General features: G+C 37.2%; 1 protein-coding gene across 1 annotated transcript; it reads right to left on the reverse strand.

Moving 5' to 3' along the window:
* Window positions 1-36,239: 36,239 nt before the first annotated feature.
* On the reverse strand, window positions 36,240-45,314 carry LOC130027602 (hyaluronidase PH-20-like). The gene is made up of 3 exons (XM_056118446.1): window positions 44,361-45,314; window positions 43,834-43,923; window positions 36,240-36,641 (listed from the first exon to the last, which is right to left on the reverse strand). Exons 1-3 carry the CDS (start codon window positions 45,312-45,314, stop codon window positions 36,240-36,242), a joined length of 1,446 nt encoding a protein of 481 aa, XP_055974421.1.
* Window positions 45,315-72,089: the final 26,775 nt, after the last annotated feature.

A 72,089-nucleotide genomic window follows, 5' to 3' on the forward strand; every position in this document is an offset into this window, starting at 1 on the left:
CAAAAATAGATTTATTCTTAGTCAAAGATATGGATAATACTTGGAATCAGGATGGAGATGAGAAAACAGTCTAGTCTGAAAATGGAGGTGTGTGTTCAAGGTAGGAGAGCTTCAAGATTAGACTGGAAGAGGAATCAGATTGTTATGGCAAACTAAGCACCTTCCTTGTTTGATGGCTGCTGAATGCTCACTGAGCCTAGAGAGTAAACAATCTGTCAGCTGGTACAGATTTCAGGAAGATTAGTAATGAACACTAAATGGCAAAACCCAGAGGTGTCTCTATGGCAATTTAATAAGTGCAGACCCTCAGAAGCAATGTGGGGGCAGAGGATATAGAATCAAGTGATTTGGAACTTAGGTTATGGAAACTCGGTGGAAATGACAAATTTTGGAGAGCAGAGAATAGAATTCTAAAAGCATTATTAATCTTTTTCTCTTAGCACAGATGCCAAAATATTGGACCATTATGATCTCAGTTTATGTAAGATTTAAGATTTTAACTCAAGACCTGCACTGATATTTCTTAAACTGATGTAGAGAGGTAGATTAAGGAAGTCCCCCCCCCCACCCCATCCCCAACTCCCAGCCCCATCATGGCAATGAAATTTCTGGAAAGTGATAAAGCCACCAGTCCTAAGTCTGACCCACCTTGTGGATACAGAAAAAAATACCTGATAAGACCTACTCCAAGAGCAGTCCTTAGGAGATTGGACCCTCCCTAAAGAAAGGGCCTGAAGGAACTTACTGGTAAAACCCTCAATTCTTTCCTTTAATCCAATGAACCCACAGCAAGGCCAGACCAGAGAAGGCTGGACCCACCCAGGAACAAAGATCAAGAAAAGGAGCTTTAAAGAAGACCACTCCCAACTCTTCCCACTTAGAAACATCAATAGCAATGGACTTTTATCTAGTTAGAAAGTCCCATGGGGGTACATCTTGGAAAAACCCTATAAAGGTCACCTTGAACAAACTGAGGGCATGCATATGCTGCCCAAACCCATGTGCTGATTGTGCCCTCATGGTCAAGCACATGTGATGCCATTATCTCCCCTTTTGAGAGTGTATTTTCATGCTTTCATATCTAGTACTGGAATGTGAGTAGGGGTTCTCTCCACCCTTGGATAATTATGCCTCTGCTCTCTCTTGAGCATGTTACTCTCTCTTTCCCTCCCTCCTCACCTTCAAAACCCTCCAAATAAATCTGTTTCACTTCACTGATTGTTGACTCCTGAAATTCTTTTCTGTGAGGTGGGACAAGAACTCCAAAACCCTGGGTCCTGGGATGGCAGAGGTGGATGGGGAGAAAGTGACCGTATTTCTCCTCCACACCTCACAAAAGTCATCCGTGGGGTCCACCAACTTCAAAACCATTGCACCATCTTACCTTGCTTTTAACCTTGTTAGGTAAACATTTCAAACAACTGAACTATTTTCTGGCCTATAGTGTACTAAGTTTAAGTATGTGTATCATTCTCATGCCCTTCCTTCCTTCCTCCCTCCTCCCTCCTTCCCTCCCTCCTTCCCTCCCTCCCTTCCTTCCTTCCTTCCTTCCTTCCTTCCTTCCTTCCTTCCTTCCTTGCTCCCATTTTTTTTCTCAAAACACAGACTTGCCAAGACTGACAGAATAGTCATATATTCCAAACTTTTCATGACTAGTGTCTTCCATGCAAATTAGATATCTTGCATCTTCACTTATGCTTTGCCAGAACTGACTTGCCACATAGGGTGGTAGGCTCGAGCAGTAATTAGGGCCATTCCCAGTGTGCTTATTTTACTCTTGGCTATGCTTTCAGCAATACTCCTAGCAGAGCTCTGGGGACCATATGGGGTGTCAGAAGTCAAACCTGGGTCAAACAGTTAAGAGGCAAGCACCCTATAGGCTGTATCATCACTTTGACCCCCTTGGCATAGATTTTAAATATATTGTGTGGTATTAAAGATCAAAAGTTTCTAACAATGTTTTTAAGGAGTTGCTGACTCAAAGCAGCTTAGAAAAGATCCAAGTTGCCATTCAAGGTCATAAATCTGTTTTCTAAATGGGCATTATAAGTGTCCTAAGGTTTTTCTTGACTAACTCCCCCCAAAATGCAGCTGTTGAAAGATATTTTAATTAGCACACCAATCCTAATACCTTCACACCAATTAAAAAGCACAAAGCAACTCTGCATTTGAAATTGCAAAGTAAGTAATTTTCCAGTAATCCAAACACAACCCACAGGTCTGGGCAATGTTCTTTTGTCCCCCTAGAGAAAATAGGTTACAAGTTACTAGATCTAGAGTCTGAAAACAAGCACAAGAGAAATGCTTCTGAGCAAAGTCCAGTCTATTTGTTCTCTGTGTTGTTATCTTTTCTTGGACTGCTGTGGGCTGGGGATTAGAATTTTAAAAGCCAGTGTGAGACCTGGTGTTAATTGCAGTGCTCAGAGAAGCATTAATATCAGGGTTATGAACTGGAGTGATAACTCAGTATACTAAGCTCTTACTGTGCAGGTGGCCCAGGTTGATGGCCAGCACCATATGGCTCCCTGAGCACACAAGGAGTAACCCCCAGCCCCAACAGCAAGTTTCCTCTAAGCACAGCTGGGTGTGAGCCCAAACAAAACATAATCATGCAAGTAACTCTGCTCATATTTAAGCAAACTTTAAGGACCCCGACAATAAGTTTTTAGGGAAATAATAAAACCAAGATGTGATCTAGATAAGTTACTCTTTCATGTGTCCTAAAGTGACCCAATTTTTGATTTTCCTACAAAAATAGGTAAGATCCCTATTGTGGATGCAGAAAATGAGGCTTATAACCAACTCCAGAACAGGTCCAGAGAAGGCAGAACTTTGGGAGGAGGGGAGAAAATAAAAAGGGAAAAAAAAAGCATATAACAAGAACATGAGAACCCTTTGCATGAAAAATTAAAAACTCGTCCCCTATGACAACAGACCAACAACAAATTAATCTAAATAGAAAGCCCCAAACAGGGGAAGGTTTGGGGAAAAAATTCTAAAACGAATTTTGCAAAAACACTGAACATCCCCCTTCTTGGGTCACCCATGTCTCAGCTAACAGTATGTAATTTCTTGCTTTCACCGCCACCTTATGCTCTGTGCCCTCTACAGAAGCAATGTTCTGTCTTGAGGATGTTACGCTCTCCTTGTCCCTAAATCAAACTATTTTTTTCTCAATAAACACTGCCTTCTTTCCCGAGAGTGTAAACAATGAAGCTGGAAAACCCAAGTGGAGGTCTGAACTTTGTTTTTCCTGCAAAAAAAAAAGCAATCCTTTGCTCCGTCTAGCCTGATACCAGGACTGCCTGAGGACGTGGGTGGTGGGGATAGAGTTCTCTCATTGCAAATCAAGTGGGCCACAGTTGCAGTTTGAAGGCTACCCTGTGAAGCTTGTACCACTAGCATCCTTGCATCCTGGTGCTTGGACTTTGACAGGCCCAAATCCTTCTCCCCATTTCCCAAGGCACTTCCCTGGGGAGAGCAGCAGTAAGGGGTCCTGCAGTTCTCTTCATCAAGTCCATTTCATCCCTGCTCCCATTTCTCCCACAGACATAATTTCTCAAGACACCCAGGAAGCCTATATCAAAACAAAACACGTTTTTGTTTTGTTCTGGTGGCGTATCTGGCAGTGCTCAGGCTTACTCCAGACTTTGCACTCAAGGATTACTCCTGGTAGCTGACAATATAAGGTCCTAGGAATGGAACCCAAGCTAGATAGCTAGATGCATACAAAGTAAACATACTTCCCACTGTTCTATCTCTTCTGTCGCAAACAAAATACTATTTTTGGAGGGCACAGAAGTTCTGGGTGATATCCCAGGCAAGTAGCTGCAAATCCTTCAGTGGCTTCCTATTTTTCTACCCCACAGTACAGAAAATGATCTAACACTGATCCTGTTACAACTTAACTTAGGCATAATTTACCCATCTTCACAGACGTTCAAATAAGAGTAGTTCCTGGTTTTTAGACTAGTGTTCACACTGTCCCAACAAAAAGTGAAAAATCCTATTAGCTGCCATTCTAGAAGAGTAAATAAGTGGGATTTAGTAGTAGATCAATTGCAATAGAACTTACAAGCTATATTAATACATTTTATACTTGTCTTTCATATATGTAATTTACAAGTGATAGGAAAGTCATTTTAAAACAAGAACATTATCCTAGGTTAATAAAATTATCACTTGATCACTTGACTTCCCATTAATCATCTACTTACTCGGGCGGGCACCAGTAACGTCTCCAATCATCCCTGTCGCGTGCTAGTGTAGCCCAGTGGCGTCTGCTCATGCTAAGAAGAGCCTCAAACCGATCGTTCAGGGTCTTAACGAAGAAGTCTGATCATCTTGTAGGTGGGCGGCCATGTAGTCTTTTGACGTCTTGTGTAATCCAGTTGGTAACAGCTCTAGTCCAGCGGTCGTCTCCAAATCTCATTATGTGTCTAACCCATCTGATTTTCAATGCCTTTGCAAATGAGACAGCGTCCCTGATACAAGACCAAGATGACAGCCGTCTGGAGTCCTGATGGATCTCTCACATCTTCCAGAAGGGCAATCCATGACTTCTACTCAGATCTCTTCGATAGCCATGTCCAACTGCCCACATAGCAAAGTCCGCAGGATGAATATGTCGTTCCCAAAGTTCTCCCTTCCGAAATCCGACACGCCATTTCGTTGTTAAAGAAACAAACAGCACCTGGCTGGGACAAGGTCAGACCTGAACATCTGAAGAACCTGCCGTCAGTACTCATCAATACTCTGGCTCGGCTCTTCACACGGTACCTGTCTGAATGCAAGGTTCCGTCCCAATGGAAAACCAGCAGAACTGTACTACTATACAAGAAGGGAGATATCCATGACATTGGTAACTATTGCCTGATTTGCCTATTGTCTTTCATCTACAAGCTGTTCACTCGAGTCATCCTGAATCGAATTGGCAGAACACTAGATGAAGAACAACCATGCGAGCAAGCTGGGTTCCACAAAGGATTCAGTACGATTGACCATATCTACACAATAACCAAGCTCATTGAGCTTTCTCGGGAGTTCAAGATGCCGCTCTGTCTAATGTTCATTGATTTAAAGAAGGCCTTTGATTCTGTTGAGACGAAAGCAGTCATTGAAGCCCTAGCCAATCAGAGCATTCATACTCAATACATCAGGATCCTCCGTGAGCTGTATTACGGATTCACTACCAGGATCTCACCATTCTACAAAAAAGTGATCATCGATGTCAAGAGAGGGGTTCGGCCGGGTGATACCATTTCACCGAAACTCTTTAGTGCCACCATGGAGAATGTCATGTGACAACTGGAATGGGAAGGAATGGGAGTGAAGATAGACGATCAATAACTACACTACCTCTGCTTTGCTGATGATATCGTTCTAATAACACCAAGCATTAGTTACTGTCACTATCACTGTCCTCCCGTTGTTCATTGATTTGCTTGATCGGGTCCAGTAATGTCTCCATTGAGACACTTGTTACTGTGTTTGGCATATCGAATACATCACGGGTAGCTTGCCAGGCTTTGCCATGCAGGCAAGAGACTCTCAGTAGCTTGCCGTGCTCTCCGAGAGGGGCGGAGGAACTGAACTCGGGTCAGTCATGTTGGCTGCGTGCAAGGCAAATGCCCTACCCACTGTGCTATCACTCCAGTCCCAAACATTAGTCAAGCAGCACAAATGCTGGCCGACTTCAACCGTGAGTGTGAAAAGGTCGGACTACAGCTGAATCTCATGAAGACAATGTTTATGAGAAACAATCTCGTTCCTGACGTTCCATTCCCTTTCAATAGAACAACCATCTCTGAATGTAACAGTTATGTATACCTAGGTCAAGAAGTCAACATGACGAATGACCTGGCACCTGAGTTGTGCAGGAGGAAGAGAGCGGCTTGGAACGCCTTTAGAGTGTCGAATGAAATTATAATAAGTTAAAAAATAAAAACAAAATATGTAAGTGAATAAAAATTAATAAACTGTGTTAGTTCCTTTGATTACTTTGATGGCATTTTAAGTGGCTTATACAGCTGAACTATTTTACAATTTTTAACAGGCAAACATACATTAAAGTAATTATTTAAATTTTGCAAACAGAAATTTATAAATGACATGTTTAAATTGTCCTTGTTTTCCTCTGGAAAGTGTTCATTATTTGTCGATTCCTAATGTTAATATGTCATAGTGACACACTTTAAAAATATTACTTGCAGAAATTTTCATGTACATATACACTTTATCTCTAGACATATTAATTTGGAATAAAATTGATTTTTATAATTAAATTACTAACATGGTCTAAGAGCAAGAATCATAAACATTGTGCTTTAAGGTTCAAGTTAAGTCAGTTCATCTTTAAATAAATACAACTTATTTATTTATTTATTTAAATGATACAAATTTTAAGACTTCAAAACAGAATGAAAAGAAATTGCAAAAATATCACATTAAAATATGTTTCCATATTGAATATTTTATTAAAATATTAATTCAATATTTATAGGTAAGAATTTATGGTTAGAAATATAGAAATTGCTTATGCTTTAGCAAAACTAACTGAGACATCTCAAGGTTAGTTAATTTATAGGTAATAATCACTAGTTATTTTGATGGAGTTTTATGTTATTCATTTACCACCCCTGATGTGACAGATTCAATTATTGCTAACAAAAATCATCTCTCCAACACACACTCATCCCCTCCAACTAAGACACACATGGGTGAACTGAACTTTGTTACCCTTTGAATATGAGCTTGATCATCTGACTTGCTTTGATCTGTGGAGCATTGGGAGTTTGTGATGATCAAAGTCTGAAAATCATTTGCACAGTTGAAATTCTTTTTCTAAACTTTTGCTATTCCCATGAGAACATGCCTAGACTAGTATTTAATAGGCAAATGGAAGCCATTTGCCTTTGTTTGCTATAAAGAGATATTTAATCAAGCCCAGTCATGCCCAGATATGTGAAGAAATAATACATTATTACTCCTGGTGGCACTGAGTTTTTATTCATTTTTTAGTGACATATCATTGATTGGGACAAAATTTTAATTGTTCAAACATTTTATAGGTATAATATTACTGTACCATTCTTACCAACTAGCTGTTTTAGAGGTCATTGGATTCCCCTTTATCATTTCATCCTGTAGATCTCACCTCTTAGGAATCTCAGGTCTGTTATGAGACTCCAAGGATTTGTTTCCATTCATCATTTATCTCCTATGCCTTCCTCTTTTCCTGTGTGTGTGTGTGTGTGTGTGTGTGTGTGTGTGCGCGCGCGCGCGCGCGCAATTATTACAGGTTTACTGCTTCTTTATCCACTCCTTTCTTGGGACTGGAGTTGTTTCCAAGTCTTGATATTGTAAACAATGCTGCAATGAACATAGATGTGCATGTGGCTTTCTAAATTATTATTTTTGTGTTTAGGTAGATAACTAGGAGTAGATCACTGGTCATTTGGTAGTTCTACTTTAAATTCTTTATTAACATTCTTATTATTGCCCATCAGGGCTGAACCATATACTCACACCTCCAGTGAATGAGACTTCCTTTTTTTCCACATCCATACCAGCACTTACAGATTCTTGCTTTTTTGACAATTACCATCTTTACTGGTGTGAAGTGTTATCTCATTATCATTTTGTTTTGAATTTCCCTAATAATTAGCAATGAAGAACATCTCTTTTTCATGAACTTATTTGCCATCTATATGTCTTTTTGGTAAAGTGTCTGTTCAGTCCTTATCAACATTTTGTGAGGGTTTTCCTGCATTTGTTGAGCTTTGTGAGTGCTTTATACAGTTTGGATATTAGTTCTTTGTAAGATGTCTGGTTCATGACTACTTCTCCCATTCATTAGGATGTCCTTTTTGTTTTAATCATAGTTTTATTTCAGCACGAAAAGCTTTTTAGCTTGATGCAATCCTATTAATTTTTGTTCAGTTTTCCTTTCCAGTGGATTTAATCCACCAGTGACACTACTGAAATTCCTATAGTGGAGTGTGTCACCTATATATTTTTCAATATGCTTTTACCATCTTTGTTGTGGAACCATGGTTTAGAATACTGCTAACAATAGTCTTATCTTATGCATACATCATTCCAACTCCCCCTATCAGAATGCCCATTTTCTTCCACCAGTGTCCTCTTAAACTACAGTTCACTATCAGATATAGGCTCTTTGAAAAAATAATTTCAGGTCTTTAAAAAATATTTTTAAATGTTTAGAGTAAATTTATTTAAGAATTATTCATATAATAGGGGGTATTGTGCCGCCAGCAGGTCAATCTGTACCTGTGAGGTGAGTGCATCAGCCTGATGGCGCCTTCGGACTTTGAGAAACCCCAAAATTTCTTCTGTGCCTTTGGCCAGACCCCAAAAACTTGGGGCAAAGTTTACCAAGAAAGTAAATGGCCAAAAGTTAGGTTTGTGGGAGACACATCCAAAAACCACCTCCGACTCAGCTATATAATTGGAGGCAAGGCCTCTCAAATTCCTGATGGAACAGCTTAATGGCCATGATCCCAGAGACTCAGAGACAAATATCTCAGAACCTAGCAGCTTTTGAAAGAGATGCGTTCAGACCGGCACTGGACCACCCCGTGGGGGAAACAGTGTTATCCCTGCTCCCCCTTGGTGGCTTAGTGGCCACCACCTTCCAGAGGCTATTGGACAGTCAGATTTGGCCCAGGTGATGAGACACGTGAGGCCTCACAGGATGGGGGTGGAGCTGACCATTTGCATCCTGCCCCAATAAGACCCCGAGTCGCTGCCCATGAATGGCCTCTCTGGCTCCTGATCAAGCTGCTTAACGGCCATGAGCCAAAAGACTCAGGAACAAATCTCAGAACCCAGCAGATTTTGTGGCAGAAATTCCTCCAGATTTAATTGTTAAAATTTCGGATCCAAAATTGCATGGCCACTACTGTGGCTGCATGACATCATATGTTATTCATAACCAGCAATAAAAAACAAATGGTCTACGGTTGCCTTTTCAGCAGATCTGAATGTTGGGGTAAAATCCCAAATAATAATGGTGGGTCTGGTGTCGAAGTGTTGAATGTAATCAAAGTAGAGAGATGTAATGTGAAACGGGGAGGGTATGGTATGGGGGGTGTACTGGGGGTTTTGGTGGTGGAAAATGGGCACTGATAAAGAGACGGGTATTTCATTGTATAACCAAGACTTAAACCCAAAAGCTTTGTAACTGCTGTCACAGTGATTCAATAAATAAAATTATAAAAAAGGGGAAAAAAAGAGAAAGTACCTTTCATTGTACTTCTTTTTCATTTAATCTGTAGAGAATCTGAAACTGCAGATTATTCTCTGGAAAGACTGGCTTTTCTCAAGATATTTTCAACAGTCCAGTGTTTACAGTAATTTCTGCTTTCACTCTGGATGGGGGCAGTGGTTTCACTGGAAATTTAAAAATGAATTAAAGTATTATGCAATAGTAAAAAAAGAATTATTCATATAATAAACAAATAACATATTTATAATCATACATATAATTCAGTAAATGTTTTGTTTGCCTGTTTATATATGTATGTACCTAGGTTACTTAAAAACTTCTTGTAAGAGGAAAATGGAAGAGAAATGGGAAAATTATAAACTGAGTTTAAAAATTAGAGTGTTGTATCTAGAAGCCAAGGAATATCTGGAGCCATCAGAAGTGGTAGCAATCACAGATAGACTATTTCTATCTCTTGCAGAGAAAGACACCTTGGTATTAGATGTTCAGCCCCTAGAATTCTGAGATAGTCACATTTCTTCTGCTTTAAGTCACCAGTTGATGGTGATTTGTTAGAGTTGTCATAGGAAGCTAAATTAGTGTCAAATATTTCTACAACTCTTCTTCTCTTTCCCCCTGAAAACTTAGATGTAGCCTCTGGGGTTAGAACAAGCTAAAACATGCTAGCCTAGGCCTGTAGTTTGGAGGGTGTGATCACATATACCAGTTATTCCTGTGAATGTGTATGAGTTTACTAAAAAACTGCTAGCCGCCACACACAAGTTGGAGATTTCCTGCCTTCCAGTCTCACTCTCACTGCTAGTTCTCTCTTGAATTTACTCTAATTCAATTTTGTTTTCTATGCTCATGGTAGATACTGCTCTTGTTAAAATTCCCAATGATACCCAGTTTGTCAAATTACTTCAACAAGAATTAGAGACCAGTCTTGTTCTCTGTCACTTGCCCATAGAAAGGTCAGCAGTAACCATCGCCACATGATCCTGCTCTATGCATGTATGCAATAGCACTATACATGACTCCGTAAATGTCTTCCCTACCTCACTTATGGCCAAATATTCTCAAGTTCCAGGACATTATTATTTTTAAATAACTTGCATTACTTTTTTCACTTAAACATGTCCATTGGTGGGGTTGGAGTGAAAGTACAGTAGGTAGGGTGCTTGCCTTGCACATGAGTATCTCAGATTCAATTCCTGGCATACTGTATAGTCCCAGACTGCCACCAGGAGTAAGCCCTGAGCACTGCCTGTTGTAGAGAGGGGGCAAGTTCAGTGACTTTCCATTTATGTTGTTTCATATAAAATATTCCTTACCCTACCCTACTATGTGCTACGAAGACTGACCAGGTTTATCTTCCTCATGTGGCTTTTCTTTGAAGATTATCTTGCATTAAGTATCATCCGGTTTTCCCTGACCGACCACTCAGCACTCCTACCATATGGTGTTTCATATTGCTATTAAGAAACATACCACATTTTATTACAGTATATACATCTATAGAAAATGTAATAGTTTACTCATTGTTGTATATATACAACATGTGGCTATACATTGTATCTAAATATTTGAGAAGATTTTCAAAAATGCAATCTAAATGAGAACCCTCTCAAGTTTGTACCAGGATTTCTCAATTGCAAAACAAATTTTCATATAATATTAAAATAAAGACCACTAATAGTAGAAATTGAGGGGATTTTCCCTGGAAAAAGTTTCTGATTTAAAACCTCACTTTGGGGCTGGAGAGATAGCATAGCGGGTAGGGCGTTTGCCTTGCACGCGGCCGACCCGGGTTCGATCCCCAGCATCCCATATGGTTCCCTGAGCACTGCCAGGAGTAACTCCTGAGTGCAGAGCCAGGAGTAACCCCTGTGCATCGCTGGGTGTGACCCAAAATAAATAAATAAATAAATAAAACCTCACTTTGTCTCTGAAAAGTCACATTTCCCTTTAGGATTTTCTATTCACTGTTGCCATTTATGGATGAGCATTAGTCAGATCATACAGCTCTCTTTGGTGAAAACCAAACTATTGTCTTTCTACTTTGATATCTTTAGCACTAGGGAGATGTGCTTAAGATATTTAAATGATTATGGGTTAAATTATAAGAGAAAATAAATCTATAAAATATAAAACTCAAGATATCCAATTTCTGTATTAAGCCCTTGTATCTACTTGCAGAAGCTCACAGCTTAAATCTAAGAACAAATGTCGGAATCTCAGGCTTCTTATGACTCTAGACTGAAGAGAAAAGAATAGGGATAGGAATTCCTCTCCTTCAGTCAGCTCAAACCCAGACTTAGTTCTACCTTCCTGCCATTTTTTTCAAGGATTAGCACTAAAAATATTAAGCCTTTGAAGGACAATCCTGCCCCCTAATCACTGTAGAGTAGCTCCTACTCTACCTTCATTATGGCATCCTAGATCAAGCTGGTGATTAAAACACAGGCTCTGGAATCAAAACCTAAACTCAAATCCCTTCTGTGCCAAGGGTCAGATATGTGATTTGGAGAAGTTTATTAAATCTTTCTGTTCCTCTGGATCCTCCTTTATAAAACACGGATAACAATAGTTTTAGTTGCTTCTTGGGGGTCGATGTAAGGGTAAAATGAGATAATAGATGTCAACTGCTTAAAACAAAGCAAAACATCATAAACTGAATTGAGGAATGATGTACCCACTAGCCATTCAGACAGGGGTAATTAGGAAGAATGTTCTTTTGCAAAAATACTATTGTATGGAGGAAAATAATGCCATGACAGGCTGCAGAAATCAGCAACATCAGCTAGGCCTCAGGTTCCCTTACAGAACTAAAACAATTTCAATTTCCCAGCGATGAAACAATGTGTAGCTAGCCAACCTGAACCCACATGAAAAGTTCCTGGGCCCAAACTACTTATATCCAAACTACTTACAATGAGCCCAACGAACAAGTGGGCTCAATCAATCATTATGCCCCAGTCAAAATGCCCCAGATTCTGTCTTTTGTTAACCCTAAAAGAATGAGTAGCATATGTAACCATAAATTGCTAGTGGAAACTACTGTTTAATTATTGCCTGACTACTGCTATCCTAGACACTTGCAAAAAACCTTTGTTTGGTAACTAAGTAAGATTCTTTTTGAAAAAATAAAGCATGTACTGCTTGTATAATCAAACCCTATATAAAATGCTTGCTGCCTGAACTCAGGGTCACTATCAAGAGACTACTCTGTAGGTGAGATAGGTGACCCCAGTATACTGGAATAAAACTCCTTCTGCTTTTGCGTTATCGAGTTCGTATTTCTGCCCGTCTCGCCACTTGGGAACCCAGAATCCTGGGCTTAACAATGATGACAAAAAAATCTTGACAAAGTTTTTTTTAAGTTTATAAGCAAAATAAAAACAGAATGTGACAGAACTTTCATCAGCAGATGAAGCCATTTCTATACTTAGTAAATGTTCATTAGGGAATGATGGCCCCCTGTTCTTTAAAGTCCCCTGGCCTCAACTGCACTTAGAATTCAAAGCTACTGACCTGACTTCCTAGACCTGGATTCTCTGAAGTGAGAGTTTCATTCTAATCTTTAGTGAAGTCTCAGCAACTCAATAATTCATCTACTCCTTTTATTGTACTATAGTGTGTTTCTCATCAAACAGAAGTAAAGGAAGAAAAAGACTCCATCCTGTCAAACAGTAAACAAAGAACCTCTCATAACGGCCTAGTGTTCTCACATGGCCTTGGGACTTAGATGTCCCAGAACGCTCCTGAACTGCCACTGAGCTGTCTGCAATGTAGAAAAGGGATCAAAGTCAAAGTGTGACTCTTAAATGTGCTTGTCCCTTAAAAAAAAAAATCATGATTAAACCCACAGATCCAGTGTTTTCTTTTTGTTTTTTATCTATTTGTTTTAGCACACTAATAGCATTGATAATGCGGCTTGATAGAGCATCATCAATTTTTTTTTCTGTTAAAGGCTAGATGCTAAATATTTTATGCTTTTAGCACCAGGTGGTATCAGTCTCAACTAGTCAGCTCTGCCACAGTAGTAGAAAGCAGCTGTAGGCAATAATAAATAAATGAGTGTGACTAACTCCTAATATGTTATTTCCCAAAACAGGTGGTGAACTGGATTTGACCTCAGGGGTCAGAGTCTGCAAAGTACTAGTCTTGAGTAGTATTTCTCAAATCAGAATCAGTTCAACTCACACACGAGAGATGACCAATATTCTAAGACCATTGGAAAGAAGAATTAGTTAGAATATGGGGGAAAAAAAAACTTGGTACAGGTACACTGTTGATACAAATGTAAACTGATGCAACCAATAGAAAAATGCTATGGAGAGGACTTAAATAATAAAAATGGAAATTTCATGAATCTAGCAAAATCACTTTGTCATTTTATTTAAAATGAAAAACATTAAAATGCTAGCCTATTAGAAAATATATTAATGACTTATCAGATGGATTTACAGATTGAATGAATCTAAAGGTCCATCAACCTATGACTGGACAAGGAAAATGATACAGAACTTTAATAAAATTTTCTCTGGAGCTTTCCTCTTCTATTAAAAAAATAAATTCATGCCTTTTGGGATAAAAAGTCACGAAAATTAAGGAAATTATGCTGAGTGGAATCATTAAGAAATAATAGAAAATTACCAGGTGGTTTTAGCAATATACATAATATATATGTATATTATGAGTGACTAAAGCAAACAAACTGACAAAAAAAGCAAACTCTTAGACTCTGAAAACTATGGTGGCCACCAGAGAACAGGGGGATAGTGGATAAGATGATGAATGAACATAAGATACTTAGGTATGAGATGACACTGGAAATTTTTAGTGGAATGGTGATAATTCCACATATTTACGTGTATAAAGTCAACTACTAAAATTTCACAATAGTGTAAAGCAATGAAAAGCCAATGAGAAATTTAAATATGAATAAAAACAAAGTAAAATAAGAAATGAACTACAGTTGATTTCTTATTGTGTGTTCAGCTACCATTAGAATAACCCTTCAGTGTCTGAGCAATAGTATAGCCCAACACACTGCCAGGAGTGCAAAGCAAAAGTGCAAAGCCAGGAATAACCCCTCAGCATTTCAGGTTCTGGCTCCAAAGCAAAACAAAACAAACAAAGAAATAATAACCCCTCAGGGCCACAGAAGGAAGGTTTAGGTACTTGATTTACAAGTGGCTGATGGTGGTTTCATTTCTGGGACTGCATATGGATGGTTCTTCAAGCACAACCAGGAATGACCTTCAAGTACAGAACCAGGAATAAGTCCTGGGTATTACCAAATATGGTCCAGCTCTCCAGCAAAAATTTAAATAGTAATAATAATCCTTCAAAGGACAAATCAACATCTCATTCCAGTTACAATCATAGTTTGCAAGAATATTGCAAGATAGTTTCCGAATTAAAAGTTCACTGATTGCCAGAATCTGGAAAAAAGCTGAATGCCCGAGAACAGATGACTGGTTAAAGAAACTGTGGTACATTTACACAATGGAGTACTATGTAGCTGTTAGAAAAGACAAAGTCACAAAATTTACATACAAGTGGTACTACATGGAAAGTATTATGTTAAGTGAAATGACTCAGAAAGAAAGGGATAGACATAGAAAGATTGCATTCATCTGGGGAACATAAAGTAACAAAATAGGAGCCTAACACCCAAGAATGGCTGAGATTAGTACCAGGAATCTTACTCCATGGCTTGGAGGCCACCCACACATACTAGGGGGAAAGGGGGCTCAGATAAAGAAGGGAACACCAAATAAAGGTGTTGGGAGGATCCTCCCAGGATGGGAGAAGCATGCGGAAAGTAAACTATAGACTAAACATGATTGTCACCCATTGCCTCTTTTGCAAACCAAAACACCCAATAAGAGAGAGAGAGAAGAAAATGGAATGCCCTGCCACAGAGGCAGGGTGGGATGGGGGGGATGGGGGCTGGGAGGGATACTGGGATCTATGGTGGTGGGAAATGGGCACCGGTGGAGGGATGGGTATTTGATCATTGTATAATTGAAACCCAAGCACAAAAATGTGTAAGTCTGCAACTGTACCTCATGATGTCTCACTATTAAAAATTTTTTTAATAAAAAAAATTCACTGATGCTTGGGTCTGGATAGTTAGAGTGCAGTATATAAGGTATTTTCCTTGCTTACAGCTAACCTGGTTTTGATCCTCTGTGCCTCATTTGTCACCCTGTTCCCGACCCCTGTGTACCAGAAGTGATCCCTAAGCATAGAACAAAGAGTAAGCCCTGAGCACCACCATCGGGTATCACCCGTTAAGAAATGATAACTTAGAAATCAATATATTGTCTTTTTGGAGCATATTTTCATATATAAGCTTAAATATAATTTTATTTCTAAAGAGGGAACATTACTCAGAGTTTTCTACTAATTTAATTAAACTGGAAATCTTAAAATTTAATAATAACTTTATGTGCTTTCCAGATATGTCTAAAAATTAGAAAACATTCACATATAACCTCTTTTTCTGTAAGCATGTGTATCTGTTTTTAAAATTCACATATTCTCTTCTATTTGTGTATACTTAATTTGTTTTAAAAATTTGATGAAACCAATTACCATTGTTTTAGGACATGTATTGTTCTATCGGGGCATGTTTGATTTAATTTATAGAAATTTTTATTATTAAAAATTCACGATCATGATCATGATCATCCTGTTGTTCATCGATTGCTTCGAGCAGGCACCAGTAACGTCTCCTTCGTCCTAGCCCTGAGATTTTTAAAAGTGCCATATTCAAGGCTCTTTCAGGGTTAGGAGAATGAAACCCACCATTGTTACTGGTATTTGGCATATTGAGTTTAATAATTTTAAATTTAGCAATTTTAATAATAAATCATTATTTAGAGAATACTGGAGTGAAAAATAACTTCAACACTCATTAATTTCCAATCTACTGGGGATATAATATACAAAATTTGTTGTAGTTACCTCTTCTTAAAACATTAGGAAAATTATTTCATGATAGAACTTAAGCAAACGAAAGAAACAAACAGCTCAAGTCATCAGTGTGGACGAAAAATGACAAATGCCCTTACTCAGTGATAACTTTCACTTTGTGATTCATATGCTTTCCCATTCTCTATGTATAAAATAAACGTGCATTTTCACCTTTATCCTATGAGTTTTATAATAAATAACTCAAATTAATGCCTCTTCACTCATTCAAAAAAGCAGCCCATCTTTCTTATGCCAACTTCCATATTCTTAGCCAACTTCTTAAGTGGGATCAGTTTCTAGGGTCTGGAAACTGGCATTCTGGGACTTTCCATTGTCAATAAAAATTGTGAGAAAGCTAGTAATTCTAGAGGAACTATAAGATTGTCTAGCATTTTTAAATACATTTTTTGGAGAATTATATTTAAACAATTATATGCATGTGTATAGGACAAAAAAAGTTCAATAAACTCTTGCTTAATAAATGTAGTGAATTTCTACATTCCTCGGATTCATAAATTTCCCAATTATGATTATTATTACCACTTTTGAAATAATATTAACATACTATGTTTAATTTGATGGTCATAGATTTCTCTAATGATTTTTAATATAAAAGAAACTGAGTTGAAATATTAGAAAAACAAACAAAACTCTCCCAGAATTCTCTGTCTAGTGAAACCACGCATTTGATATATGAATTTGAATAGATAATATACCCTTTTTGGAAGTCAGTTTGTGTCTAAAAACAAAGGAGGGAATCATACTTAATTTTGTTTTAGGGAATTAACTATATAAATCTTCCAAATATATGTTATTTAAAACCATTTAAAATTATTGGAATTTTTTTTAAAAAATTACATAGGTTATAGACAACAATTTTCAAAATATTTAACTGATTTTTTGATATGTAGGCTTAATATGATGTTTCAGTTTTCCAAATAGCAGTTTGCAGAAGGAGGAATAATTAGACTGTAGGTATGGTCAGCCATGAGCAAAATTCCTAGACTCTTTCTCCACAATTTTATTTAAGCAGATTTATAATCTACATAGAATGGTTGCAAATTTAAATCAGCAATACATGTTATCATCAATTTTTGTGTACATAATAATCATGAAATGTTCTACATGGAACTCTACTCTTGATAAGAAAAATCACAAGAAGAAAAACTGGATTTTAGTGAAAGTAGATTCATCAGTTTTGCAATTGCACCCTCTGGTGTGAGAAACTGATAATACAAGGGGCTATGCATGAGTAAATGTGGGAGTCACGGAAAATCTTTATCTTCTCTTCAACTTTCTTCTTCTTTTTTGGGGGGGGAGGTCACACCCGGCAATGCTCAGGAGTTACTCCTGGCTCTGCACTCAGGAATTACTTCTGGCAGTGCTAGGGGGACCATATGGTATGCTGGGAGTTGCAGCCGGGTCCACTGCGTGCAAGGCAAACCCCCTGTAATATTGCTCCGCCCCTAGTCTTCAATTTTGATGTGAATATAAAATTGTTTGAAAAATAGAATTTTAGAATTTTATTTTTTAAATTTAATTATGAATTATTGTGTATGATTCTATTTATGTGTAAACTATGCAAAATTGCTTTTATATGCTTAAAAAGAGCTCAGAATTTATTCAGATCTTCATTGCTTACACTTTTTTCGTTTACTATGCTTATACTGAAACATTTGTCTCAGTGCTAAACTAAATTTAATTCAATATAATCTGACAGCATCATTATAATTTTTTAAGCACATATTTATTTATTTTAATGTGTGTTCTGGATTTCTACTAAATTGAGTTTTAAACCGCAAAGAAAGCCATCAACCCAAGTATTTTCTGTATCTGTATTTAATGGACTTTTTCTAATCTTTAAGGGATGTCATAACCACTAAAATTGTTAAGATCAGAATCACAGAATATTAGTGTTTAGAAGGAACTGAAAATATCAAATTATTATTAAATATTAGTATCTGATATCCATAATTTGGAGTTTTTATTATAACTCATTTTATCCTCCTAAAAATTTGTTGTCACCTATTATACAGCTTAAAAAAAAAGATCTGAATAACATGCCCTGGTCACAGTTTATAAATGGTGGTCTGGGAGTTGAACCAAGTAATTCAGATATAGACCTCATGCTATTAGACACCCATTTACACAATTTGCCTAATGGGGAATTCTTTAGATAGCTTAAATACACATCATAAGGAGATCTTCTTTTACAGGATCAGTTCTAATAATTTGAGAGCTTATGTTTTTAGCCATAGTGAGCCAAATTCTGCTTCACTTATCTTGCATCCAATAGTATATTTTCATCTAGATCGACATAGAACAAATGAGGAACCAAATCTTTGAGCAAAATAGAACAAATTTAAACTGTTTGGACTATTGAAGCATTCTCTAAATTCTTTCATCTGATCTTTTTTCAAGCACGGCAATTTCACAAAATAATTTTGAGTTTGGTATGCAGAATTAAATTTGACATATAAGATTTGGCATACTTCAAATTTTGATGCAGGTGATAGTGTGGTTTCATGGAAAACACATGCTTGTACTGTTTATATGTTATCTTATACTAAAGTTAGAAAATTGTACTGTGCACAACTGTCCTACTTAGGCCAAAGTGTTTTCAAATCTTTTGTGAGTAGAAATCATGGTCTTACTATAATGAAATGGTTATTCCTTATGCCAGTTATTCATGGAAAAGATAGATTCTGGTAATAGGTTTTAACTTGAAAAGAAGTCCAAAAAAGAGAAAGAAATGGACTATCTTTTCCCCCATCCCTGTACTTATTTAAAACTGTTGTAAACAGTTCTTGGCTAATGGGGAAAATTAGCACTGCCATGGAGGCTAACTGGGTGGGAGGCAAGGTAGTACACCCGAAAGGGGGTCAAAATCCACAGGGTCCCTAAGTACAGCGAAGGTTCTGTTCTCCATGATGAGGCAAGCCCAGAGGTCTGGTCGTCTTTGTGTGAAAAATCCCTCCACTTTTTAAGGAGCACTTAAATTATAGCTTGTGTCAAAGTAAGAACACATGTAATATAAATTATTGTACCAGAGGAATAAATTTCACTGATAGACTTTTGCTTTGCTTTATTGCTTTTGAAATTTGAATCACCATGACTTACCATGAAGGTCCTGATGAGTACAGCATAGCAGTATACACCCTCCTGCCTCAGCTTCCCTTCAAAACCCTGCTTCTCAGCCTTTAGTAAGCACAGCTCTAAATCAGCCTTCAGGTTCTGTTGTCTTTGACCTCACCTTAAATGCATTTAAGGGATTACTTGCTTCAAGCAAACAAAAGCACTAAATGGCCTCTGAAGTTAAAAGTGCCATTGTCCTTTAATCTGCTGTTTACTCAAAGTGCAGCACCTTGTCTGGTGGGCATGAGCGATTCTAAGACTGAGACCCTATTTGCACTTAGCTCTAACTCTGGTTTGCAGCTAGAGGTTTGAAAAAAATATACAGGTGCCCTAATAACAAAGCAATTCCAATTTGACTCTCTGGGCTGGATCGATAGCACAGCGGTAGGGCGTTTGCCTTGCACGCAGCCAACATGGCCGACCCGAGTTCGATTCCTCTGCCCCTCTTGGAGAGCCCGGCAAGCTTCCGAGAGTACTCGATATGCCAGACACAGTAACAACAAAGTCTCCAATGGAAACGTTACTGGGCCTGCTCGAGCTCGAGGGCTGGAGGAATATTTTGTCCCTTTTTTGGGAGGGTGGGGTACACCTCGCTGCGCTTAGGGTTTAATGCTGGCTCTGCCACTCTGCTAGGGTGACCACATACAGTCTCAGGGATCCATCCAGTGCTGGACAGCCATATTCAAGGCAAGCTCCTTAGCTGCTGTATTGTCTCTGGGGTTCTCGCATTAAGAGAAATTTTGAAGCCACATCCTCGGTCTTCCATTTGACTTGTGATTACATCATCATTCTAAATAAAAGCTTTCTTTTTGTTTTGTTTTGTTTTATGACAGCGTTTTATTTATTTATTTATTTATTTATTTATTTATTTTAATGAATCACCGTGAGATACAGTTAAAGAGTTACAAACTTTCATGATTTCGTTTCAGTCAAACAATGTTGGAAATCCCATCCCTCCACCAGTGTCCATTCTCCACCATCAATGTTCCTAGTATCCCTCTCCCCACCCCCATCCCTTCCCACCCGCTGCCTCCATGGCAGGCACATTCCCTCTAATTTTCTCTCTCCTTTTGAGTATTATGGTTTGCAATACAGGCACTAAGTGACCATCATGTTTGGTCTATAGTCTTATTTTCAGTGCTGGGAGAAAAGGCAGCTGGGATGGAGAAGGGACTACTAAGTAAATGACGGTTGAAGGGATGGCTTGGGATGGTAGATGTATGCTGAAATAAAAGCTATCTTAGAGGTCAAAAACACAAACAAAATTAGGAAAGAACTTTGAGGTCTAAAGACCGTTCCCAAATTGGAGACTCTCTGTCCACTGCAATGTCTGAAACACTAAAAAGATGTATTAAGGGAACTGATGAATGTCCTCATGGTATACTAATTCTTTTAGTTTTCCAACAATTACATTACACCTCATAATAACAATAAACTTTATATCAACTAAAATTCTCTGCTTTTTCAGATATCGTGACTCTATATGTACCATCCCTTTTTATGTATTTAGCTTAAATTAGAGACTCACGGTTTCTCAATGAATGTTTTCCTCTAATGTGCCAGTATTTAAATGTCATTTCACCACTCTTGCTTCAGTGATTATGGTGCCATTGAACTCTCAAATGTAGTCATGTTCAAATTGGACAAAGGTGCATAACTACATGTCTTTAAGCAAATCATTTGTAAAACACAGATAAAACACATGGCCAAGAAGAGAATCTCCCTTTATTTATTTAGCCATTCTTGAATTTACATATTATTCCTCATATATGCAGCACAATGTGGTATATTTCATCACCGAGTTCTCAAAGATAATGAGAAGCCTTAGAAGTGAATAACCCAGCAACTTACTTCAAAGATTAAAAATAAACCTGGGAAGAGAGTTAAACAGAGGAAAAGGTTAAATGACTTTTGCATGTAGATGTCCTAGATTCGATTCCTGGTACCACCATGGCTTCCTGAGCACCAGCAGTGACCAACCTTGTGCACCAAGCAGAAAGTAGCAGTTGCGAGGCCCCAAAATTCAAACTAAAACCAAACCATAGAAATAAAGAACACGGATGCATCAAAAGTCTTGCTAAAGACTGAAGATTGACCTGGCACTGCATGCTAACCCTTCCCATCACCACTATTTGTAGCTTTAGCGGACCCTGGCACTGTTAGCACTGCTCAACTCTGATGGTTTCTGAGCATTGCACATCATGTGGGCTAACTTCTTCCTAGTGATCCTTATATTAAAAAAAAATTAAGGAAAAACCTTAACTTACTTTGAGGGGATAGTTCAAAGTGCTGGTCCACATATTCTTGCATATACAACCTCCAGTTTCCATTCTAGGAGCAAATCTCTCGGTCCGTGCATAGTTCCCAGGTTCTTCAGTACTTTTAAAAAGTGGAAATACTGAGCCAAAAATGCGCATGCCCAGAGTTAGAAAATAGAAAAATTTATTGGAAAATAAATAGAAAAAAATTCCAAGCAAGGTAGGATTTTAATAGAGGACTAAGCTAAGTACAACTCATTTTTTGTAGGCTTTTATAGGAATAGTGGGTTTTTGTGTATGTATCAAAGTATGAAAGGATTCCCATTCATTTCCCAGAGATGTCTTGTTAATGTAGAGTCCATTTGTGTGATAAGAATAACACCCTGTATGTATTTAATTTTCCATTTAGAATATTGAAGTTGTCTCTTTAAGACTTTTTAGTTTATTTATTTGACCATGTTCCCAAGTATTGTGCATTATCTCTTGGTCTCCTGTAAACCAAAGAGCTGGAACAGAATTTATGGTCTTGGGAAAGTGTAAACTACCCAGTCTCAGAAAGTCCAATAATTTACAGGAGTCCCTAAATATAGGAATTAAATCAGCTAAAATGGAGCTGCAAGCAACAGTGTGCAAGGGGGAAACTGAGGCTTCCTCTTCCTCTGGCACCATCTGGCTCATGAGCACCACACAGGAAGTAGTCAAGAGTACTGCCAGATGTGACTCCAAAACCAAAACAGGTTAATTTAAATACTGAATCTATCTTATGGGTTCTATTATTGATTTACCCTTTTCTAAAATATAAAACTTCTTGCTTAATATTTGCAGTTATTTTGGCTAATCAATATTAGAATTCAGGCAGATATTTTACTATTTTTTTCTTTTTTTAAAATTTTATTTATTTATTTATTTATTTTTAAATTTTTATTAGTGACAAACCAAGAGGTACAGTTATAGACTTACAAATATTTCTGCTTGGGTTTCAATTATACAATGATTAAGTACCCATCCCTCCACCAGTGCCCATTTTCCACCACCACGGATCCTAGTATTCCTCCCACCCTCCATCCCCCCCATCCCACCCTGACTCTGTAGCAGGGCATTCCCTTTTGTTCTCTCTCTCCTTTTGGGTGCTGTGGTTTGCAAAAGAGGCATTGAGTGGCAATCATGTTCGGTCTATAGTCTACTTTCAGCATGCTTCTCCCATCCTGGGAGGATCCTCCCAATACACTTTATTTGGTCCTCCTCCTCTATCTGAGCTGCCTTTTCCCCTAGCATGCGTGACTGGCCTCCAAACCATGGATTAAACCTCCTATACTTATCTTGGCTATTCTTGGGTGTTAGTCTCCTATTTTGTAACTTTATGTTCCCCAGATGAATGCAATCTTTCTCTATCTATGCCTTTCTTTCTGACTCATTTCGCTTAGCATGATGCCTTTCATGTAGTACCACTTGTATGTAAATTTCAAGACTTCATCTTTTCTAACAGCTACATAGTACTCCATTGTGTAGATGTACCAACATTTCTTTAACCAGTCGTCTGCACTTGGGCACTCAGGTTTTTTCCAGATTCTGGCTTTTGTAAAGAGTGCAGGCAGATATTTTAAAAGTTTTTAATTTAATTGCTTTTTTTTGTTGTTGTCACACCTGACAGTGATCAGGGTGTTTCTTGGCTCTGTGCTCAGAAGTGACCCTTGTGCTGGAGATTTGAAGCAGGGTTGGCCACATGAAAGGCAAATGCCTTACCTGCTGTGTTCTCTCCAGCACTTTTTGAAATGTTAACAGCATTAATCCATAGACCCATTTTCTTCTGTAGAAGGTAAAGTTAGTTTGTTGGCTGAGAATTTCTGAGTTTTGTTAAATGCATTACACGATCAGGAATAGAGCAGTGTCCTCTTATCCTCATCAGTTCCCTCTCCCTTCCACCCAACCCTCCAGTACCTGAGCACACACTCATCTGATATTTTCTAGAGTTTTAAATAAGTTGAATCTCACCTTCTGAATTTTTTGTACCTGCCTTCCTTTGAAAGCCACTCTTGATATCATGTGACACCACATGAAAGAACAACACTTTCAATATTTTTTCAAATTATTACATATATAAGTAATTAATTCTTTATTATTGAGAACAAGTATTGTATTAACTAGATGGAACCACATCTTCTTTATTATTAATCAAATTAATCTTCTTTATCTTCTTTATCATTAATCAATAATATCATTAACCAATAATATACAATCAAATGTTAGTGTACATTTGGGCTGTTTCTAGTTTGGGGCTTTTTAAATGACTTCAAGTCCTTGCGGGGACACTTTTTCCTATAAATATATAGGAGTTGAATTGCTGAATTGCATGATATATATATGCATATATATGCATATATATATACATACATATATATATATGGGCTGGAGTGATAGCACAGCGGGTAAGGCAGTTGCCTTGCAAGCAACCAACATGGCCAACCCAAGTTCTATTTCTCTGCCCCTCTTTGAGAGACCGGCAAGCTATGGAGAGTATCTTGCCTGCATGGCAAAGCCTGGCAAGCTACCCGTGACATATTCGATATGCCAAACACAGTAACAATTGTCACAATGGAGATGTTACTGGGCCTGCTCAAAAAAATCGATGAACAATGGGAGGACATTGACAGTGATAGATATATTTTCAATTTCTTAAGATGATGTCAATTTTTCAAAGTGTAAAATTACCATTTCAAATTCCCACAAGCAAAGCATGAGGGCTCTAATTGCTCTATATCCTCACTAGGATTATCAATGTTAAGGTAAAGGTAAAGGCCCTCCCATTGTTCATGGATTTGCTCCAGCGGGCACCAGTAACATCTCACAACAAATTGTGAGACTTGTTGAAATTTATGAAATTATTTACTAAAGGCAGTTTGAAGGGAGGAAATGTTCAGCTTTATCCAAACCAGTCAGGACACACGAGAAATCTCGCCCATTTTCATGGGTCCCTATGTTCCTGCCTGTTGTGTGCTACAGTCTACATGGATTCATTCCAGCCCCAACACCAGCTGATGCTCAGAAAATCGTTTGTGGTGCCAGGATTGAACTGGGATCCACAGCATGCAAGGCAAGTACTTGCCCTCCTCCCCCCGTACTATCTTTCCAACTCCCTAATTCTTTCTTTTTTAGAGGGGCGCCTCCTAAGCAGTGTTCAGGAGACCCAGGACCCCCCCCCCACCCCTGAAATTCTTGGTCAAGCAGCTGACCACCAGGCAATTTCATTTCAGTCTTTACATCCCTCCAGGAAGTTGTTTCTAAAGACCAGAGCTGAGAGCTTGTTTACAATGAATATGCACAGCCATGGTATCAAGGTCTCCTGACAACTGCTCTTTCCCCTTACCTTGCACTTGACCTTTGATCCCTGCTTACTTCCTCTCCCCACACTGACCCTTTTTCCTCCCAACTCATTCTGATGCCTCCTCACTCTGAGAAAAGGCACATTTTGTGCTCCTGTCCCCTAGATTCTTTATTATCAACCCTGGCATATCCATCAATGCTTATTTCCTTAATTTCTTACTTAATCGGGTTGGTTTCTATCACATCAAGTTCCTCTTCTGCATCTGTCTGCTCTGGCTCTATGTCACTGTAAGCTTGAGCCAAGTCAAATAAATACTTCATCTGATTTCAAACAGGGGCATTTTAAAGACCCACTTCACAGGGGATTTGCAAAGATTTATTAAAAGTTACTGACGTATTTTTTGAGAAACTTCCTTGTCTTGGACACAGGAAGCAGGGGATCTTGACAGCATGGCTGTGCATATTCATTGTAAACAAGATCTCAGCTCTGGCCTTCAGAAACAGCTTCCTGGAGGTATGCAAAAACTGAAATGAAACTGCCTCGTGGTCAGCTGCTTGGCCAAGAATTTCAGGAGGGGGCAGTTCTGTGTCTCTTGAACACTGCTTGGGAGGTGCCTCTCTAGAAAAGAAAGACCTAGGGAGTTGGGAAGATGGTATAGGGAGGCCAAACACTTTCCTTGCATGTGGTAGATCTCAGTTCAATCCTGGCAAATACACACAATCTCCTGAGCATCAGCTGGAATAATTTCTGATTCAGCTGAGCACAAAACCAAGAGTAAATCCTGAGTACAGCCAGGTCTGGCCCTCCTCCCCACCCCCAGAAATAAAAGATCTTTTAAACCAAAATACAAGCTACCTTGATGCAGTAGTTTAGTCCTAAAATAGCAACAAAATAATTGGTGAAAGTTGTGTCCCTCCAAAAAGGTCAAGCCACTGTGGTTTGGAGTAGAGATAATGGCTAATTGAAGTGATCTATGCTTGACATTTTAAAAATATTTTGTGGCATATACTGGAGGAATTAAAAGCTTTAGGCTGCCAGCTGCCGCCTTCAAAAAACTTCATATTTTGCAAGTCTTTTTTTTAAATTTCATGTTTATTAACATCTTTGATATGCTAAAAAGTTTTCTCTGAAAATAAAAGTCAGAGGCATTTAGTGAATACAGCGCCCTAATACCTTTGCTGATTACTAACACAAAGTGACCAGACCAAGAATTCAACACTGTGGTCCACTGCTTTCTGTGTCTGCTTATCTACATCAAGGTGTCAACTTGATGAAATGCCAGAGCCTTTAATCATTGTCTTCTCAAAATGTTTTCTCATGAAAGGAAAGCAGAATATAAACTTCTCCTTTACAGAGCTGTGATTCAGAAAGAGGTAGACAACTCGAAACTTCACATAACTCTTTCTTAAGCACTTCTGCTCAGACACGCTGAAAATTGAAGCATGGGTTCTTAATTCTTCCTCTGCTGGCATCAACTCTATCCTCTTGCTGAAGATGGAAGTCACTGATGTGAAGCCAATGGAAACTGAAGTACATAAATCCAGTTTAGATAGTCTTGGTATACCTTGGTATTCATTCCCTCGTCGCAAGGCCATTGTGTTACTTTGAGCATGAACTGATTCTGAGTGCTTGAGATATGCTGTTGCAAGCCCAGTTTTTCTGTCTGTGTTACCATCAAAACAAAAAGTCCAACAAGAACAAAATAGTGGCTGGCAGAGGGAAATGTTATAAATTAGATGGAAGGGGATCAAATATAAGATGGCAGATGGCAACTTGACTTATGTACATAATGTTGTTATGTACATAATGTTGTTTATACAGATGTCGATCTACAAGTCTGTATACCTAAGGCCAATATAAGGCTAGAAACAAATATTACTTCAAAAACACAAGAAAAAAGTCCTTGCAAAAATACTTTGGTATAAAGACCACTTAATAATTTCAATTACTCTTTCTAGTCAGGAACGAGAGTCCTTTTCACTGAAATTTAATTTTTAGTAAAACTCAAATTTGTTTAAACATTTTATTTGCACATTGCAGACTTTTTTTAAAAAAGTTTCAGAATATTATCTACAATTAATTTTGTATTTATGCAAAAATGTAAAATGTATAAAATACTTTACAAAATATATTTTGATCCAATGCAATAAGACGTGGGTAATTTTACTTAAAATCTTACATAATTTTTTCTGGGTAGTGATACCTTCATATTTACCAGATCTGTAATGACTCCATGAGACAAAAATAGTAGTAGTAGCATGAATTTACTTCTTAAGGTCAAGGCCATCGGTGTAGCTTGCTTCCTCCCCATATACCTAGGATAGGCAGCATATTTAATAGCCAAGTCTGTTGGTCATGGGGGACTTAAATAATTTTCCCATTTCTTAAAGGATACTGATCACAGTGGATAGAGCTGGATAGATAAACAAATATATCTATAGATGTTACCTCGAAAAATGTATGCAAATTATTATTCTTTATTAAGGTAAGGAGGAAAGCTTTACTAGGATATTATGAATTGGAAAAGGAAGAGCTAACTTAATGGGATATTAAATGAAATTTTATTTCCTTTGGTTGATACCACAAGATAGTGGGTTACAAAATATTTCTCTTTTTGCCTTGCTTTTCTATACTGAATTCATCAAAACTTTTAACAAGCAAAGTAGACGTGATCCCGGTACTTAAATACTATGGGATAAATTATGTGTCTATACAGTTCATATACTGAATTCCCCCCAGCCCACCCCTCTGTCTTTCAAAATGCAACTGTATATGGAGACATAGCATTTACAAAGTTAAGTTACAGTGAGGTCATTTGGGTGGGCCCTAATTGAATATAAGCAAAATTATCTTTAAAGAAGAGAAAATTTGGTCATAGATGAAAGACACAGGGAGAAGAGATGATGACCATCTACCAGTACAGGAGTGAACTTTGGAATGAATTCTTTCCCTTATGGTCTCAGAAGGAACCAAGCTCGCAAACACCTTGACAGTGGATATGTAGACCCCCAGAATAGTAAGCAAATAGATTTCTACATTTGAAACTGATGTAGGCAGGCAGGCAAAAAGGAAAGGCCCCCTCCCAAGGCAATAACAAAAGATGACCTTGCAGAAAACAGGAAAAAATAGGAACTAAGACCTGAAAAGACCCTCACCACTCTATAGCAACAGATTCAGAGGAGCTCCTGCAGAAACAAAAGGCCAGGAAAGGAAATTCAAAGACCATCACCACTTCCAAGCTGCTTCCTTAGCAACTTCTACCTAGGTAGAAGCCCCACATGAGGGCAGTTTTGAGAAACCCTATAAAGGCCACCTTGAACAAAGGAAGGGCCTGTATATGCTGCCCAAGCCCATGAGCTGCTTGCGCCTACATGGCCAAGCACATGTTGCCCACATCTCCCTCTTGAGATCTGTGCTTTCATACTTTCATGTCTAATGCTGGAATGTGCGTAGGGGCTCTCTCTGCCCTTGGAGAAGCCCGGGTTCTCTCTTGGACACGTTATTCTCCACTCTCTCCCACTTTCTCTTCCTCTTCTCTTTCAGAACCTCCAAATAAGGGGGCTGGAGCAATAGCATAGCGGGTAGGGTGTTTGCCTTGCACGCAGCTGACCCAGGTTCGATTCCCAGCATGCCATATGGTCCCCTGAGCACCGCCAGGGTTAATTCCTGAGTGCAGAGCCAGGAGTAACCCCTGTGCATCACCAGGTGTGACCCAGAGCACACACACACAAAACAATTTAAAAAACCTCCAAATAAAATCTGTTTACTTCCCTGTTTGTCTAATCCTGAAATTCTTTTCTGCAAGATGAGACAAAAAGCTAGTAATCCTGAGTCCTGGGTGGCAGAGGTGGATGGGAGAAAGTGACCATCTTTCTTCTCCCCACTTCACATAGTTACCAGTGGGTTCCACCAACAACAAAACAACTCTGCATGTATTGCAACATCATTGAAGCCTTAGCAAACTGATCAGATACAAAAAGTATATCCCAGAGCTTCCCAGGAAAAGATAGTAAAAACAGGCAAGAGAACCCTGCACAAAAGCAGACACAATACGGGGAGTCCATGTGGTCATGTCCTGTGAAAGGAGAAAATTCTTTCAACCGGAGAACAATAGCTCTGAGATTCAAAGTTTTAGGTACATTCATCATACATTAAATCTACTAGATAGTGGGACAACTCTAGTGCAACAATCTAAACAGCCTTCAAGAATAGACTGAGGGGTCAGAGAGATAGTATAGAGGGCAGGGTGCATGCCTTACGCATGGTCTACCTGGATTTGATCTCCAGCATCCCATATGGCCCTCTGAACACTGCCAAGAGTGATTCCTCAGCGCAGAACCAGGAATAATCCCTGAGCATTGCTAGTGTGGCCCCCAAACCAAAATTAAAAAGAACAGACTGAAAGGAAATCCTTACCAGGTCACAACTGCAAATGTCAGATTGACCTGTTTCTCTACTTGCATCTTGCACTGTTTCAGTTACTCTTCTTCACCCTCACTCCCCATCCAGAGGTGTTGGTGTTCTCTGGCTCTGCTCCACTCCAATCTCATGGTATCAAATATCCTTTAATAGTTTTTGACTCCTATTATCCTTCAGATTTGAGTTCACACCCTTCACTGTCTTTCCTTACCCAGAGGGTTACCATGGAAAAATTGATCAGCTGCCCCAGTGTGTGATTTTCATCAGATGGTAACAGTGATCACTGTTCCAGGTTACCAAGAACAATTAGTGAAAAAAAATACCTTTCTGCTTTTAGCACAGGCTTGGTCTAGAGCAATTATCCAATAAACAAGTGCTAAAATACAAACTGAAACCATACAACAAAACCTATGATGCTTCCTATGGGCCAGGCACCAAACCAAAATCTGTAAATCCTTAGCAGAGAAAATAAAAGAAGGCTCAGATGTGATTGTTCCACTGGCTCATTTCTGAGGGTTTTTGAGTTCAATGTATAAAATTAATAACCTCCCCACTGTTTACGATATTAAAGTTTCTTTAGTGTGGTTTACATAGGTAGACAAGATCTCCCCTGAGATCAGGCCCTTCTCTCTTTGCTCCCCATGTAGGACAGAACTGAAATGTTGTGTCCAGTCCTTTGCTGTCCTTGTCTGAAATCTACTGTTCTGTTATCTCTGGACTCTCAAAGCCCATTGCCCTGGATAACCCCTTTGTTCTTTTGTCATCATTTGTTCTCAGACCCTCCTGGGAGTCTGAGATGCTTTTCCTACCATTTCCCCTGGGTACCAGAAAGGGTACCAGAAAGGTACCAGAAAGTTCCCTCTCTGAGTCCCCTTTTATGTTTGCGGTTTTTACCCCATAAGGTATTTCCATTCTCTCTCTGACTGGCTCTCCTTAATGTGGAAATTTGAGTAATCAATTAAATCTACAGGATTAGCTGGAGTTCTTTTTCTTTCCCTTACCCCTGCACTGAAACACAGAGAAGGTGTGCTATTTGCCTGAGCTCACACAGTAAGTGAGAGACCTGGAGCTCAAAACTTGGGTACACTGGCTCTAGAGGTCACCTTCTCAAATGCTACCTATGATATGTCTCACTATGGCTACTTATGTTAAGAATACTGCACCCTATTCGTCCCCTTCATCTTCTAAATCATATGACTTAAAAAACAACAACAAAGTCACCTCTTGTTTGCATACCCAACAGACACCTTAGGTACAACATGTTAAAACAAGTACCGAGTCCCATTCTCTGCCTGTTCTCCTTAATCAGGAATGCAGGTCAGTGCCCTGGGGAAAAACTGTGCCCACCTTAGTCAGCTTGCTTTCCTTTGGCGCTTCCACAGCTGAGTATTGATAGAAAATCTACTCCCTGCTTCTGCTGTAAAGAAAAATTTCACCCTTGTGTCTAGAGAATGAGAGCTAGGAAGTATTCCAGTGATGCAAACTTCTAGTAACTCATTTGCTTCTTCCCTTTGAGTTTCTCCATAGATAGATAGATAGATAGATATAGATAGAGATACACACACACACACATAAACATAATGGGAATGAATTTCTCTCTACTTACATATGTTACATATACATATATACTTTAAAATAAAATATATATATGCATATATGTGTGTGTATACATAAAGCTTTTTAAATATTAGGGCTGTGCATAATTGGATCACCTGGTGGTATTCAGGGGCTATTTCTGTCTCTGTGCTGAGGCAATATTTGGGTGGCTGTATGTGTTATCAAGGATTTAAACTGGGGCTGGTAGGATGCAAAGAAACCACCTTAACTCCTGTATTATCTTTCTGGCCTCTAAAGGCATTCCTTTTTCACACATAAAAGTTAGCTACTGAATGTACATATAGAATTATGTGCCCTTTGACTGCCTGAGCCCAAGAGATAAGCAGTTAGAAAAGTTCTCAGAAATTAGTTTAGTGTATTCATGATCAAATGCTGTTTTGATTATAAATAAGCAGTAATGAAGAAGTCGGAGTGGAAAGAAAAAAAATTTTAAAGGAAATTAAAACAACAAACACTTCTTTGAAATTTTAGGTGCCATGATGTTATCTTCTCTCATGACCAAAGGAGAGCAATATAGTGTAATGGTGGAATGTACAGGTTTGAAGCAGAAATATCCAGATTTTTGCACTCCCTCCCGATCCCGGCCAGTTTGACCTATGTAACTCCAGACAAGTTCCTTCATAAGGAGTAGTAAATAATGTTAGATCTCACTTAAGGATTAACGTTTTCAGAAGGGTATTATATGTAATTCTAAGACATAGTTGTATACTACATATGACAATCAATGTGTTGGTTCTCCTTTAAAAAAATGATTAGCCCTCAGATCTTCATTACTGCTCATTTATAATCAAAATCAACAGAAAAAAATGTATATTGACTTCCTTGTTCCATTAAAAATTACATAATTATAGATTAATCCATAATTATAGATCTTCCTTATCTTTATATCTTTTATTTAGGATTAACAAATTGGTGTGAGGGAAGTAATATATTTTAACTAAAAATATTTTCAGGGCCAGACACTTGCCTGGCACATAAATGATCTGAACCCTGTCACTACATTTAGTCCTCTAGACACTGCCAGATGTAATCACTGAGCACAAAGTCAGGAGTGGAGTGTTCAGCATAGCTACGTGGGTCAAATAACAAATAAAAAGCTGTAAGTGCTGTATACTGACTCTACTGAGGTTTATTGTTAAATATGAGACAGAGTGAAATGATTGAAAATCAAATAGGAAAATAGAATTGTATTTTCACAATATGTCAAAATGTCATGGCATAAATCAGAGACTCTAGATGTAGCATGACCTGGCATGACAGAAACTTGTGTAGATATTATTTTTTTTTTTTTTTGCTTTTCAGGTCACACCCTGCGGCGCACAGGGGTTACTCCTGGCTTTGCACTCAGGAATTATCCTGGCTGTGCTCAGGGAACCATATGGGGTGCTGGGAATCGAACCCAGGCCAGCAGTGTGTAAGGCAAACGCCCTACCCGCTGTTTAATATCACTCCAGCCCCGATTTTTTGATATTTGTGTATACATAAAAAAGTTCATTGTGACAGAATTAATACATTTTGTCTTTTTGAAAATTAGACATATTTTTTCTGTTAAACACAATTATACTTTATTCATCAAAATAAAAATTTTATAACTCATTTTTTAAATTTTAAAGGTAAAGTCTCAATCATCAAAGAGGGAAATTTTTGAAAAGCACATAAAGGTTTTAAATAAAGAATGATCGTAAGTAAATACCTAAAATTCTTATAAAAAGTCCTGGGCTCGCCTCCTTTTTTAAATTTCCTCTAGTTCCTTTAACAGTTGTACCTGCTTTACAGTTGAGAGAATATATTCAGAGAAGGTAAGCAACTAGCCAGAAGAAAACATTTTCCACATGGCTAACTGGGGTCAGTGTCTTCTTTCCTGCCATCCTACAACCAAGGATTAGGCTTCCCATGAACAATTGCTAGAAATTGTTTTCAAGTGAAAGAATCCATTTTAGGGCATCAAATTTTTGCGTGCTTCAGCTAACTTGCAACATTGCTTTCTGTAAAACTGCTTGGCTGCTTTGCACCTGGGGGAGAGGGGACTTGGAATGTGAACAGGACATAACTTCTTTCTAAACCAAGTGTGACAGGATTCAGGTGTATTTACTGTTCCTGAAATGTATTGTCTCAGTAAAGCACCCTGCAGACTTGGGTAAAGGATAACTCAGGATGCGGATGCCTGGAAACTATTGTCTTAGCAAAGACCCCTGCAGATGTGTTGGGTAAAGGATAACTCAAAATGTGGATGGTTGAGGGAGTTGACCTAAGGCTTAATGATTCCGGCTATAACCTTGCTTGTGCTGACAATCGATGTACGTAAATGCTGATCTTTGAATCTATAGGCTAAGGAGTGAGGTACTTTTAAATGGATTGTATAAGAAAGTATATGTTGTTACAAACCTATTGGCTATGAAATGTGCGGGCCTTGCTGTAACAGCCAGTGAATGCCTATATAAGACCTCCTTTGAAGAAGCTTGGGGCTCTCAGCCACTGTCCACTCTGGGGTATGCTGTGGAGCCCCAGCATGCTGGTCTAAATAAACCTCGTTTGTACTCCTGCAGGAATTGTGTCTGTCTGGTCTCTCTTCGCCTCCCAAGGCCAGGGAACTCCCGATTCCAACACAATTATTCCTAACTAAAGAGTTGTTTTCAAAACCTACAGGAGACTCAATGGACACATGAATATGAGACTTGGTGGACAAATGGATTCATAGTTCTTCTTAATGAATAACGTCTGCTAAAGTTCTTTCAAGGGTTACACAGGTATACATTATTCTCATTTCATTAGAATGAAGTTAAGCCAGGTAATGAAAGTTAATTCCTCATACTGCTAGTAAATGTTACAAGTTAAGATTTGCCCTTAAATTGTCCAACTCCAAAATGGAGACACTTCTAGATTCATCTTGCTGCTTTCGTTCTAAGTCCTGGCCCTTTCCATAAAAAAATCCTAAGTAAAAGACTCTCTAGGTATTGTCCTTTTGAGATCATTATCAAATTGTCTTCTTTTATGGCCTATGAAAGCTTTAGCAGCAGGAACAAAATAAGAAAGGAGAATGAAGGTTAGGGCTAAAGTAAAGGGTATCATTCATCCAGGAAGAAAAATATTGTGAAAAATGACAATAACTCCTTCAAATAAAATTATTTGGTGCACCCTTCTTGGCTTTTATTTGTTTTTAACATATTTAGAGGGCACCTTCTAAGTTCCAGATAATGTTCTTCACATTATGAAGATAAAAGTAGATCGAACAGACCAAACATCCGAGGCTCACATTACAAAGACATAATGGGAATGAAAAATAGATAAGTGTATCATGTTGTGATATGTTTTCAAAGAAAAACATGGGGCAGGGCAGAAATCTGGGGATGATTTTCACTGTAATAACATCTCACTATGATTTTATAGGCTTTACATCATTTGACCATTATCTACTGTGACTCTTAAAAGCAAACTCCATGTTCCATCCTTCTAAAGTTCCTTGTGTTTTCACCTGCAAGGCATCACACACATTATTTCTTTGATGATATTTGAAATTCTTCTCTGGTGCCCTCAGTTTTTTTCTTGAGTCTCCTGAATATGCAGAGCTTTGATCATAGCAATTATCTAACTCTATGATGCTATTTTCCTTTTCAGTGTCTGTTTTTCTGAAAATTGCAACAAACTCATTGATAGCAAGAAAAGTCTTTGACATCATCTTGAATCTGTGTTGCTTAATATTGGGCTTGGCCAAGAATAAACACTCAATAGTGCTCCATAAAGGCTATGAATGCATGCTGTGATGAAATAAGACCTTTTGGTAAACAGTATTATAAAATTTGATTAAAAAAACAGTGAAAAATATAATAGTTAATAATTTAATTGTGAAGACATAGTAAATCATGAACAAAAGTTGGTAGCATTATTTGTTTTAGAGGCTACTCATTATAAATACACCATAAACAAATTCTCATCATGAAATGATTCTATGCTCAGGACCAACAAGTATATTAAAAACATTCTGTTTTACAGGAAAGAGCTTTTAGGTCAAAATCTTTTGTAATTTTTATTCTGAATTATAAACTACTCATACAAACATTCCTTTGTAGTAAAATGTCATCAAAAATATTCACTTTTCTCAAAAGAAAACTAAGTCTTTAATTATTATATAGATCCTTAGGACAGAACTGAAGGGTTTTAGGTTCTTTGGTCGGGTGGTTGTGCAGCAATTTTGTACACCAACAGCATAAACATTAATACTATCTTCTTCAATAATAAAATAAATACCAAAAAATTATAGCTTCTAATTGAACCAAAAATATAACTGTTCCTCTTAATTCTATTTATACATTCACAGTATATAAAATATTTTCAAGAGAGTCTTGCCAATTAGAAAATTACAATACGATATCAACATACAAGATAAATTATAGGCTATGTTAATCAAGCCACAAAAAAATGTCAATAAATCAAAATGTCATATCATTTTATTAAGGATTAACACTATTTTAAATATGGTTTGAAGGCACTACTTAATGTCCCTTATCAATAAATAGTCATTTCAAGTTCAATTTAATTGTGTAAAAATAATCTCTTCTACCCTGGTTTGAGTTCTGGCATCAGATACGATACACTGACCCATACCGGGAGTGATTCCTGAGCAATTTTTTTGCTTCTTTTGGGTCACACCCGGCATTGCACAGGGGTCACTCCTGGCTCATTGCACTCAGGAATTATCCCTGGCGGTACTCAGGGGACCATATGGGATGCCAGGAATCGAACCTGGGTTGGCTGCGTAAAAGGCAAACGCACTACCCACTGTGCTGTCACTCCAGTCCCTGCCCTGAGTACTATTGAGTGTGGGACCCAAAGCAAATCAATCAAGCAGGCAAAAAAATAAAGGAACAAGAAAAATAATCTATGTTCAAGTCGTCAGACTATCATTTTGCAATGTAGTTATATTTGCATCCCAAATATAAAATTTCAGTGTATAATTCTTTTTGCTCCTCTGAAAAAAATGCTAGCTAAAGTATTAAATATAAAAGATATCAAAACAAAGTATATAGAAAATAAATTTAATTAGCATTGAACTAATACTAGTATAGAGTACTGTACTTCACTTTTCTTGTTTAAAATACTGTGACTAAAAGTGTTTTTCACTTAACATTCTGACAGCCTTCTTGGTGTTGCTGGAGCTGGCGTTCATTGACTACCTGACTTTGAAGTACACACTGATGTTATTTCCAGGAACACGTGTGATCACTGTGGCAGATGGTATAGAAGATGAGATGTTGTTGGAATTGCTAGACAGTCACTTTTGCAAGCTGAAGAAATTATTAGCTTCTGATTTTAAACATGCTCTTATGCAAACATTTTTACCAACACACACATTAATAGAATGAACATTGTGTATATCAACTCTCTTCTTACACTGAGTGTTGGTAAAACAACTGCATTGAAATTTTTCAGAAAAGTTCCACATGTCTACAAGTGTGGGTTTTCCAACAACTCTGTATTTTCCAAATTTCCCTATTCTAATAGAAAAATTACTTGGGTTCAGGTGAAGATAGTCACTTGAATTCGAGTTTTTCCTTACACATACTCCTTTATCATTACAAAGCACTTGGCTACACAATTTGGCTGCTAGGGTGACGTTGATTATATACGGATTCATTACAATCTTCGTGTAATTTTTTATGTTTGCGCAGGACTCCTATAAAATTATAAAAAGGTCAGAATATTAAGGGAAAATTTAGTTCATGTGTTAATTAACTTACTGTGATAAATAATTCTAAAGAAGTGCTTTTACACACACACACATACACACACACTCACACACATACACACAAACCCAGACCAAATCCAAACACAGAGCTTAGGAAAGGAAGGGAAATGTTTTGTTTTTCACAAGTTAACAAGTTTCCTTCAAATGCTTTCTTCTAACATTTGTTAGTTTTATGTACCATATCATTATGTAATTGACTGATTAATGTTTAACATGTCCTATCTAACTTTAAAACAAACAAACAAACACACACTGTCCTCCCAGAGCAGGCTCAGTAATGTCTCCATTGTGAGATTTGTTGTTACTGTGTTTGGCATATTGAATATGTCATGAGTAGCTTGCCAGGCTTTGCCGTGCAGGTGAGATACTCTCGGTAGCTTTCTGGGCTCTCCGAGAGGGGTGGAAGAATCAAACTCGGCTCAGCCGGTCTGGCTGTGCGCAAGACATACACCCTACTGCTGTGCTATCTCTCCAGCCCACCTAATTTTAGTCTTCTTCAATAATTTATAAAATAATTGGGGTATGAGGAAATACATTAAGTTCACATTGAAGTCTATTTTATAATGTCTATCTGTATGAATTGAGAAATTCTTCAATACTTTTAAGCAATAGTTCTCTATGTAAGTGATTTTGGGACTGTTAATTCACTTAGTTTTGCTTCAGCTTCATAATCTTTAGAGGATCATTATAGCACCTGCCTTTTCGAGTTGTTTTGAAGACAAAAAGGTACAATATACAGAAAAGGGTTCAACACAAAGCCTAGCATATTAGCCCTCAAGAAATTATAAGTAAATATAATCAGTATTGCATTTGTCAGGCAAAATTAAGCAGCATTAGTAAGAGGGATTTTGAAACTGCTAGCATAAAAGAATGAAACATGTTCTACTCAGCTGTGTGTTAATTGTCATATACTCCCAGTTATGAGTCATGCAGGTCTTCTACAGGTATAGTTATTTGTCAGAGTTTAAGTGTTGTTATAACTCAAATGATTCATTCTAAATATGGGACATTCTAAAATATGGGCACGGCACTTTTAAAACCACGGAAGATAGTCACTTTCTTTCATGAGCAAAGTTCTATTGAGTGAGTGGCTATGTTATTACTTTCCCAGAGTACTTGACGGTGGTGGGTAGATAGTCATTGGGTACACTGTGGCTGCTTCCACTTAATCTATTTCTTATTTCTTTGGGTAAAGCCATAAATAATAGACAGAATAACAGTTTTCAAAGATTGCCTTGTTACATTTTCTAGAACCTATAAATAAATTTTACATGGGAAAAAGAACTTTATAAAAATGATTTCTGTATAGCATTGAAATGAGATTAATGCTGACAGATTTGAATTAACTCACTATAACTCTATACTTTTATTTAACTCAGAATTATTAACTTTGAGGATACAGATAGAATTCAAGAGTTAAATAATGTAGTAACCTCTCAAAAACAACAGCCAGCAGGGAGAGGAGAAAAAACTCTCATAGCTACAACCAGAAAGAAATCAATGTTCTGCAAACTACCTAAAGGAACAAGTCAGGATCCTTTCTTACCTAGAAAGATTGTAAACCTGTTGACTCAGTTCTATGATACCTGTTATAGATTGACATGCAGAATTGTAGGATGATAAATTTCTGTTGCATAAACCCATTTGTTGTAATTTTTGTAGCAGCAGTAGAAAAATCTCTTGTTAACCCTCCAAAAGCTTTGCATGCTGTTTAGAATAATAATCAACTTCTCTTTACTATTTGTACAGTATAGATTTTGTTCATCCTTCCTTCTTCTCGAACAACTACATCTCACCCTCTGGACATAGCAGCTATGTTATAAGCATGATCAGTTCATTTCAAACTGCTTTTACCGCTCCCTCTAATTGGAATGCTTTTGTTTTTAATTTTAATATGCTTGACATCATGCTGTCATTTGGATTCAGACTTAACTAGATAAACCCTTCTCAGACATCTTTCTATATATTCTCTCACATAGTTCTACTTTAATTCTCTGCCTAACACTTATTACATCAAATATTTTTATTTGTCTATTGTTTGTAGCACATAAACATTAATTATAAATTCCACGAGTTCGGGGTCTGAATTATTTTTCAACGTGGAATATTCCATGAAAAGTAGTCATAGGAATTTAAATAAAACAAAGTTGACACTGTAGCTTTCCACAGAGACAAGGGTTAGATAAATTAAGGGATAAAGTATGACAATGGTTTGAAATATTAGGCTACACAGATGCTCGGCATATTTAAAGTTGGACCCTAAAAATGTAATATCTAATTTATGTTAAATATAAGACTGATGCTTTTAATATAATGTTATAAATATTTTAATAATGGTCAACTTAGGTATGAAATTGACATTAGTGAGTATTGGGAACCAAATATACCATCATTAATCAGAGGGTGGCATGAAATATAGTACTTATTTCTGCTTTTGACAGCTACAATACTTGGAAAATAATAAAATGAAGTAAATTGTTTCTTTTTGAATTTTGAATATTACATTTTAATAAATTAACTTGCTAGAGTTTTATAATTTAACATTAAATTATGACTACATTAGTTATAAAGATGAAATCTTGCAGTTTCGCTATAACTTGGTTGTCAAAAGAAAGAAGAAAACTGAGTGATATCTCTCATATGTAAAATATAAAGAAAAAAGGCAAGGAACTATACACTGGCAAGTGAAAAAAAACCCTAAGACTCTATTCACAGTACTAAATTCCCAATTCAAGTGATGGGGCAGATAGATAACAAGAGGAAATAGAAGGAGGTGTAGCTCAAGGATATTTGCATTTCAGGGAAAATTGTGGTGAAGTAATATTATATTATATGTTTATTGCTTAGGTACAATAAACATTAATACCATTATAGATAAAGGTACCTCAATAAAAATATTGTTAGAGTTTAACAATCAGTTCACAAAATATTTGAATCTTAATAATCAAGAAAGTGAACCTAAACCAATACAAGCTGCTTCTACCATACCACTGAACCAAATAAAATGGAATGGAATTAAATGAATTGCTTATATTTCATAACAATTTTCTAAAGTACCAGTCATTGAAAACAAATCTATAATTAATGGTTTCTCAAGTTGCCAGTGAATCAGAGGAAATATGACAACTAACAAGGCATCATTCATCACAAGTAGCTTAGAAAAGTGGTTTTCCTTTTTTATGTAAATAGCATTCAAATTAATCATAAATTAGGAAAGTACCAGAAAAACATATAAAAGTGTACAAAGGTGAGAAGAAGGCAGTGTCACTGAAAACAGTCATGCTTAAAGTTGAAGAACTGCCACTGCATGAATAACTCTATAAGTAATTTTAGATCTGGGTTGAGGAATGTGAAATGAAGATTTAAATCCATTAAAAACAAAGTACGACAATTAAAAACTATGTTGTCATTCTACTAATGGGGTAAGTCTGAATCATTCCTCCTAGGAAAGGGTGGAGCTCTCACTTAAAAAAAATAAAAAATACTGGAGCTGGAGAAATAGGACAGGGTTAAGGCCCTTGCCTTACATGTGGCTGACCCCTGTTCAATTCCTGATACTATATATAGTACCCTGAGCACAATCAGGAAAGATCCCTGAGCATACAGCCAGAAGTAAGTCTTGAACACAGTCAGGTATGGCCTGAAAACCAATGAAAAGAAGCACTTTGGAGAATATATCTTAGCTCTAACAACAACAACAACAACAACAACAAAAATCAGTGGGAACATTGAGAATGGAGATCATAGATGTGAAGGAAATAATTCATAAAAATCATTATCCCTGACATAATATTGAATTTTAAATAATATATTACATTTCAAAATTTTTCCTATGACATTAATTAAGAATGAGTTGGAACTCTTTCACTGAACTGTTAGTTTCTTCTATTTGTTGATCAAACAAGAGACAACTGATGTAGAAAAGAGGCAAAAGTGGTGAGATTATTTTTTAAAGTATTTACAAACATTTTACTAATAAATATTTGTATAAATGAAATAAAAACAAGACTATTATACCTGATAGACAAGAGGATAAAACGTATCTTTTGGTCTTAAAGGGAAAAGTCTCTTCTCTACAGTTCTTAGAATAAGACCCCTGGCCACAAACATCATTAGACATTCTCTAGTCATGAAACATCTCTATCTCTTTAACGTTCATCAGAGAAGAAAAAGTTGAGTTCCAACTCAGCAGTGTTCGGGTTACAGTTTTACTCTTGCTTTGAGCCAAAATGTCTGAAAAAGTGGGGGATAGGTAGCTATATAAATAATTAAACAAGAATGGAAATAGAGAAATATTAGGTCTTGATAGTGAAAGATTTTTGAGGTAAAAAAATAAATTCAGAGAAAATGATTAAAAGCGACACTATACAAAACAAAGCATAAGCATTTTTTTATGATAAAGCAAGCTCCACTTAAACTTTTACATAAAATAGATGTTATTATACTATTTGTGGAGAGCTAAGAGCTTAGTTTCCCTTTGTGGGGGGGAATTTTGAATGATTTGGTAGTTTCCAAGCATATGCTTTTTTCCCACCCCTTTAGTCTCCCTCTTCATTATCAACAAAACTCTCTTCCTGAAGTCTTTCTCAACTCAGAGGCAAAACCTTCAAGCCAGATGCAATGAAGTCATGTTATTCCTCTTAGCCACCCTACTTACCGATACCTAAAACAATCTCATTCAAAATCTAAGCACCTGTCTTCCCTCCCTTTTCTCAATCTTGCCTGTCAAAATCTTTTCTCAAAAGATCCACTTAACTCCATGATTTAATTAAAAATAAAAACATGTTTAAACTCATTCTAAAATAAAATTTTCATTCTTCTGTTCTCACACTCTACACCTTCTACAGCAGAATAACAATACCTATGGCTTATGAAGCCCCCCTGTCCTACCCCATTATACCATGGTCCACATCTTTTACCACTGCCTTCCTTGCACATTCTAATACTTCTACTTATTTCTTAAAGAACGCATTCCAGTCTCAAGGCCACTTTTTCTCTTCTTGACTTAGATTCATATTTCCATTTTCTCTGCTCCAATTTGAACTCATCAGAGAGGTATGTTTCACTATTTCATCTAAAATACCATCACATTCCTTTCCGTTCTATTTTCATTGTTTCATTGCTATTAAAGGCATATATCACTACTTTAGGGCTGGAGCAATAGCACAGCAGGTAAGGTGTTTGCCTTGCAAGCGGCCAACATTGCCGACCCGAGTTGGATTCCTCTGCCCCTCTCGGAGAGCCCAGCAAGCTACCAAGAGTATCTCGCCCGCATGGCAGAGCCTGGCAAGCTACCCGTGACTTATTTAATATGCCAAACACAGTAACAATTGTCACAATGGAGATGTTACTGGGCCCGCTTGAGCAAATCGATGAACAACGGGAGAACAGTGACAGTGACAGTGATCACTGCTTTATGGTATGCTATGTGCTTGTTCTGGTTTCAGCTATGAAAATGAAGCTATCTGATGAGGGTATTTTGCTTTGCTCATTGTTACATTTCCACACCTTAAACAACTCCCTCACCCTTAATCATCACTATAGTCCAATAAACCAAGAATTCAAATAAATTTTTTCAGCTAAGGTCCAAACAGAAAATATTTTAGCTTTTAAAATGAATTAGTTTTTGTCTTAACTACTTAGTTATGCTTTAGAAAGCAAACACATTTATAGACACTTAAACAAATGAGCATAACTGTTTCCAAATGCTTTTATTGATAGAAATGGAAATGTTAATTTTATATATTATGGAATACTATCTTATGTTTATTATAAAAATTATTAAAATGAGAAATTATGAGAAAAATACTCAAGATATTCGTAGAAAAATGCCAGCATGGTTAGATAAGGAAACAAAAAATACCTTCTGATGTTTGCAAGAAACATAGTTGAACTCTCAAAATTAATACAGGCTCAGAGTGAAAGGTTGAAAAGAAAATGGTAAACTGAAAAGATCAGGAATTTAAATACTAGTATCAGATCAAATAGTGTCTAAACTAAAGAAGGCAGTAAGAAATATGGATGGAGATTAAATCCTGACTGAGTGATCAATAGAGCTAGAGGACTTAGCTTTTATTAATATTTATGCATCAAACAAAGAAGCAGTAAGGTTCATAAAAACAATTTTCAACAGACTTGAGGAGATGCATTTATGACAAAACAAAAGCAGTGGAAGACTAACATTCCACCCTTGTCATCTGTTTAAAATCTGGACAGAACAATCATAAAAAAAATTAGAGAATAAAATTTCCCCCAAAGGAATTATAAAAATTGGAATTCATAAACTTAAGTCTAATCTGCACACCCAAAATCTAATATGCATTCTTCAATAATGTTGTAGGACATTCTCAAGGATAAACCATACACTGGTACACAATATTAGTCTCCAAATAGTCCCTGAAAACAGGAATCATATTAAGTATCTTTTTAGACCCTAGTGCTGTGAAGATAGAAATTAACTATAAATAGAAAATTTGGAAATACTCAAATATTCTGAAAGTGAACAACAAATTATTGAACAACCATTGAAAGAGAAAAAAAACAAAGAATAAATAAATAAATGCCTTGAAACAAGCAAGAATGAAGACGCAAACAATCAGAATGTAGGGACACAACAAAAGCAGGGCTAAATAGGAATTTCTTAGCAATAGTAATTTACTAAAGGAAACAAGAACAAGCTTACATAACCTGAACTTACATTTTGAAAAGCTAGAGAAAAAATTATAGATGAAACCCAAACTAAGTAGATGAAAAGAAATAATAAAAATAGTATTAAAATTAATACTATTAATTTAGTATAATTAATACTAATATTAATATTAATTATACTAAATTAAATATTAATTATTTTAATATTATAAAATTATGATTTTTATAATAATTATAATATAATTATAATATAATTATTACAATTATTTTATAATAATTATAATTATAATACTTATGATTATTATAATTATAACTATAATTATAATAATAATTATAATACTAGATTCACTCCAAGGATTCAAGGATTGTTGAATATGCAAAGTCAACTAATGAATTAATGTAACATGCCATGAGAAAAATGGAAAAATCAAAATCATATTATACACCAATAAATTAAAGATTGACAACTTACCACAGTGTCACTTAGATTGAGGCTCCCCCACACTATAATTCCAGAGACACCTAGAGCCATACCTTCACCAACTGTATGCACAAGGTCAGTCTGGCAAAAATGATAGAGTTAGCATGCAGAAATATAATGGACAGCAACACCAAAGCTAAGTTTACTGAGCCAACAACAATAACTTAAATATCTCCCACTTTTTCTATCTTTTGCATAAACTACGACCTTCTATAGAAAAAATACACATTTCCTATTGGTTTTTAAAATTACATCTACTAAAAAGAGCAGACCCATAGAAGAAAACTAGCTAAAGGAACTGAGTTAATACATTGTCTCTACTAACTTATTACCCATGAATAAAGGGATTATATGATTACATTTACAATGAAAATGTTTTCCCTTTACCTAGAACGCAAAACTACCTGTGTATGTCCCTGCTTTTCGTGGCTGTTTCACTCTTTTAAGAAGTGACGTCAAATTCCACCAACTGATTGTATACACTATTTCTTACCCCGCTCCCACCTTGATTTACTTACCTCAGAAAGGTATTCCTTAGTATCAGTAAAGACTGGACGCACGTATACAAAAATCGGAAGAGGATTTCCATCACCGTGCACTTTAGAAACACGGATGGATTCCAGAATACGATTACGGGCAAAGAGAGCAGCAAGTGGAGTTGCCTTCAGGGGGGATTTTAGATAAATGGATGGGAAAAGAGCCGTGCTGTCCTTCCACAACCAATTGAGCCTATTGTTTCTCTGTATTTCTCTCTCAAAGCAACTTCCGTTGTAACCCGGTTTTGTATATCCATGATTATAACAATCAGGAAAAAGATAATAACCCCATAGGTAATTTGGCCGAAGTGTTTTTCCCAACTTTATGGTATCTTCCATAAATTTTCTTCCTGCTTTCTCAAACTCTTCTTTGGCTATTTTAGCAGCCTCTGAATCATTTAGTTTTATATTTTTTTGCTGAACCAGCTCAATAGATCGAATCTTGTAAACTTCTTTTTTCAACCAGTTTCTTGACCAGGTAGGTCTCCACTCTTCCCAGTCAATAACAGCCAAGCCCATTTTGTTACTTGGAAGGTAGTGGGAAATCTGTTTACTGGCATAGTCCAAGTGCTTTTGTAGGTGTCCCAGCTGGGGAATTCCTCCATTCACAGATTTGCCTGTTTGTACATGTACATAAGGATAATAGCCAAGTCTATCCTCATAAAATATTATTATACCTTTTCCTGCATAATCTGGTTTGGGGCTTCCTACTAAAGAGAAAAGACTTAGATCTACTTTCACTGTATGCTTTTGAGCACATACTTCAGTTGGGGCATTCCAGCCCCAGACAAAAGTATTATTTGCAAAAACTGGGCGTGCTCTGAAACTCATAGTCAAGCAAACGGGAAACAGAAGGAAAATGAACACAGCCTGGATGGTTCCATTTAATCCAACAAAGTTCCTCAAGAAGGTAGATCTGACCACTAGTACTTCCATGGCTTGGAATAATAACAATGAAAATCACTTATTTTTTCCTATACACTTTGATCGATCTATTTTTGATGTCTGATGAAAGCATGTAAGTGAAATAATGATCATGTTAAGTAAAGATATTCTTCTTGCTTCGTTCTTTGCAAGTTGCTTTTCCTTAACCGAAAAAGAAGAAAAACAGAGTGTATTGTAAATAACTTATGTACCAGAGATTGCACTCTTAACCAAGTTGCCAACATTGAGTGCCTTCAGTTTAATTCAAATTTGAAAGATAAAGGGTCTCCCCCAGTGATTTAATTAAAAAAAATTTTACGTATGATGCAAACTATTATAGCTAATATTTGATTCATCATTCCAATTTATTTCCAAGTTGGTAGAGGTGAATTCAGAATTTTTACCTTTTCTAGTAGTGCAACAATCCACACCTATTGGTGACTAGCAGAAGTCAGTTGAATGAGAATAAGTTTGAACTTGAATCCTAATTTTTACCAGATGCTTTTTAAAAGACTAAGATGAATTTCCAGATACTTAGATAAATCTAATTGATTTTTTTTCTTTTTGGCGATGCTCAGGGGTTACTCCTGGCTCATGCATTCAGGAATCACTCCTGGCGGTGCTGGGGGGGCGGGGAACATATGGGATACTGGGAATCGAACCTGTGTTGGCCATGTTGGCTGCATGCAAGGCAAACGCCCTACCCGCTGTGATATCGCTCCAGCCCCAAAATCTGATAGAATTTTAAGCTTGTATGTTTTGTTTTGTTTTGTTTTTTCTTTGAAAGGGTATAGGTACAGAATCAAGCAAGTCTCTTCTGCCAAATGCAATAAATAAAAATCTTTTCAAGATGATTTAATCAACCACCATATCCTGCTGAGGGACAAATATATGGACTTTCATAGAACACTTGTACAATTATACCTTAATTATACTCTAGTGTTTAAAGTTAATAAACATTGTGCTACTTTATATCTTTCACTAGAAGGATTGATCCTGGTCTAACATATATGGATATTGAAATTATCCTGGGTTGAAAGTAGGCCCTCAATCCAATTTTTGGTATCCTCTTTTATTAAAGAGGAAAAGACACAAAATCACATAGACATGTGGAAAATGGCCATGTGATAATGGAGACAAAGATTTGAAATGCTGCTTCTACAAGCAGAAGAAAACCAAAATTTGCCAGTACCATTAGTAGCAAGAAAAAATCTCTTGATTTTTTCTTCCCCTGGAGTTTTGAGATTTTTTCCATGGAGTTTTAAGGTGCTCCCACTGGTACCTTAATTTACAACTTCAAGTGATAGAGCACATGCCTTGCATGTACAAGGCCCTGGGTTGGACCCTTGGTACTAATTGTGCCCTTACTCCAAGAGCACTGCTTTGAGCGTGATCCTCATAACAACGGTTAAAAAAAGAAAGACAAAACAGAAGAAAGACTTTTTAAAACTATTAAAATGGAAGGAGCAGCTAAAGGGCTAAACAGTATCAATGAAATTTTAAAAGTTGTCAGTGGGACAAAATTTATGAGTGTATTTCATAGAATCTGTGTTTTACTGGATTTGCTCTGAAAAAGACGGCTTCATTATGTAAAATCTGGTGCCATATTTAATATATATATACATATTTTGCTTCATTTTAGTTATATATATATACACACATGTACATCTTATATATACATGTGTATTTCCATAAGGTCTTCTGGGCACAGGTTTGGGGTAAGACTGAGATATTAGCATCTTTAACAGAATCTACTATTTAGAGCATTTGACATAAAACTCTATACCAGAATCTAATTTTTCTAGAAAATCTTTTTTGACTTTATCCTAGGTGATAAATATGAAGGTTTATTTCTCAGCTAGTGTGCATGAGGTCTATAATCAATCAATTTAAATCTATTAAGGCTGCATCTCTCAAGTGATGTTCCTTGCCATTGTGTTGATAATTCCTTATCAAGACTCCTACCAAATCTTATTTCCCCAAACCACAGGAGTGGAACTCTTACTAGAAGTCTTTTTATATTGACCCTATCCAACTTGTCTTCAATGGTTTTAAGCCTAAGAATTTTTTCATTGCTACAATTTTCCTAGAGTATTTTAAGTTATTTATGTATATTTTAAGAAATTTTTTATAAAATTAATAAGGCCCTCCCGTTGATCGTCGATTTGCTCGAGCGGGCCCAGTAACGTCTCCATTGGAGACTTTGTTGTTACTGTGTCTGGCATGTCGAATACTCTCGGTAGCTTGCCGGGCTCTCCGAGAGGGGCGGAGGAATCGAACTCGGGTCGGCCATGTTGGCCGCGTGTAAGGCGAACGCCCTACCCGCTGTGCTATCGCTCCAGCCCTGGAGCGATAGCACAGCGGGTAGGGCGTTCGCCTTACACACGGCCAACATGGTCGACCCGAGTTTATAAAATTATGTTCTTATAAATTTAGACCCCAAGTCTCAATATTTGAAGATATCTAAATTATTTCATTAAACTTTAATTATTACAAAAGAATTTTATCATTAGAATACATTATCCTTAACATGAAGTTACTGAAGACAGAAAGGTTTGAGATATACATGATTAAATAAATGAGGAAAATCCAGAAATATGAAAGTTTTTATAATTTATTTCTGTTCACTATGAATCTAATTTCTCATTTTATTTTATTCAAGTACCATACTGCTCCTTAAATAAAAAGAGTGAAGTAAAATTTAATGCTATAATTTTGTTTTCCAGACAAAACATCAGGCTTTACTTTTTCAAGGGAGAAAAGAACAATGACCACGTAACCTCCTTACTTTTTATTCACTAGGAATGCTTGTCCAAAGGCTTTTGTTTTATTCTTTGGAAGATGAGTTAGTGATAGAACATTTCGATTTTGGTCAAAAAGAGTCAAGTTCAGAAAAAGTCAAATAGAAGATCTGCATTCCTGGACATAACATTTTGCTCTTCCTCTTCTTCCCCATCAATAATTTATTTCCAGAATAAATGTCTTTCCAGAATACCAAATTATCAATAAAAAAATCACTCATAGCCATCAGAAAAAAGACTTACGTACAAAATATATAAAGGCGATAGAAGTCTAAAAGAACCCAAACAACCCAATCAAAAATTGGGGCAAAGAGATAAACAGAAACTTGCTCAAAGAAAACATACACATGGAAATAAAAAAATGCTCTATATCACTTATCATTAGGGAAACGCAAATAAAAACTCTCAGAAATCATTTCACACCAGTGATACTGGCACACAATCAAAAAGAACAAAAACAACCAGTATTAAAGTGGATGTGAGGAAATAGGGACCCTCATTCACTGCTGGTGGGAAATGTAACTATCAAATCCTTTTGGAAAACAATGACTTATCTCAAAAAGCTAGGAATTGATCTTTCACATGATCCAGAAATTTTACTTCTGGGCATCTGCCCAAGGATCCCAAATCTGGAAATAGCCAAAATCTGGAAGCAAGGGGAATGTATAAACATACTGTGGTAGGTACATGCAATTGAATATTATTCAGTTCTAAGGAAAAATGAGGAGTGGGAGAGACAGTATAGTAGGTAAGGAGCTTGCCTAACATGAGGGCAATCTGGTTTTAATCTCTGGCACTCAATAGAAGTCACCTGAGCCTTTGAGAAGTGATGCCTGAGCACAGAGTCAGGAGTAAGTCTTGAGCACAGCTGAGTGTGCTCCACCGCCCCCCCCCCCATACAGTTTAAGAAAATTTGCTGCAATATGGATGAAACTGGAGAGTATCATGCTGAATAAAATCATTAGAAAGAGACAGGCATAGAATGATCTCTCTTATATGTGGTATGAGAAGAAACAGAATAGGGAAATAAACAAATACAAAGGGAAATAAATACAAAGGCAACAGAAACTGGAAACTTGTCTTCAGTAGGAAGCTTATCATAGAGGGTAGGTGAGAGACCCATGTCAGTGGACACATGACTAAAGGGTGTGATTCTAGAATAATCTACTTATAAATTCATGTACAAAACAAATTTGTAAACCACATAGCCAAAATAAGGTTTTTCTTTATAAATCAATCACAAAAATTACTCAAGAATGTATTTGCTATTTTCATTTCTGATGAGGAGTCGACATAGTCTGCTCTCTGAATAAAATAAAGAAGCTACTTCAGATGCAATCTTCTTGTGATTAAAATTATTACAAATCTTGAGCCCAAATTGCATTACTATTTTTATATGTATGTATGCACATATGCTTATATACATATAAATACACATATAGATATATACATATATTAATAAAATGTATGAGATAAAAAATTTTGTGTGGATAGATAATTGACAAAGCTAAGGACATAACTTTAGTTTCAGCTGAAAAGGGCATTTTTAATGTGATCAGACCATAAATTTACTAATACAAAGGAATGGGTGTAAGAGAGAGCCCCGAGATTCAAGAAGTGGTGCTCATAGCATCTCTTTAAGATTCCCCTTATTTATAGACCCCAGAACACTAAAAAGACCCTAAAGGTACTGAAAGTAACTTTAATTATTGAAATTACCTCTATAAAACCTTTGAAAATGATTGCTTAACATTAAAAAATAATCCAAAATTCCTAAAGATCAGTGGTCCTCAAAATTCACCACCCTCACATTCCTAGAGAACTAGCCACTTTCTAGGGATGTGGATCATTTCTGTAATAATTCCTTAGTAATTTCAACACAAAGTCTAATCTCTTCATTATAAATTAATACAGTGAATCCAATTTGAGTTCTGAGCAAAATTTTTTAAAAAGTATCTGTCAAACATGCCAAGGCAGGCAGAGATACTTCTGGACCTCACTCCAGGCTGAGCCATCAGGACACCCTAGAGTGGCCAGAGTGGCCAAAGAATCCCAGCACCTGAAAACCTCTACACTTCACAATCACCATCAAGCTCACGATCAGATTCCACTGCTCAGGCTGAGCCTCACTGAGAAATAAATCTGTTTTAGAACTCAGATATGAGGGTTTTGTGATTGAAATCTCCAGGCTTTCACCAAATCAGGTGTGTATTACCTACCCCCATCTTCCTGTATTTCCAGATGCCTCAGTAGTCACGCCCAGTAAATGCCTCTGGCACTTAGTAAGCTCATTAACTGACCATGATCTAGAGACTCATAAATAAAATCACCATCACCCCATTCAAATTTTTGGAATTCCTGGAGACATATCTCAAACTCTACATGGCTGATAAACCAGGGGTAAACACATAACATTGGATGGGATAGAAAGCAGATTAAGCTGTAACAACATGTTAGTAATTTCTTATACAAGGGCTTAATGGCTCCGTTGTGAGATACAACAATCTCCACTAATTTAACAAGGTTAAGCTCTAAGGAAATATTTTTTGATCATTTTCAGCAAATTATTTATAACAAACAATGTAAAATAAATTATGTTAGGCATTCTCAAAGGGAAGTCTTGAGGAGTAATTGGAAAAGATGGTGGTGGGAAGGTGCAATGGTGATGGGATTGGTGTCAGAATATTGAATGTAACAAATCATCATGAACAACTTTATAAAAAGAGTAAATTAAAAAAAATTAAAAAACGAAAGTGTGAGATTTATTTACTGGATTGAGGTTAGCACTGTAGCACTGTCCTCCCATTGTTTATTGATTTGCTTGAGTGGGCCCAGTAACGTCTCCATTGAGAGACTTGTTACTCTGGTATATCGAATACATCACAGGTAGCTTGCCAGGGTTTGCCATGCAGGTGAGATACCCGGTAGCTCGCCAGGCTCTCTGAAAGGGGCGGAGGAGTCGAACCAGGGTTGACCAGGTTGGCCACGTGCAAGACAAACAGTTAATATTCAAGAGAAAAAATTGTGGTTTTGAAAGATAGGATATAGTAGAGACAATGGAGGTTATGAGGCTGGAACTCTGTACTCTTCAAACACTGTCTTTAACAGTATTGTAAATCAAGGTGCATAAAATAAAAAAGTATACATAAGAAAAACATTCCTAAAGCATAAATTTCATTTCTAAGTTTATTTTTTAAAAACAAAGCTCATATACAACTTTGGATTTGCTAAAAGGAATATTTGAACAAGTTTGTATTTTAAAGAATGTTTGTTATATTTTAAGTAATCTGGCCAACAATCTATATGAATATGACCATAATCAAACAAATACCACATTGAGTGGTATCCCATCAAGTTATTTTTTCTTCTACTTATTACTATTACCATTATTCCTCTTCTTTATTTCTTTATCTTACTTTGTCTTAATTTAGTTTCCCTGGCAGCTAAGTTATAAAGAAACCACAAACCCTTAATCTGTCTACTTATTACCATGCAGTAGAAACAAACCAAAAAGTTAACTTACTTTTGAAGAGAAATTTACTTTTCTTCTAAGATGCAGGTAGGTCAGAAACTGCTCCAGAAAAATCTATTAGCTCTTCAATATTTAATCTGTTGGGTGATAAAAGGCAGGTCTTTGCCCCAGTCAATATGATTCTGAGATGCTATTTTGTGATGAGGATTTGAGGCTTGGAGGTGTGTGTGTGTGTGTGTGTGCGCGCGCGCGCGCGTGTGTGTGTCTGTGTGTGTGTGTGTGTGTTTGAATTCCAGCAAATTAAAGATCCTAGAAGCAAACAAACTTAACAAGGATGTTAAATTCACACTGGAATGCTATAAATTTGTTATTAGCATTTGAAATGCATTTAAGAACACAGTAGTAAAACAAGTGCTAATTGAAGTTGCTTTGTTAAACATTTTCTTAAATTAATGACAGATTTCTGTAGCATGATATAGAAAAGACACATGAACTTTAAGTCACTGGTTCCAAGAAAACACATTATTTACAGTAAAAATGTAGCTAATTAATTTTTCACAAAATTTATAAAGTAGACTAAATGATAAAGCTTTGTATAATATATTCGTTTAAAAAATATTTGTTTTCTAATACATGTCCCTTTTTCTAAGGTGAGTAAGTAGAGGGGAGAGGAGGAGACTGTTAAATAATAAAATTCTTCATGGACAGTTACTAAAAATTAAAATTTATTTAACAGTTATAGTGGAATACAGATGTTAAAGTTCATCTTTTTAAAAATATTACTGTGTGAATAGCTATAAAATAAGATTGATTAAACAGGATCTTCAAATATTGAATCCTTAAGCAAATAAAATTGATTTTACAATAAATATTAGTATTTTGGTTTTGAAATGTTAAATAGGTCAATACAAAGAGAATTGCACTAAAAAGATCAAAGAATACATATTAATCCTGCAAGAAAATTTCTTTAAAAAAGAGTGCAGGGGCTGGAGAGATAGCACAGTCGGTAGGGTGTTTGCCTTGCACGCAGCCGACCCAGGTTCGATTCCCAGCATCCCATATTCCTATATGGTCCCCTGAGCACTGCCAGGAGTGATTTCTGAGTGCAGAGCCAGGAGTAACCCCTGTGCATCACCGGGTGTAACCCAAATAGCAAAAAAAAAAAAAAAAAAAAAAGTGCAAATGTGCCTACCACAATATTCTAAGGCCAAAACAAAATATACTTATAAATTTAAAGGCCTTATTAAAGAACATGTATAATGCAACTTTAATTGTAGAATTACATTGTTCAACTGTGGGAACTAGATAGCATTCAGTAGGTATACACTAAATTGGTTCATTGATTAGTAAAACAAACTTGATAAGTTTCAACTTTATTAAACTAAAAATTATGATCCATAGTCATATTTTAAAATGAATGTGTTCCAACAGAAAGTGAAACTTATCAAGAAGCTTCAGAGCTCTCAAAGTAAAAGGCAGTTGAGCAACACTTAAAGGTTGAAACAGGGGCTGGAGTAATAGTACAGCTGGTAGGGCGTTTGCCTTGCACATGGTCAACCCCACTTTGATTCCTGGCATCTCATATGCCCTCCCCCCTGCCTCCAGCACAAACAGGAGTAATTCCTGAGTGCAGAGCCAGGAATAACTCCTGAGCATGGCAGGGTGTGACCCAAAGAAGCAAAAAAATAAAAAAGAAAGAGTTGAAACAATTTTAGTGAAGAAAAATTATTCAATAGGGGAAAAGAGATGTCAGTATAAGATTACACTCTTCTCCAAAGTACAAGTTGAAAAGAGATGTCAGTATAAGATTACGCTCTTCTCCAAAGCACTGCTAAAAAAAAAAAAAGAGAATTTAAAAGTCTTTTGTTGCTGTTGTTGTTTTGTTTTGTAGTGCGGGGAATAGACCAGGTCTCACACATGCAAGACGAATAATTGGTCTCTGGAAGCACACCTCAGTCTCTTAAAAATATTTGGGAAAAAATCCAAACAGCATAAAATAGAGGTGGGGGCAGGCATCGTCAGTGGATTGAAAACAAAGAAATGGGGATTTCTGACTAAACGGACTTAGTGTTCTGTTCATGCTGAAGTCAGGCGACAGTAGTCAGATGTTCCCTGAGGGAGAGTGGAAGAAGTGCTGCACACTAAATTCTGCGGTGATCAGTCAGTGTAAGACTGACTTTGGAGGATTCTTGCTAGAACTGGACTCCCTACAAGGAAGCACATAGAAGTTTAGGGTTTGAGGCCTAGAATAAAAGAGATCTCAATGAGCTTACTTAAAAGGGCTCAAAAAATGTACCAGTATTTCTCATGTATGCAGATTAATTCATAAAGCAGCTTCACATACTTTGAATTTCAAGAAACTCTAATGTATGAGCCCATAGTGACAGTTTGAAAAGATGATCAAACAAAAGTTGAGCCCAGAATTCAAACATTACTCAGAAAACAAGTATGACCAAGCACATTGACACACCCAACATAGGAGTGAAACTATGAATGATAGGAAAAAGTCCTGAAGAGTCTCTAAATGTAGAAGCTAATAAAAAGTGCAATGATGTTATTAGGAATGCTTCCTAAAGTGCTATGTGTCGAACTTCAGGAAGCACCAGGAGGACTTCAGAGATTTCAACCTGCCCTCACCATCATTGATTGCAATCAATCAAACATCCCAGCATCATAGACCTACCTGAAACCAACCCTAGTTCTACTGTAGTTACAGAGGCTCAAATGCCTACACAAATTGGCAAAGGACTCAGTTCCAAACAAGTCAAAGTATGAGAAAAGTAGTAAACACTTCTTTTTAGGTTTCTACATATTTTTGAATTAAGGTAACTGGTTCATAAGAGTGTTGAATGTCAAAATTCCTACTCCACACTCAACTGGACTCTTCAGTCCACTTGATCCCTAAATCATTTCCATAGTAAACATAATTTAAATAAACATAATTTTTATAGTAAGAGTCCTATTTATTTGTATTGAGCATTGTTCTTTGCTCTATTTCTTTTTTATACTACCTCTGACTAATATGACACCCCTCCAATTTCATCCATTTTGTAGAACAATGCAGAATTTATTCTTTTCATACTACTGAGTAACATCCCATTGTATATAAGGAAAACCTACTTAAATAATTTAAGAGTCAAGAGTTCCTACACATTTACAATCTGTAATGTAAAGAAGGGCTGGAGCGATAGCACAGCAGTAGGGCGTTTGCCTTGCATGCAGCCAACATGGCTGACCCGAGTTCGATTCCTCCGCCCCTCTCGGAGAGCCTGGCAAGCTACCGAGAGTATCTCGCCCTCACGGCAGAGCCTGGCAAGCTCCCCGTGATGTATTCGATATGCCAGACACAGTAACAACAAAGTCTCCAATGGAGATGTTACTGGACCCGCTCGAGCAAATGTAAAGAAACCAGGCACGGTCCTTTGTGTCTCTAGTAGGAAGTGATACTACTCCTTTATTCAGGAGCAAAAAGAAGCAAATACTTTTCAGTTGGCTAATTCAGTATAACACGTATGAGACCTATACATCTGTGTTCCCTGAGACTGTGTTTCCCAAATTACCTTTTTTGTTGCTGAAGCAAATTGATTTTGATGGTTGAAATGATTTTGCTTTCTTTTTGAGGTCACCTTTATGCAGGTCCTCTTAATCAATAACCGATATTACTCTTCCCTTGATCTGTCAAGAGATTTTGGGTTTTACTTGTCTAAATTTTCAATTGTCATTGTTATAAACCTTCTACATATGGAATTTTATCAAAGGTCCAAATTATCTCCATAACCTAACATAAACAAATCAGCTGGCTGGTCCTGAATTTTCTTTTTGAAGACTCTTGGGACCCAAGCATCAAAGTAAAAAAGTATAATTCCCAAAATGCTAAAGATAAACGTTGTCAGAGAAAAAGTTGTCAGTTCAGTTTCAAAAGATAAGACAATAAATATTTTTAAGATATTAAAAACTAAGACACTAAAAGTACCTATATTAAGATACTTGGAGCCTATAGAGATACCAACCTCTAAGTTGGTAAATGAATGAATTGATTCAATTATTCTTGTGATTCAAATTGTTTTTTCTTTGTTTTAGTTTTACTAAATTACTTTTAGCCTCCTACCATTCTCCTAAAGCACAAATTTCCTAATGGATAAAATCTAATTTATCATATTATGAGTATGAACAAGAGTTGAAAGGTGATAGTTATCATAATTAAGTAGCAACAGCAACTTTTCTCTTCTATGTGATTATATAATTTTTCATTTTAATTTTGGGGGCTATATCTGGTTGTGCTCTGAACTTACTCCTGACTCTGTGCTCAGTTATCATCTTTGCTTTACACAGGGTACCAGAATGGCTATGTGCAAGCACCTTGTCTCTGTTCTATCTCTCCAGCCTTTCCCTAACCTTTTATTTGCCTTATTACCTTACATTTTCCCATAACAATGAATGTAATTACTTTTGACAGAATCAAGTAAACAGGTAACATGGGATTCACCAGACACCTGAAAGCACATAAAGTTCACCAAAAAATAGATGAAGGCTTATTAGAAAAATCAAATAAAAAAGCTGTGAGAACCAGCATTAATCTCATTGAAATGTGACAATTTAATCACAGGAAGCATAATGGTCATAATGATTAAAGAACTTCTCCACAGAGATATGCAAATGGTTTTTCAAATCCATCTTCCTAAGATTTTTTTCCTTGTCTTTCACACTTCCTCCAAGAGTAAACCCAATACCATCTTCAAAGCATCATCTTCCTTTCTATTCCTCAGTGCTACACTATTTCTTCCTTTGCCTTGTATTTGTTTTAATGAGGTCCTTTGTTCCTGGATGATTTTCAGAGTCTACCCTTTCATCTCCTCCACTTCCTCCATGTTCTCCCCTCTTGAAAGACACAACATCACATTCACTGATAATTCTTAAACTTTTTCCACTTGAAATCCCTTTTCACCCAAGAAATACAACATGTACAAGGACTTCCAGAACACCTTGGATTCATTACACTGTTGATATTAAAATTTTGTTTGATTTGGTTTTGTGGTCACACCTGATTCTGCCCAGGATATACCCCCAAGTAGTTCTGCTCAAGGATCACTTCTGGCAGAGTTCAAGGAATCAGATGTGTTTTTGAGAGAAGAACCAGGGTCAATGGCATGCTTGTCAAGCACCTTATCCTATATTAGCTCTTTGGGTCTTTTTATTTTTATTGCTGAAGCGATAACACAGAAGGTAAGGTATTTGCCTTGCATGCGGCTGACATGGTCCGCTCAGGTTCGATTCCTCCGCCCCTCTCAGAGAGCCTGGCAAGCTACTGAGAGTATCTGACCAGTATAGCAAAGCCTGGAAAGCTACCTGTGACTTGTTCAACATGCCAAACATAGTAACAAGTCTCACAATGTTACTGTGCCTGCTTGAGCAAATCGATAAACAATGGGAGGGCAGTGCTACAGTGCTAATGTTACACATTCAATTTTTTCATAGTTACTGGCATTTTTACAACTACCTCATTAAGTTATGTGATATGGGGTGGCGATCCGTCCTTTGAGAGGCTAATATATATGAATGATGAACAATGTCTGAATGATTTCTCTCATCTGTGGTAAATAAAGCAACAAAACAAGGGAATTTACAGTATCAGAGGATAATAAACCCTTGGCCCTGGATTACAGAAATGAATTTACTAAAGAGTCAGAGGCAGTGAGCAGAGGGCGAGGAAGAGTAGACTGGAAGTAACATAAAAACATTGGAGCGGGGAGGGTCTTGGTGGGGAAACTTTGGTGGTAGTGAGGTGCCATAACTATATATATCAAAATCATGAACATCAGCACCACTTTAAACACCTAAACTAAAATAATTTAATAAAGTTTTATAAATCAGCTAGAACTTAGATCACAGACTACTCTACATGTCTCTGGTGGATGCCAGTTCAAGTGCTCAGAGGAGTGGGAAACTGGTACCCAGAATAGAGTGATCACTGTATCCAACACTCATCTTTCTGGGTCACCCAGTGCTGACTCATCACCTTAGAAAGTGAGCGTTACAGAAGCACCTTGTTTTTTCCACTTATCTGCGAGAGTGCACACACACACACACACACACACACACACACACACACACACATACACACATACAAATATACGCACACAAACACACACACAGACATATAATCTCAGACTCCTCTTGCTCATGGTGTCCAGCAAACAACAACCATGCTTGTTATATATATGGAGCTTACATTTATTTTGGAGATGAGTAGTTGAAGGAATTTGAGTTCTCACTTACTATAATCTTATCTTTCAGAACTCATCCTGTGTGATACCTTTTTCTGTAGCTAATGATACAATAAATCCAAGATTAGAACACCTGTGACAGTGAAGCACTAAAGCATTTATTGGTGACTTCCTTTAGCGTGTCATTTTCTTTTACCTTTTCTTGCATTTTCAATTTTTTCAATTTTCTCTCTCTCTAAAATGAGTGTTCCATCTTATAGCTTCAACTCAAGAGTAGTGGTATTAAGGAGACCAGATCCAGAAAATGGTGAAAATTTAATTTCTACTGTTCAATAATTGGAGAATTCAAATTATTTAATTTTCAGACACCACTTAACTATTTAAAGAACATACTGGCAATGCCTGCATCAATTTATCTCCTGGGGAAGCAGGAATTATTTTATCTGCTCAGCAATCAGAGCAGTATTTGGAGCAGGAGGTATAGGTCAGATGAAATTGGGGTGAGCTCCGAGCAGAGTATAAGAAACAACAAGGGAATCACTTGGGGCAAGGTGTTTATTTTTAATCTGAATCAACAGGGTTATTGAAGAAACAGTTCAATGCTCAGTCCTAAGATGCAATACCTAAGATCCACACAAGCACATCTCCTCAGAAACCCTGTTCTTCCATTGTTTTTCTTGTAATTTTCCTGTCACTTTCCCTTAAACTCCTGCTCCACTTCAACATTTTTTCTTTATCTTCTAAGCACAACTTATCATAATTTGTTGAAAGTGCACGTAAGCTTTTGATCCTCTGTGCTTCTTTAGGTTATTTTTCCCTAGAGGATTTTAACTTGTGCATGTAAAAAGATTTCAGAAAATTTGAAGTTTTTCTCCTAGGTTGCTCTCATGTCAATTCAAAAATTTCTGCCACAAAACATTAGTGGTAAAGGAAAGTTATTTTTTCTACCTTATGCCTGAAGCATGTAAAGAAAGAATAAATTAAGTTTACTCCTATTATATTATTACTACTATTACTGTATTGATTTCACCATTTTTTGTTTGAAACACAGTGAAAAATGTTTTTAAAAGAGGGAGAATTTAGGATCATATCATTATTCCTACAGCTGCTGCAATAAAGCATCCTCTAAGAGGTTTTTTTTAAGTATTTAAATCTCAATATGCAAATTACTAAGGAACTATTCTGGTACATTTGAAATCCTCAGCAGTTTCAAAGAACAGTGAAGTCAGAGCTGATGACAGGACTGTACTTGAGTACTAGTATTCATTAACACACAGGGTAAATGGTTTCAGAGATCATGACCATCAGCACACATCAGACTGACTCAAAGCCTCAGTGGGTGCTGCATTAATTCGACTATTCTCTTGCATCTTTGTGGAGGAATCCACTGTGAAAAAAATTATTTTAGTTTAGGTTTAAACACTTTTCTGTCAGCTTGCTTATAATATTTTTTCCAGCTTGTCATGTATACCTTTTCTGGATAGTTTTCAGTCTTTTAAATTGAGCTAGTTGCACAAGTAGAATAAAAACAACATTTTAAAGATGTGAAAGTTTTTTTTTAAAAAGTGACAAGACAAATGTTTAATATGGAAGTCAGATGATTTCACTGTTTGATGGTCATATAATAGTTCGTTCAAGTAGGCTGGATTTAGATTTCTTTTATAAGAGGTTGAGTAATTATGAAAAATCAAAGAAACAAATAATCGTTAACAAGATTATTTCCATTTATTTTTGGATCATTTCTACTATAGATTACATCCACAAGATATGAGCAAGCACTTATAACCATCACTATTATTAAAACAAATAACATATATCAACAAATGCAACACTATTTAAAAAGAAAACAACTTACAGAATCAACCTTCTAACATGTTACTGAGATCATTTCCATGATTTTCTCTGTTCCTCTACACAAGTACATAAAAACCTACGCACATTTATGCTGTTAAATAAGAGCAGTTGCTTTTGTCTCTTCACCAAGAAGCAAGGAAAATAGAAGTGTGCTATGATACTCACCTGAGTGTCAAGGAACTCAGAGAAACAGGAACTAAGTTCTGGAGTGATGACTGGCTAAGAACTTGCTCAGCTTATGACAAATGGGAGTGTCCTTGAGACTCACCAATCAAAAGTCACAGGAAAGAATCTCTAAGATGGGAAATTCAGCAGTGAGCTATCCAAGAATATTCATTAGGACTTTGAACTGTTCTACTCTAGAATTTTGAAGGAATTTAGACCTATTATGAGGTTGAGGGGGGTGTGAACCAAATATGAAATAGGGAGGATTAGTTTGAGAGATGGGGACAAGGTATTTATAAAATCTTTTTTTTTTTTTGCGGGGTAGCTAAAACAAATAAAACACAACCAGTAGAGATAATAAATAAATGCCAATGAATTAAAAGAAAATAAAAAGTCACAGGCTGACTTTAAAAAATAATTATAGGACAGGAAGTCTCCTGAGGTCACATCTAATTATTGCTTACCTGCTTAATGAATGCTTTTAGCTTCTACCAAAGATATTGTTCTTATTCATTTTGTTTGTTGGTTTTATTCTTAAGAGGCAATAACTCAGTTTTTAAAATCCAAGCTATAAACTTCATGTTATGATGGCCCAATTTCTTTAACTCAATGTGTGGTATGTGTGCGATATTTAAATGTTAATAGGTACAGTACCTCTTTCAATAGAATTTCATTAAGAAACAGCCTTTCATGGGTATAGAAACAGAGGGGAAATGTTTTCTGACTCTTTGAGGCTTCTCTTAAGCTTCTAGGATAGCAAATTACCATCAGAGATTAAGTAAAGGAAAAAGAGCTTCAATTAAATACATAAGAGAATCTACTTGACTGAATTTTAGAGTAAATAAGACAGAATGAGAGTTTCTTATAGTGAATAGGATAGATAATTGAGGGGGAATAACTGAGAAAGAGGCTACTCATAAAAATCTTTGTAACTCGCCTCTTTATTCTGGAGAATCCTGCTTTTGAATGCCTAACTCACATTGTATCTCCCTCCTCATACTAAATAAATTATTTTACTTCAATAAAAATCAGTAAAACCAGATCATTGTCCTACCATTAAGATAGCTGTCTGATAGAACACATACTTCTAGAGATAACCCGTAATTAAAGCAGTGAGAGGTGATAGTTTATCTGGAAGCATGTCAAGTCACTACTGCCCTTCATTCCATATGACCAAAGCAATACATATTGAAAAGTGTTCTAGAAATACTTGGAATGCCTATCTGAAATCTATGGGGAAAATTAAATTTCTAAACATCAAATAATCGGCAATTATTATTGGTCAGGTAACTGCCAGCCGTTGAGCTATAAAGGTATTTTAGAAGTATCTGAAATTCCACATTTCAACCCTGCCCCTTTCTAAATATCTACTAGTAGAAAAATTGTGCCTTTGCTCTTATTTTTGCCAATTTTATGCTTAAATTGCCCTACACCCTTTCTTCTAGAAATAATGCAATTTCTTTAACATCAGCTTGTTGTTTTCTTTAAACTTACACTACAACCATCCATAATCAACTGCATCTTGGTTCTCCACCCTTTCTGTTGCCTTCAGTTTTCCTCAGTAGCCTGATTGTTGGGAGAATAACCCTTTTTGGTCTGCTTTGAAGTGCAACACTAATGCCTGGGCTCAGGCCCCAGGGGTGTGTTCGTAGAGAAACACCTTTTGGTCTGCTTTAAAGGGAAGCCTGTTGTAATGTATATCACAGTTCAATGTTACCTGGGGACAGGATTTTTCTGGAAAATGTGCAGTAAAGGTGTGACCCTATCTATAGAAAATGTGTTTGTTTTGATCCCCCTGTGACCAGTTGCACTCTCCCACCACTCTCCTCAACCTATATAAAGGCTTGATATCTCTCAACAAATTGGTAGTGCTGTATAGGACCCCCACGTGCCCGTGTTCTTATTTCTCTTTTCTTGGAGGAGGTGGTGGCAAGGTTTGCTCTTTTTCTTGGACTCCTTCCCACCCCCATAGCTGGAGGGAAGCTCAGCTCTGTCCTCAGGGCCCTGAGGGGCTGCCCCTTCCTGGACAGAGGCCTGGAGAAGATCCCACACCTGATATTTGCATATCTGCTCAGAAGATTCCATCACAGTGATAGGCTTTTCTGTACTCTGGTTTGAATTCTGATTTCTCCTCTGCACTGCATCTTTAGAATACACTCTAAAGGTATCTGAAGTGTCTGGCAGGGGCCATTCTGCTGCTAAAGTCTGTCACTACTTGTTTGTCATTAAAATCTATTTCACAGTTCTGTTGACCTGGGTCACAGACTCAGTTAAAATGCATTCTGTCCTTGCTCTAATCCCTTAACTAGTTCACTTCAGTTTACGTTTTCATGATAGAATAGTTAAATGGTTTAGTGTCTTCACTGGTTGCCTAAGTGAAGATTTCCAATGTCACAGATATTTGAGATATTCTAGAGTCACTGGAGTGTTTCAAACCACACCACAGGTGCTGACTACTTGATGTCATGATTCAGTCATTTAATATGATATATATATATATATATATATATATATATATATATATAATCTCATGTACAGCCATAGTAGACCCCACATACAACATGTAGACTCTACTTTTATTGGGAGTGTACCCTTGTGGGGAGTTAGGGAGGGGGCGGACAATAAACACTCAAAAAACAATTGGTTTCTGAATGTTTTAAGCCTGTGGGGAAGCGGTGACAAAATATTGTTGCAAAAAAATTGGGTGATTTATAAATGCCAGAAGTCTGTTTCTTTTCATAGTTCCCTAGGATTGAATTAAAAGATCAGGAAGCCAGTTTAGTTGGGTGAGGGTTCCTTTTCAGGTCACAGACTTTTTATTGCATCCTCACATGGCAGGAGTGGAGAACGGAGATCATAATTGTAATTCAGGTTAGAAACCAAGGTAGCAGAGAACAGAGAGGTCACTGTTGAAGGGCACCAGGTTCAAGCTTCCCAACTTACTTCAAGTGTCTAAACTGGTGGGGTAAGATCTGCAGTCTTCCTCTTCTCTAGTTTGGACACCTATCCTGGTTTTCCTGATCCGTATCAGTTTTCCTTCAGCCACTGTTTAGTACTGTGGGTTCTACTTCCCATATCTTTCACAGGAATGCAGACAGATTTAAGAGCTGCCCATTTGGACTTTGGGCTAATGTTTTATTTCAGCAATAGACACAGGAAGATGTTGAGGGAGTGATTTTCAAAGTCTGTAGTTTCTTCCAGCACACACACACACACACACAAAACAGATGCTATCATTGGGGCTTGAATGACAGTGCAGTGATATGGCACTTGCCTTGCACGTAGCTGACTCTGGTTGACTTTGATGCCCACCATCTAAAATGATCCCCGAACTCAGAGTCAGGAGTAAGCCCAGGGCATAGCCAGGTGTGCTTTCACTCTAAAAAGAAAATGCTTTCTATAAAATGATTTACAATGAGAATGTCATCTCTGACTAGGAGATTGGAAGCAACAAAGGTGAACACAATCCCAGTGATAGTCCCATGTATGCACTGGTTTTCTGCTCCCTCCAAGGTTGTGTTCAAAGAATAGCATCTCTTATGAAGAGGCTGATGCATCGCCCATTCAATTTTGAATACTAGATTTCATTGTGTAATCATTAGACCCTGTTTATAAGTAATATATGTGCTTTTTTCTCCCTACAAGGACTTCCAATAATTGTTGCTCCCCAATTTTAGCAAGATTTATTTGGTACAGAATCTGAAATTTAAGCTCATATTTGGGCTCCTTCAAGGCTCGAAATTTAGCAGCCTGCATAGAATATTTTTGGGTCCCAGTCTCAAGTTTCCAGTCCCCACCGCTGGACAAAAGCTGTACGGTCTATTGGGGACAGTAAAGAATATCAAGTAAATGTGAATCCTACAATTCAAGACCTGGGAGAATTTGCTACAACATTTAAAGTGCAGTTATGATTTCAATACAGATTGTACAAAGAGAAGTTCTAAACTAAGCATTGATCATATTAGTGTATGTGTTGCTAATGTTTGTATATCACCCTTCTTAGAACCAGTAGAATACAGTTTTATTTCTTACTAGGAAAAAGGCACTTTCTAACTTTTTAGCAATATCTCATCTTCCATACTTCTACCACTGAATCTACATGTTTCTGGAAAGGTTTTTGTGGCTGTTTCAGAGTTAATATTCAATGGAAGTCATCTCCAACAGTCCATATGCATACAATAAAGAGATACCTGCTATTCTCAAAGACTAATTTCAAGGCTTATAGTAAGTATATGTTTACTTGTGAGAAAAAGAAATAAGTAAGTAAGTAAGGTCCTCCCGTTGATCATTGATTTGCTCGAGCGGGCCCAGTAACGTCTCCATTGGAGACTTTGTTGTTACTGTGTCTGGCATATCGAATACATCACGGGGAGCTTGCCAGGCTCTGCCGTGCGGGCGAGATACTCTCCGTAGCTTGCTGGGCTCTCCAAGAGGGGCGGAGGAATCGAACTTGGGTCGGCCATGTTGGCTGTGTGCAAGGCAAACGCCCTACCCGCTGTGCTATCGCTCCAGCCCAAGAAAAAGAAATATTTAAATCATTCTCTCCAAAAAAAATCTGTGCAGGCTAGTCACAGAAAGTGAGAGCTCAGGGGCCTGTGATGGGAGTCCAGGATTATTCCTTCTTCTGTATGACTCTTTGGGTAGATTTTCGGCTAGTAGGCATGAACTATTTCCAGTCTGTCACTGTTCAAAGGTATCACCACCCAGCAGTGACCCAAAGGTTCCCCTTGGTGCATATGGAGCCGATCATGGTTCCTCTGGCTGGCCAATAGACTATAATGAATGAAGGAACATGGGTTATAGGCCGGTTGGCAATCAGTAGCCATTTATACTAAGTTTCACAGTGTTAGTTATAGAGCAATTATGAAGGGTTGGGGTAGCGATTATACACTGGTGGTTGAAAATTATGAACAATGAACAAATATAAAGCCCTTCCTTCAGGGGGAGTTCTGGGAGAGTCACCCAAGGACAAAATCTCATCTAAGGACTCAGCATTTTAGATCCTTACTAGGAGATTCTCCCAAGGGAGGCATTCCATCTGAGGGTGAATTGCTTTCTCTTTTTCCTTCGCTAGAAATCTGTTTGAACAGTCATCTTAAATTTACTTCTTAATAATATTTCTAGTCATTTTGTATGACACAGTAAGAGATATATTTAAGTTTAAAGGGTGGCTCTTCCTGTGCTCTTTCTCACTATATATCCCAGACTGCAGTTCTCAGGTCAGTCAACTCCTAATCCCAGGAGGGTCTTTATTCAGTCACTTCTCTTTTTAGGGGGAGTCATGTCAATTTGTTCCCCGACCATGTTCTTAATTTATTCTACTTCTTATGGTGCATAGCCTAACCCTTTTTGATGCCAAGGTAGTTCATTGCTTGCTCTGGATTCATCCCAGTACCTCACCAGAACCCCATTTGGAAATAAGAAAAAATGAGGCTCAAGTCAAGTAAACATGATGGATATCTAGGAGTAAATATTATTCGAAGTCAATTATGTTCCAAATTACAAAAACATAGCATTAACTGTCTTCCTATATCTATACAAAAAGTACATTTCTCTGTAAGTAAACCATGCAAAAGACATAAAGGAAAGAGAAAATCTCTCTTTTAAAAAGATCTGCAATTATTTCACACACACACACACACACATACACACACACACATATATATGTATATGTATATGTATATACATATACATATACATATACATATACATATACATATATATATATTAAAGCCAAAGAGACCCCAGGAGATTTGACCTACAGATTACAGGGTCTGACAGGGGATATGTGTAAGATATATAGGGTAAGAAGATAGGGTAAGAAGAGCACAAAGGAGAGGTTAAAGCTAAACACAGAGGATTGGGAGTACTTCATGGAATTAGGTGTGCCTCGGGAGCACTGTGGTGGATGTAACTCAATAAACCTAAGCTCACTTTGGGAGAAGAAAGGACAAACCAAAGTTAAACCTAAAATACTTCGAATCAAACACCAGCATCAATCTATTCCACTAGCCCTCATCCATGGACCTCCACACTGCAGTGTACCACTGCCCTTCAGAGGAAAACATATTCAGTGCTTTAACATGATCTGAAATGAAGCCTCCCTTTCTCTCTTGAACTTCATGGCATCTCAAAAAAGACAAGGAGGTTATCTTAGGCGACAGTTATTCCTACCTCTTTCATATCTCCTGTTGCACCTCCTTGAGAATGCATGGCATTTTCAGCTGTCTGGTAGTTTTCCAAAACCTGTATTTTATTCCATGTGCAGTTAAGAGTAAGAGGTCAGTCTAGCATCTTCATTGATCTGGCATCTTGCCATACAGCATTACATATATTATTATATATAATAATATATATTATATTTATATCATATATATAATTATTATATATAATGTTTATATAGAAAGAAAAGAAGGTGAAAGCATAAAGCATATCCAACTTAAAGTATAATATACCATGTTAATCTTTTGTATTAGTTAACCCTTTATCAAAACATTGATTATATATATCCCCATATCCAATCTAAAATCATGTTATTACATTTTAAGTATTACCTATATAAGTAAAATGGTGCCTCATTGTAATTTTAATAGTAATTTATTTTGAGAAATTTAGTAATTTGTATATTTTGATGTGGTTTTATGTTTACATTATTTTGCATCTCTGGTTTACATTATTCTGTTGTATGTTGTTTTTTAAATATTTATATCCCAACTCTATTTAATTTTTCTTGTACATTGCATAGATGGTATAAGTTTCAGATGTCCATCGTTCATTATTAATAATCACCTAGTGTTTGTACTGTATTAAGTTTACCAGTAAAAGTCGAAGTCTGACCTTGTATGTAATTGCCCCCTTCATTTTGCTTTACCTGTTTCTTGCTTTCTTTTCTTTTGGTAACCTTTAGCTGCGTTTTGGCTTAATAGAACTCTTTTTAAAAACATATTTGTTCTTTTCTTAATTTACTACATACATGAAATCTTACTGTCTTTGTCCTTCTCTGACTTATTTAAATATCCCCGAGGTATAGGCATGTTGCTTCAGGTAGCAGAAATTCTTCTATTTTTATATAACTTACTTCCCTTGCACCTTCCTCTCCCCGGGGGCTATGGGGACACCATGCAGTGTTCAGAGTCCTGACTCTGCTCAGGAATCACTCCTGGTGGTGCTCAGGAATCATATGAAATGTTAAGAATTGAACCCAAGCCAACTACAAGCAAGGCAAACTCCTTAACCCCGGAGCCAACCCACTTAATCTTTATTTTTGCATATGTGGACTGCATCCACTTCATCTGTTGGTCAGTTGATGGGAGCTAGGTTGTTTCCAATCCTTAGCCTTTTATATACCAGTGCAATAAACAGTGCATATTTCTTTTCCGATTGACATTTTTGTACTCTCTCAGTAAAAACCTATATGTAGGTTTAGATACTAGATACTTAAGATACTATGAAATTTGTTTTCAATTTTATGAAAAATATCTATATCACTTTAATTCGTCTTCCCAACTAGTTAATTAACAAGCTCGAGTTAATTAATTAACTTGTAAGTTAATTTCCCTTCTCGTCATGTCCTCCTTTCAAAACTTGTCATTTCTTTTGGTTGCTAGACATGCTCACAGGTATGAGGCCACATGGTTGAATTTTTTTCTACTGTGTTTTATTTGCAGTTGTTCTTGAGCTACTTGACTAAGAGCTCTTTACATATTAAGGGACTTAGCATATTGTTAATATGTTCCAAAGGTTTTCAGGTTTATGTTTTGACTTGTACATATATTATTTCTATGCAAAAGGAAAGCTATTTTGTTTCTAAATATTTGGAAAAGATATGGGAATTAATCAAATTTTCTAGTCCCTGATACGAAGGTAAGAGTTTGTGTGCAAGTGATTCAATTAGGATATGTTTCTCTGGAAGAATTTGTTTTTTAGGTAAATCTTATTTTATTATAGTTTGTAAAAAATCTTTGAGGGAGGCCAGGGGGGCCCTGACGGCTCTCCCCCTGGCTGCCCATAATCGGGGTGGGCCAGGGCTGCTTACCCAGCAGGCGGCCCGGGCCCTGGGGCAGACGGTGGACAAAACCAGGGCCAAGCCGGTTGATGGTTGATTGATCAGATGCCGTTTATTCCATTCTCCCCACGTGCCTGCCCCAGTGTCTCTGAGCCTCCAAATCTAGTCTACCCTGCTCATCATTCCCGTCTCCTTCAGTCTCTCCCGCTCATCACTTCATGTTCCATCTTGCAGCTTGGGCTCTCTCTCTCTCTCTCTCTCTCTCTCTCTCTCTCTCTCTCTCTCTCTCTCTCTCTCTCTGTGCTGCTCCTGTATTCTTCTTCTACATTCTTCTCTCTCTGTCCCCCTTGCTAGCCTCTCCGCAGTCCATCTTGCTGCCCTTCTCTCTCCAGCTCTCTTGCCTCTCCAATTCCCCAGCAGTATGGGCTGACACTGCATCCATTCAGGTAGCAAAATTAACATAAGAAAGCCCTTCCTGAGGGCCCACCAAGTTCAAAGGGAACACCACTTAAAAGGCATTCCAAAGCCCTTCCTGACTGCCCAAGGGCAAAATACCCCCTAAGGTGTTTTTCTCCTTTCCTCAGTCCAATAACTATCAACATATCAATACTAGCTATTTTTTTTTGTTTTTTGGGTCACACCCAGCAATGCACAGGGGTTACTCCTGGCTCTGCACTCAGGAGTTACGCCTGGTGGTGCTCAGGGGACCATATGGGATGCTGGGAATCGAACCCAGGTTGGTTGCGTGCAAGACAAACTCCCTACCCGCTGTGCTATCTCTCCAGCCCCAATACTAGCTATTTTTGTATGGACACAGTAAGAGATCACATTGAGGCTTGTTGGGAAGCTCTCCTGGGAACATCTTACCACAGACTCAGACTACAACACTCAGGCCAGATTAATCATTCCTGGTCCAAATCTAGTTATTACCTTTTGGATCATGATAGCATTTGTCCATGCCCAAGCTCTTAACTTATAGTTAAGCATTATGGTGCTTTGACCAGACCCATCTCGATGCCAGGGTAGCACATAGCTTACCTCTTGCCCTGGTTCCATCCAGTCCCTCGTGGGGACCCTGCTTTGGGGGCGGTAGGAAGTAAAGGCAGCTGAGGCTTAGGTGAGAGAACAGATGCCCAGGTGGGAAATATTACTGAGAGTCACATTACAAAAGCATGTCTTTTTGTGTTCATATGAAAAGGACATTGATCTGAATAAACTATGCAAAGGACTTAGGGAGAAGAGAAAAACAATATTTACAAGTCAACAGAGCACAAAGAAAGAAGTTACAAATAAACACAGAGGAATGGGAACACTGTGATGGGAGCAACCCAATATACCTAAACTACCTGAGGCTATGCAGGAAGGACAAAACTGTGTTATCCTACAATAGTGTAGTACTTAACACAAGCTAACAAAAGTGTTAAATCTAATGGTTTTGATATAAAAAGTTACTGCACCTTCACCACTACCAAAAAGTCCCTGACCATTGTCATTTTGTCAACTTTTAGTTTGCCTGTTGTTCCTCCTCTGTTTCCTCCTCCTATTGGTTAGTAATATTAATTTTGTAATCAAATCTAAGTCCAAGGATTTGTCCTCATTTGTTTTTGTCTATTCCTTTGTTTTGCTTCTCTATATACCACAAATAAGTGAGATCATTCCGCACTTTTTACACTCTTTCTGATTTATGGGGTGTGAGTAGAAATCCTCAGATACTGGAGAAGTAAATTTCACATGAATCCTTCAGAGGGCAGTGTTGGTCTGATTATAATAAAATTCCAATTAGGAAATGTGGAAGTGAAACATCAGCATTAATGGGGTGGGTTCTGAGGAGAAGCACACTGAATCTTGGAGAAGATATGCACAACAATTAGTGAGTCCTGTATTACAAGTGTGGGCTCAGTGGAATGAAAAAATAGAGTTAATACCTAACATTTGATTGCAATACAGAAATATTTCCTTTGTTTGGTGAATAATTATTAAACTACATACCAGAAGGAATATTACCCAATTAATAGACCACCCAGACTCATTAGATAATAATTAATTGTATGAAATTTGGTTTATACTCTCTCTTACCTCTTTTTATAGTGAAGCATGAAGGTGTCAAACTTCCTATTGGAGGTCAATGAGTATTTAGTTCTTGGAATACTATGAAAAGGAGGTAATAGATTGAAAAGAGAACATATTGTTATGGCTAAATACCACAGAAATTAGACCATACCTTTACTTACAGAAGTCATCTTGATATATTTTTTATCTTTTTGGGTCGCACCTCGCGATACACAGGGGTTACTCCTGGCTTTGCAACTCAGTAATTACTCCTGATGGTGTTGGGGGGACCATATGGGATGCTGGGAATTGTATGCGGGTTGGCCACATGCAGGGCAAACGCCCTATCTGCTGTGCTATTGCTCTAGCCACCTTGATATATTTCTGGAACAACAGAAAGTAGCCCCTAGTATTTATCACTTTAGCTTTTCAGACAAATTTCAATACACAGCATGAGCTAAGAAAATGTATTAATATCTTGTATAAGTGCATTTTAGGAGAGCCTGCATGCAGTACTCAGGTGCCCCACGAGCCAGTCTTGGAGGTATTTGGCCAATCAGATGGAGCAATTCAATACAAGGGCCTGGGGTTCCTTGGACTCGGTAATGCTGAGCATAATTCCCATAGAACAGAGGGTGTACCGGGATGCACTTGTTTTGGTATTACGATGGGGCCTCTTGGTGCTGGGATTCAAATTCAGTGTTTTGAGCCTGTTTCTAATCCCTGAACCGGTTTCTTGATAGTATGTGAAATAAAACTTAATTTTTAAGTAGAAACTGGATTTTGTAATGTTACCCTAGGGGAGAAAGGTGGATAGAAAAGGCTTTTGGGGCACTGATGGAGGGAAGCAGGCTCTCTGATGGTGGGTGTGGTGTTGAAATCATGCATGCCTGAAGCTATCATTAACATAACAGTACTGTGAATCATGGTATTGCAAAAAAAAAAGAAAGGAGGGGTGGAGTATAAGAAGGCTGAGAGTATTTGAAAAAGTTGCCTGACTCTTAATCACAAACACTATTCACAGAAAAAAAACATATAATTTAGAATTGCTTTTTCTACACTGTCATTCCTAGGCATATGTAGAGTTTAGCAAGGGACAGATTGCAGTGGGGCGGAAATGAAGTGACCGCTAATTTATTTTTGGTAGAGTCATGAAGATGTTAAAAAATTTAGTGAGGTGTGATCAATAAATATATTTCTATGAATAAACTAAAAATATTGAATTATTTATTTTAAATTGATGACCTGTACAATGTGGAGATAATCTCAATTAAAATATCCATATTTAAAATTTCACTCTGTGGGAAATTAACAAAAATTTTGATGCAGAGAATGATCACAGATTAAGATCAACATATATGATCTCAGAATCACATGTTGCTCAAAGGAGTATAAATCTTCTATGAACGATAGCAGGAAATAAAAACACCAGTAGACATGGACCCTCTAATGTTTAATGAATTGTAAATATAGAATACCAAGCAATTTATATATATGCACATATATAATACTTAAAAGTAATGACATAAAATTTTGAAGGTTTTTTTTTTTTTTTTTTTGCTTTTTGGGCCACACCCAGTGATGCTCAGGGATTACTCCTGGTTTTGCACTCAGGAGTTACTCCTGGTGGTAGTTGAGGGACCATATAGAATGCCAGGGATTGAACCTGGGTCAACCGTATGCAAGGCAAATGCCCTATCCGTTGTACTATCTTTCTGACCTCAAATTTTGAAGATAAGTTTAAATAAAAAACAGTCAAAAAATAAGTAGGGTAACAAGAACAGATGAATGATTAAAGAAAGTTTGATACATCTACACAATGGAATACTATGCAATTGTTAGAAAAGATGAAGTCATGGAATTTACGTACAAGTGGTTCTACATGAAAAGTATCATGCTAAGTGAAATGAGCCAGAAAGAGAGGGACAGACATAGATAGACTGCGCTCATCTGGAGAATATAAAGTAACAGAATGGGAGTCGAACATCCAAGAATAGTTGAGATAAGTACCAGGAGGTCTGTTCCAGGACTTGGAAGCAGGCAGCACATGCTGGCCACACCCAGTGAAGTCAACACCAAGTCCTCCACCATTCCTTCAAGACTTCAACTCCTGAGTGCAAAACCAGGAGTAATCCCTGAGCATCACTGGGTGTGGCCCAAAAAGCAAATAACCAAATAAAAGATGTTTGGAGGACTCGCTCGGGATGTGAGATGCGT

This window comes from Sorex fumeus, unplaced genomic scaffold (assembly GCF_029834395.1).
Source record: "Sorex fumeus unplaced genomic scaffold, SorFum_2.1 ptg000037l, whole genome shotgun sequence".
Lineage (NCBI taxonomy): Eukaryota > Metazoa > Chordata > Mammalia > Eulipotyphla > Soricidae > Sorex > Sorex fumeus.

Excerpts from the sequence above, each read along its gene's own strand:
- LOC130027602 (XM_056118446.1), bottom strand. The coding sequence starts at position 45,314 with ATGGAAGTACTAGTGGTCAGATCTACCTTCTTGAGGAACTTTGTTGGA. Across the intron at positions 43,924-44,360 it reads CTAAGGAATACCTTTCTGAG|ACTGACCTTGTGCATACAGT; the intron begins GTAAGTAAATCA and ends CATTTTTGCCAG. Across the intron at positions 36,642-43,833 it reads TCAATCTAAGTGACACTGTG|GAGTCCTGCGCAAACATAAA; the intron begins GTAAGTTGTCAA and ends ATAATTTTATAG.